At 43.7% G+C, this 72,089-nt stretch overlaps 1 protein-coding gene across 1 annotated transcript; it reads right to left on the reverse strand.

Annotated features, from left to right (window-relative positions):
• Window positions 1-6,861: 6,861 nt before the first annotated feature.
• On the reverse strand, window positions 6,862-34,028 carry LOC144774102 (vomeronasal type-2 receptor 26-like). Its single transcript, XM_078659128.1, has 4 exons — window positions 33,783-34,028; window positions 24,766-24,771; window positions 24,552-24,675; window positions 6,862-7,769 (listed from the first exon to the last, which is right to left on the reverse strand). The coding sequence occupies exons 1-4, from the start codon at window positions 34,026-34,028 to the stop codon at window positions 6,862-6,864; spliced, it is 1,284 nt and encodes a 427-aa protein (XP_078515254.1).
• Window positions 34,029-72,089: the final 38,061 nt, after the last annotated feature.

Here is a 72,089-nt window from a genome sequence, read left to right on the forward strand (position 1 = left end):
AACACCTGTTTTTCTAGTTCGGCTATTTCCGTTTTAAGCCTATTTATATGTTTTAAGGCTGTCTCAATGCTCAAGACCATCCAGCTTCTTGAGCATTTGTTACCAACGAAACTGAAGCCTATTTTAAAGTCTTCGTCTTCGACGAAGATCGCTGGAATATTCCTCACTTGTAACCCGACTGGAATGATGTTATTATTTAAACAGTCTGTCAGGAATTTTGCGTGTAATTCAGCTCTAATGAGTTTTTTATGTAGACGTTCTAAGTCACTTCTGATTGTTGATTGCTGAGTGGTAAGGCTGGGATTTCCTACTCGTTGTCCTAACAACGATGGCCCCCCCGCAATTCTTGCAATGTAATCATCCGTGTAAGTGAGCGTTTCTAGTTCAGACATTTAGTAAATGGGCTGACTCAAATTATAATATAACGTATATAAACAAAAACAACTGACGTCTAACATACAATTCTACCTATATACAGAGAGACAGAGCTGGTACAATACAGTGAATGGAATCAGCCACTTTGAAAGGGCCCTTGCAGACAGCGTCTGCGCAAATATATGTTTACTAGAGAGGGCAACCCAATATTCCCCCGGAACTGGGTATAATCAATAACAAGAACAGAGAGGTTCCTAGAGGAATTATTTCTTATTATTCAATAAGTTAGATACTTGTCATAAAAAATGAACAATCTTCAAATGAATAACTGGAGATTATAATTATATAATCATTGATTTTATATCAGCAATTAAAGAGATTTTACATAAACATCGGTGAATATCCAGATGATAATTCATGAACTGGCAACAAAAAACTGCTACTTAAATTTTTGTATGAGCAGTGATAACAGACACTTTTGCTTATTGTATAGACAATATATACAGATTATGTCCTATATACATTGATTATTAACTATATACATATATTTACAATACATAGTCAAATAATATTTCGCAAAACAGTGTCAATGTGTCGACGTTTCGGTCTCAGAATTCAAAATTAAATGAGACCATCCTCAGGACCAATGTTGCACCATGAATCTATAATACAATAACCCAGAGAAAAAGAAAATCAATAAATCTCCATGTTATGTGATGTGTACCGTCTGCCGCCACCGAATATGGTGTACTAAAAGTGGGAACTATATACAGTGTCTATATACAAATATGTACAACCATGCACTACCAACACAATAATTAAATAAGGGTCAGGGGTGGGGCTAGGTGCCTATGTCTAAACCAGGTGCACACATCTAATAAAAAGATTTTATGCAATACTTACTAATGGAATGTCACCCTGGATTAATCCTATATGCCAATAAATCAAGGAGTCAGTAAAATGTCCAGAATCCTTCAGATTCAGGCTAGTTTGTACTGTACAAAAACCAAGCGCTTACCTCCTGACACTCTAACATGGGTTCACGCGTTCAATCGTGATAGCCGGGCATAATTAAAATGCCTGCATGGAATCTGTGAAACATAAACAACGAATAACTTACACACCGCTTACACACACCCAACACTGCACATAAACGAATTAAAAATAAATCACATGTCAGCCACAAATGCCAAAGCCAGAGCTAGGCGTCCACTGCACTTGCTTTGTCGGGAATTCAATCACCGCCCATTATCCAAGCCTCGCTGCAACAGACGAGTGCAGGTCGGCGTCTTCCGGATACTATTAAGCCGGTAGAGCGGTAATCACATGGGATTACGTGAAGCGCGGCGGCCATGATTGTCCTGTGAAAACGTGCCTGACTCCCTATTACTATCACCTGGAAGGTCAGGCACCCCAATACTTATTCTAGACGGGCTTTCCATAGCCTTTTGCTGTTACATCCCTACCCATAAACAATGCATAAGCAATTCAATATGGATGCAGTTCCAGGTTGACATCTACTGATAAAATACTGTGGTTACTCAAGTTTGTCCTCAGTGAGTGAACTGCATGCAAGCAACAAAGACCTGGAAGGATACCACCATATAGTCTAGAAGTGACTGCCCACAAGAAGCATGGAAAGTGAGGTAGGCAGGAGAGGCCTCCGGGAATCTCCCATTTAGAATACCAAGCTCATTTGTTCTCAGACAATGCAAGTTCTGCCCTCAGATCTAATATGGCCGGGGAACACTGATTTAGGGATGATCCATACATCCTCTAGCTCCTGGTTACAAACAGCTTTAAAGTTTGGCATTGAAATCTCCCACCACCAATATTGAAGTGCACTCTTCTGAAATGCTATTTTAATGTACAAAAGAAAAAATAGATTCACGAAAGAGTCAGATGCTCTCCCGTGGGGAATATATACATTTACCAATAAAAAGGTTGAGTGCTGACCTCGTGTCCCATTACCCAGCATACGTTTCAAGCCCATACAAAGATTTTACGGATGGAGAAAAACCAGGCGATTCCAATTTATAGTGCAGCTAAGTAAGATAGCTAGACCTCCACTTGCATGACCTTTTACTGAAGGTTTCGCTGCACAACAGAAAACAAAAATAATCCTCAAAGTTAAAATCTGCACTGGTCCATGTTTCCTGAAGGCCAATTATCTTTGGATCATGTGTCATTAAGAAATGTAACTTGGAGCTGGAATTTCCTACACCATCCAGGTTGCAGGACAACATTTTTCCTAGAGATATACCACCACAGCATAGGGAGTTTTATATTTTCTTTGGAAGCATTCAGTGAATGAGCTACATAACTCCACTGTGCCATCTCTTCTTCCCCTCTAAGTTTTGTAACCCTGTGGACCCCAGGACCCACAATATTAATCACTCTCTTCCCAGAAAAGCTACCAAATGAGATTTTAATATGTTTTCGGTTTTATAACCCCCACGCCCCCCCCCCCCCTCATATTAGATAACACTCTACCTGGGTCCTGGCAATCTTTCTTATAGGATTCAAGTGGATCAAAAACTGGCTCCTCAAATGGGAAAACATCAATCCCATTTTTCGTAAAATGATCGACGCTAGTCAAAACTAACATTTCAATTATCCCAGAGCCAAATGTTACTCTGGAGTTTGGAAGTTCACTTCTGAGGTCTAGGTATACCCGTTCAATATCTTTACTTATTACTCTCAAGTCCTCAATTTCGGATAGTGACTGCAAAAGAGAGCTTCTATGAAGTGGGCCCAATTCTCTATCAAATAGTGAAGCAACGATCAGAATATTAGATACTTGACCTGAAATATGTCTTATGAATACCTTCTCACTCAGCCTTGGGTCAGTCCACGACTGATTAAGATCAAGCCGTACAGAGAGAGTATCCCTACCAGGAAGTTTTGCACGAATCACCAAGGGCATGCAGAGCTTAGTTTATGCAGTGTTACAAGACACATTGAGCCCTCAGCATTAATATGCATGAATTATTATACGCATAGATCAATTTAACCAAGACACATGTGATTCACAAGTATTGGAGCATACATTCTTATGCAATTCACAGGTCTCAGTAATGATCTCTGCTGGCAGTCACCAAGGTGTCTTGCAACAAACCCCCACTCACTCCTTTAGGTGTTTGCTGAGTAGATGTCTAAGGAGGGTTCGTTGATGCAATGCCTCCCCACTTGCTGTCGCTCTGCTTTAACTCCGCTGTATTTTCCAGGTGAAGGGAAGGCAAGGAAAGCAGGGGATGATCATATTTAGATGTATTTAGTTGTATTACCTTGAGTTGTTTTTCCCTGGCCATTTTCGTCAAGTATTAAGATCCCAAGCTCAGATCCCAGGTAGTGCAACGAGAGGTACACGCAGCTGAATGCCAATCTCTAGTGGCAAAGCAAGCGGCAAAGCAAGGTAAAGCAGTGGAGTGCATGAGTTGAAGAGTTTACAGTGGGTTGCGGTCCTCCGAAAGTGGAAGCCACATCGGCCAGACGACGACTGCATAGAAGGAGGGACCGTGGCTCCATCCCGCCATTACCGCCTCCAGTGATAGTGCTACTGCAACACGCTGTCCACCCACTCTAGTTGTCTGGACCAACTCTATCAGCTGAATGACCTGGGGCCAGCCCAGGCTGGTAATCAGTGTCCATCTGCTCTCGATCTCAGTGTCTGCGGTACACTGTTGCCCGCTCTCTCTCACTCTTACTCTTATCGGCGTATGACATCAAAACCTGACGAAGGCCTATGTGATTTGTTTGAAGTATTGCTCCAAGATGTATTGTTTTATCTCTTTCAGAAATATGACCTAAAGTGGAGGACATTTGGTAAAAAAGTTGATGTGGTCTTTATGGTTAAGACGTTTGTCAAGTTAAAATCCAAGGCATAGAGTTAGGCATGTGTGTATTACCTGAAACATAGCATTGATCTCAGCTGATTTGTATATTGGCAAACAAGAGTGCCATTCAATGCCCTCCTTTCAATGGTTAATATACATCTCTGAAAAGTAAAACATTTTATTCAACACACCTTGCAGGGGGGTCATAGTTTGTAGATTGATTCACTGTAGTTAACCACTTTTTATATATTAGGTGTTTCTACCATGAAAACACCAAATGCTAAAAACTCCATGATTTTACAGCCTTTTGGCTACCAAGTTTGAGTGACTGCATTGCCGGACTCCATTAAAGGCCTGTTATAATGAAAATGGTGGTGTTGTTGTGAAATCCCTGTGGAAGCACAACCATTTAGACATGGTGAAACCAAATTAGAACCTCATCTCTTTCAAGAAAAACAAGAAATTGCCTGAACCTATTGAACCCTATGATGCCTTATTTGGGGGTCATGCTAATGCTATACAACTGTACAAAACTGAGAATGAAGGAGAGAAAATACACTATTACAATTTCAAGAGTCTATATCATTAGGTACACAAGATAAACCCCGGAAGGTAACCGCACCTTATTTATAGGGATTTTAAAGGCCATGTTGAATACCTTAATATGACAAATTGTCAAGTTTTCCCTCGGAGGAGTCTTTATATTCGTGATCTCTTGCACAGATTTGAGGGAAAGATACTGTTTCTGTGCTTTCTTAAAGCAAACTGGCTAGCTAGTTCAGATATAATGATGAGGAATGATAAATCACAGGGTACTTGGTGGCGCAAATAGGCATTGGTTGTTATGGAGCAAAGTCAAAAGAGTGGAAAAAAACATTTCATTTTGAAACTGTGAGAGGGCTACGTGTAACTTTTTTTTCTGAGTATATTAAATTACTAGCAGCCCGTCCCGACGTTGTCCGGGGATGAAATGTTATGTGTGTAATGTTTCACAGCGTTTTTTATATGTGCCTCCTTAGCTGTCCCGTATTTGCATCTCCTTAGTTCTGTGTGCGTCCTCAGCTTTAAGTTTTTAAGTTTTTGTGTGTGCAAGTGCGTTGTGTTTGATGTTAATGTGACCGTGCCCCTTCACTTTGTAATATTATTGGAAGGTGTTTGTGTGGTTCTGCATGCAGTGTTAGTAAGTGCGTTGTTTATGTGTGGCTTGTTAGGTGGCCCGTATTTGCAGCTCCTTCGTTGTGTGTGCGTCCTCAGCTTTAAGCAGTGTCCGGCGTGATTCCGTGCTTGCGAGGGCTGGTTTGAGGCCCCGCACGTTGTCTTTCACGTTAACGTGTGTACGCTGAGAGTGTCCTGCGTGATCCTTTCGAGGGCTGTTTTGAGCAGCTTGTTGTTTGGGGAGGTACGTGTGAGAAGTGATCAGAACGGCAAGGCGGAGCGTAAATGTTTTCGCAAGCCGCGCCTCTTTTTTTTACTTAATTGTAGTGCAACCCCCTAAGACAATGCTGACGCCTAAAAAGTTAGCGGCGCAATATATATCAGTAATGTTGCGTCATGAGAACGGCAGGGTGGAGGGTGAATGTGCACGCACATTCCTGGCGCATGCCACGCCCCTTTTTATTATAATGTTGTTTTTTCCCCGTGTGACAACACTAACGCTTATGCCCACATAGGTTGGTTCGCACTATATATGATTAATGGCGCCTGATGCGGCACAGCTTGTTTTGAATTTGGAGCGTAAATGGGCTTGCACATTGCTTCTGAAAGACGTGCTAGTGAAGTACGCGGCAATTTTTTTTATTTGTGGCACACCCCTCTGACAACGCTGTTCTGCCACGCCCCTCTGAGAACGGTGCACACCCACAAACTAATAATGTGAAGTGTAGTTTGACACAGCCAAGACCACACCCACGACATGCCCACGCCAATGCCCAAGTGGAGTTTGACACGCCCACGCCAACGCCCACAAGGGACTACTTTACCCCTAATGTTCTTCGACCTTTCTAATGTATATGGTGGCCAGCTGTATAGCCTATGTCCATCTGCGGCAACTACCCTTTACAATAGTGTATTGGGTGTTATGATTGGTGCTGTACTTCTTGAGTTTACCCGCCTCAAAGGTTTGAGCTCTCTCTTTATAATAGTAGTGTGGATTTCTCAGAGACAAACACGAGGCATTGTGATTTCCAGAATGTTGTGGCCGTGATGTAGAGCAAAATTATATTGCTGATTACCATGCATAAAAAACTATTCACATGGGACCCGAGTGCACTGAGGTTAACTCTGCCAAATGTTGAATAGCAAAACTCCATTCTCTATGGGCCAATTTGCGACTAATGAATCATTAGTAACACGACTTGAGCAATACTATTACGGACGCCTTTGACAAGAGACGTCACCTATGTAGCACCCTCGAACATTTTGAACATTATTTTCAAACAAATCACATCAATACCATTAAACAATAGGTTGTGCGCTACTCCTCTACTAGCTATCAATTTGGGCTGTGGACATTTTTAACAAACACTAAAAATAATGTGCATGATTTTTTGGTGTCACTTTTAATGGTCAGCATGCTCATCATTCATCCTGATTATTTATCAGGGTACTAGAAAATAAAACTCTACTCACTGGCCTTCATCTATCTTTGACTCTATTGACTATGTGTTTTTCTTACTAAATAAGACCTGGAGTTTCTTTCGGGTCTCACAAGAACAGTGTAACTCTTGGGAAAGAACATGCAGCCGAGCAGTCCAGCGCTGGAGCACAGGATGGCAAACACCTCCACGGCCACCATGTACTTCCCTCGTGTGCTCAGGTACGCCGGGATGAAGGAGATCCACACACTGACAAACACCAGCATACTGAAGGTGATCAGCTTGGCTTCATTGAAACTTCCAGGCAGATTTCTTGAAAGAAAGGCAACTATAAAGCTGACTGTGGCCAGGAGGCCCATGTATCCCAGCATGCAGTAGAAGAAGATGGTGTCTCCTTCATTACATTCAAATATTATCTTCTCCTTAAAAGTCTTCATGTTCAGATCCGGAAATGGAGGAGACTTTGCTACCCATAAAGCACAGATTACAATTTGGATCAACGAACAGAAGAAAACTATACCAAATGGTGTTTTTGGTCCCAGCCACTTACGTGATGAGCTGCTGGGATTTGTGGCCTTAAAAGCAAGAACAACAAGAATTGTTTTTGCCAGAACACAGGCTACGCTGATAGAAAAAATAACCCCAAATATAGTCTGTCGAAGCACACAGGTGAGCTTTGTAGGGTGGCCAATGAACATGAAGGAGCAGAGGAAGCAGAACATGAGGGCGACAAGGAGAAAGTAACTGAGCTCACGATTGTTGGCTTTCACAATAGGAGTGTGTCTGTAATTGATGAAGAGAAACAGCACTGCAGTAGTGACAAGGGTCATCGCTGATGCACAGATGACCAGTGTGAGACCCAGGAGATCATCTATTGTTAGAAATTCAACCTGCTTTTGTATGCATTGATCATGTCTCATATTGGACCACTGGGTTTCAACACATTTAAGGCATTTTACTGCATCTGTAAAAGAAAAAAAGATATTTGATTCATCTTAAAAAAAAATCCTTTTGGAAAAACACATCTTGATGGTTTTGCCTAAAAGAATCATAAAACAGGCCTGTGAGTAGGTGAGATACTTCAATAGAGAGACCCATTTAAATCCACAACAACACAAGACTGATAAGTACAGCATGGGCTTTCTTATGACCTTAACTCTAGAAAGCCAATGGATTGCCAAGATCCTAAAACACAAACAGTACATTCTTAATTCAATTAGTTATTAGCTTCAGTACCCCTCGCATTTACAAAAAGGGTTTACACCAAAGTCGTGTATGATTACTGAGTTCATTGTTTCTTCGCAAAGGTAACATCACTAAAGCTTGGTTTCTGGCTTGGACATAATTTAGGTCTTTTAAGGGGCTGCAGCTCAGAGGTTGCAAAATATGGGCCAAGACCACAGGATGGCTCCATATTACAGTTAGTCATGTAAATGCTCCACTTTGTTGGAATGGGACCTTTGGTGGCAGTTGTGATAAGCAAAAATGCTTTAAGATGTAGGTTGTGTATGTGCTTGGGGGTGAAAGTGCATCCATGTAGTACAGTATTTGTGTTATTTTTGTATGTGTGAAAGGGAGTGACAGGTAGTGAGTGAGATTGCATCCCAGATTTACTATTCTTTGTCACAAAACAATGCTGCACCAACGTTGCTGGGCTGCCTTGCATCAAAGGGAGAGATACATTAGTCCAATCTGGTCCCCAATCAAGCTGCCCAGCAATATCCATGTATGAATCAGATAAATCAAACATCTTTAACCATTTGCCACAATTTAGTCTCCTTTTTATCCACATTTAATCCATTTTTATTCCTCATTTCTCAAAATTCTTCAATTCATTTTACACGTTCAAATTGCCCTTCCAGGCTTTTCACAGTAGCACAGGAGAGTTTAACATTTCCAAATGTCACGATTTAAAAAAAAAATCCCAATGCATTTCGGAATTGTTCCGTTCCTCAGGGGTATCCAAAATACAAGAATTCGTAAAAACCTTCAGCGTGAATTTTGTTCGATTTATTTATTTATTTGGTGTTTTATAAAGCGAGAACATGACCCTAATAGGGTATCAGAGCGCTTTACATTTACTTACCTTTCAACTTAGAACAAAACCAACGCCATGCAGTTTCAGTAAGCATGATCGGTGTACAGAAAGTTGATAGAAACAGTTATGTGACAAAGTCATAAGTAATTGTACATTGACTTGTGACAGAAACATTTGTGCTTTAACATTCATATTTACAAGATCAAAATTATGTTAGTGGTTGATATGTTGTAGCCTATGTATTTAATCAATCAATCATTCAGTCTCAAGGCGCTGGGGGGAGGGGAATGCTGCTACTGCTTGAAAAGCCAGGTCTTGAGGAGTCTTCTGAAGGTAAGCAGGTCTTGGGTCTGCCATAGGTGGATGGGGAGGGTGTTCCAGGTCTTTGCGGTGGGGTGAGAGAATGATCTGCCACAGGAGGTTGCTCTTCGGATGCGGGGGACTGTGGCGAGGGTGAGGTCGGCGGAGCGTAGCTGGCGGGTGGGGGTGTAGAAGCTGAGTCGTCCGTTGAGGTACGCTGGTCCGGTGTTGTGGAATGCCTTTTGTGCGTGGGTGAGGAGCTTGAAGGTTATCCTCCTGCTGATGGGGAGCCAGTGCAGGTCTCACAGGTGGGGTGTAATGTGGTTGTGGAGAGGGATGTTGAGGCTCAGGGACGCAGAGGTGTCTTGGATGCGTTGACGCCCATGGGCGGATTTTGCGAATTGGCAATCCGCGAAATTGCGTATTTACGGATTCGCAATCCGCAAAATCCGCGAACTCTCGCGAATTTGCGGATTTTTTATTTTTTTTTGTGTTCGCAAGGATTTCTGCCAGTTCGCGAGGATTTTGTACCAGTTCGCAAACGCGAACTTACTTTTCGGGTAGCAACGGTCGCAAACATGTTGTTTCTACATCTGGTTCATCACAGGACCCTCTGTTTCACCACTGCCACCCTGTGTTTCACCACTGCCACCCTCTGGCTCACCCATGCCACCCTCTGGCACACCCATGCCACCCTCTAGTTCATCACTGTAGATTATGGGTGGAAAAGCACACCTGCCCTGCCTCAACTGACATAAATGAATTAGGGGCTGATTAATGTGTTTCTGAATTTGAACTTCCTGGCTGGAACCTGCTTCCTTATCTGTAATTGCTTTTTCTGAGCCTGCTGTGAGGGTCAGAGCAGGGTCATAGAATAGTTCCAAGTAGGCAACTGAACTCTGAAGGGGCCCTTCAGGAAGCACTACAGGGAATGGTTACTAATGATAAGATTGAACTTTTGCACCTGCTGAGTGCTTTCAGTTTTGCAAAAATCCAAATATCCAGCAGCATCCACAAAAAGTAATCCTTCCAGGCACTACAGGGAATGGTTACTAATGATAAGATTGAACTTTTGCACCTGCTGAGTGCTTCCAGGTCAAGATCCAAATCAAAGTGACCAGCACATGAAGAAAGCACTGAGAGGAGCCTGCTGGACAGGAACAGGAAGTTGGAGACTGTGGGGCACTTCCTTCCTCCCACCCCCCCCCCCAAAATGGACTCCTTGTAAAAAAAAAGTGCAGGCAAATGTCAACCTGAGGAGTTATTCTGATAAAAATCATAATTTTCAAGGTTTATGCTGCCTGCTGGTGGATTTCTTGTGCGAAATTGCAAATTTTGCAATCTCGCAATTGCGAGATTGTCGCTGCCCGCCGCATCTACGTTTTGGCAAGTGTTTACTCCCGCGAAATTGTATAGTATTCTAGTTGGCAAGTGTGACCAAGCAAAAAAATCCGCTTCGCACGGATTTACGAATTTTCGGTAAGTTCGCGAGAGTTCGGGGATTGCGAATTTACCGAAAATCCGCAAAATCCGCGAGCGGAACGGATTTTACGCCCATGGTGTTTGGCCGAGGCTCCTGCATAGAGTGCGTTTCCGTAGTCCAACTGGCTGCTGATGAGGGCCTGGGTGACCGTTCTTCTCGTTTCGTTTCACTTGTAGATCTTGCGGAGCATGCAGAGGGTGTTGAAGCAGGCGGAAGAGACGGCGTTGACCTTCCTACCTATGGAGACGGTGGAGTTGAGGATGATCCCTAGGTTGCATGCATGGTCGGTGGATGTTGGAGCTGTTACCAGTGCGGTCGGCCACCAGGAGTCGTCCCAGGCCAAAGGGGTGGATCCGAAGATGAGGACCTCCATCTTGTCTGAGTTCAGCTTCAGTTGGTTGTTCCTCCTCCATTCTGCAACGGCCTTCATACCTTCATGAAGGTTGGTTTTGGCGGTGTGGGAGTCCTTGGTGAGAGAGAGGATCAGTTGGGTGTCAACAGCCTAGGAGATGATGTTAAGGTCGTGTAGTTGGGCGACGTGGGCGAGCGATGAGCCCTGGGGTAGGTCGCAGATGTTCTCAGTGGCTTCAGAGCGGAAGGGGGCAGGCAGATGCTCTGTATTCTGCCGCAGAGGAAGGAGATGGTCCAGTCCAGGGCCTACTCTTGGATCCCAGCGTTTTGGATGCATGTTCGTAGTGTGCGGTGACAGACCGTGTTGAAGGCTGCTGACAGGTTTAGGAGGATGAGGGCCGCGGTTTTTCCGTTGTCTAGCAGGGTTCTGATGTGCTGTCATTGCTGCTTAACCCGGACTGGGACGGGTCCAGGTTGTTGTTCTTTTCGAGGAAGGAGGTCAGTTGCTTATTGAAAATCTTCTCGATTGACCTTTGTCGGGAACGAGTGCAGTGAGATGGGCCGGAAGTTCTTGAGGTCCTTGGGGTCTGCCTTGGGTTTCTTGAGTAAGGCGTTGAGCTCGGCATGGTTCCAGCTCTCCGGGAAGGTTACTGTCTCGAAGGAGATGTTGATGGCTTTCCGGAGATGGGGTGTGATGGCGGTGCTGGCTTTGTTGAAGATGTGGTTTGGGCAAGGGTCTGACGGAGATCAGGAGTGGATGGTGTTCATCATCTTGATGGTGTCGTTGTTGTTGATGTTGGTCCAGTAAAGTAGGCGGTTGGTTCGGGTGGTTGTTGTGGGAGCAGGTGTCTCCATGGTAGTCGGGTGGTTGTTGTGGCGTTGAAGCTGTTGTGGATGTCTCTGATCTTGCGATGGAAGAAGGTGGCAAGTGAATCGCACAGGTCTTGCAAAGGTGGGATGTCGTTGGTGTTGGAGAGTTCCTTCACAATGAGCTCTTTGCTGTTGTGTGCGTTGTTGTCTAGGCGGTCTTTGAAGGAGGTCCTTTTGGCGGATCTGATGAGGGGTTGGTGTCTTCGGGTGATGTTCTTGTGGTCTGCGTAGCGGTCCGGTATTCGTTAACGGAGCCAATTCTTCTCTAGCCTGGCCTACCTTAGAGGAGTCTAACATATAGAAAAAAGGAAGGTTTGGGGACTGGTAAGTGGGTGCACTTACCAAGTCGACATGGCAGTACTAGACTGCACACAGGCTCTGCCACGGCAGGCCTGAGACACACTTTACAAGCTGCTTCTGCGGGTGGCACAATCAGTGCTGCAAGCCCACCAGCAGCATCTTATCTACAGGCCCTGGGCACACATGGTGCACTGTGCTAGGGTCGGAAAAGTCAATCAAATAAGCCAATCATGGAGTCAATAATCCATTAAAACAATTTACAACAGGGAGCACTTGCACTGTGACACTAAATAGAAGTGGCACAGTGCCCAAAGCATCTAAAACTAGCAAAACATATAAAAAACAGAGGAGACAGCAGCAAAAAATGGAAGGGAGACTCACGCCAATGGTACCCGGTTTAACAAGTGACTTGCCCTGTTTTTAGGCAGTCATGTAGTGCGCCTTGCAACAGCGAAGCATTAATAATCGTTTTCCATGAAGGGACAACGATTATGTTCTTTTAACTGAATTAACTGCACACTCTGTGATAATTGTATCCAAGTTTGTATATGCTGCATGCAAAAAGACATATGCTTTTACCCAACTAAGATTCTGTGAACTACTGATTCCTCCTCCCAAAACCAATCCTCATTACAGACAAACAAACCTATCTTCAATAACCCCACATTTATATGAAGCAAAATAAAACATCCAGTGCCTAAATACCATGTACACCCCAATATTTACCAGTGAAACCCATTTCCTTGGAGAGAACAATCCCTTTATACCAATGACCATTAATGTGCTTACTGCATCTGATGTTTAACTGCATTTGTGACTAAACATGAACTGAAGTGACCTAGTTCAAGGTAGTTTCAACTGTAGCAGCATATTTAGTTCCCTTTTTTTTATCACGTTGATCTTCCATCAACTCCAAGGCATGCAGCCCCATTCTCGGTTGTATTTAAATAGACCTCTTTGAAACTGCTCAATTTTAATCACCCCTCCAACTAACTGCCCCCAGATGCTCCACCAAGTGTGTCTAATAGAAACAAACACAGTGTTTCGTGTTTGCCGGGCAAGCTGTGTTCTTTCCTACTACCTACCCATTCACACTACATTTCCCAGCATGCCTTGCTAATCCTCCCACACAGTGTTTCTGGCTCCCCCAAACAACCCTGCAACAGAACACTCCAACCTCAATAATGAAAAATAATAATGAACATACAATACATATCAATAAAAGCAATACGGACTTGACATCTAGTATCACATGTAGAGATGCAAAATTACAATTGACTTAATATGAATTTGAGTCCTTTTATGCTTCCATGATGGTACATTTTTGAATTTGCAGCTAATGACCGGAAACACCTCTCACATTTAATGATTTTTCAGTCCATTGGTTAGATTGCACCCATGACAAAAATGGAGTAGTTGAATAAAATTTGTGCTGATGTTTTTTTTTACGAATTCTTGTATTTTAGACACCCCTGATGAAGGTAACAATCCTGAAATGCATTGGGTATTTTTATAACAATTGTGACATTTGGAATTGTTAAACTCTGCTACTGTTAAATGCATGGAAGGGTGAAAAATGAATTGAAGAATTTTGAAAAACATGGAATAAAAATGGATTAAATGTAGATAAAAAGAAGACAAAATTGTGGAAAATGGTTAAAGACGTTTGATTTATTTGATTGATACATGGATAGGGCTGTACAGCTTGAATGGGGACCAGATTAGGCTCCTTTTTCCTATATTCAACTAAAGCGCAATTGGGCGGAGTGCAGATCAAGTTTGCTCGCCTCTAAAGTTCTGAAGCTGTTGAGCATAAAAGCTGGAGTACATTGGAGTGCAGTCTACCACCTATGTCTCACATTCAGAGAGGAAAGTGTGCCATATCTACTAAATATGGTGCATTTTTATTCTCCCCAAGCATTGGTGCAATTTTTGCAGCCATGTGCTAATGCACACACCCTTGTGCCATTGAGCATGGGTGTGTGTGTGTTCTCTGAAGCACAGGATTTTTACAGGCAGGGGTTCCTTCCAGTTCAAAAACTATGCTTTATGGCTTTTACTCTTTTATGTATGCAGTATAATGCAGCACACATGCAAGGTTGGTAAAACAATGAGAAAAAAGAAAATTTCTCCTCGTTACACCTGCCTCAGAGAGGCTTAACATGCGCGTGGGGGTGAGTGCGGCGCTGCCTTGCTCGTGATGGAATCACGCTGTCATGAGTCATGGGCGGCGTGTGCTCATGACTGCGTGGTTCCGTCACAGCCCCACACATTCATTAATTCGCCCGCACAGGTGGGGAATTATTGACGCGTGGGCGGAGCAGCAGCTTCATGACAGAACCGCGCTGTCATGAGCACATGCCGCCCGTGGCTCATGACGGCGTGGTTTCTGCATGAGCAGGAACGGGGTTAATGTCTACCAATGTTTATAGATGGTATTTTGCATCAACAACCTCAGAATGGTCATGCACCACCCATGGAATGACCTTGACACAAAGTAATGCAAAGCAGCACATCGCATAACTTTGCGATACTATTCAATGTAAATTCAGATTTGTGTTGGCTAGTAAATCCCACCTTAACACTTTGCAAAAAAGTTATGCAAACTTGACATGAAGCATTATTAAACCTGGGCCTAAGTGTCCGAATGAGTGGGATGAAGAGTGAAAGCAAGTGTGAGAGTGAGAATGAATAAAAATGAGTATAAGGGGGTTTAAGACTGAGAGAATAAGTGTGAGTGAGAGAATGATTGTCAGTGAGTGAATGAGTGTGAGACAGAATTTGAGTGATGATTGCAAGTTTAATATTGGTCCTGGCACCTAGGACAAAATATTGGAACTGACATGCTTGCATCAGTTCCTGGCATGACAGACACCTGTGAAAAAACATTGACAAACTAGGGTTAATTCTATTGCATTAGGGCACCAATGATAAAATACAGGCACTGGCATACTAGAGGTAATTCATGCCATGTAGAGTATCCCTGGAAAAATTCTGGCACACTTGACATGTGGACTCCAATGGTAAAGTGATAGTACTAGCACAACCAAGACATTGTTGGGATAGAGATGAAAACCTATGGGTGGGTGGCAACCATGACAAAATGCTAGTTCTGAAATAATTTTTTACACCTATAGTATATCGGTGTATGAACACCATAACTTGCAAAATGTGGGCACTGGGATATTTTATATCATTTTGGTATAAGAAGGTATACATGACAAAATTATGGTCTTGGCACAATGGAGGTAATATTAACATATTGAGGTACCCATACCATCTTTTGAAAAAGTGGTGTCAACCCCTAGGGAACATCTAGGTTCATTGGCTTGGCAAACCATGAAGGATTTGAATGTTTTCTAAGTGCCCTTTTAGCATCCCTCTCAGTTCCTATGGCATTTTAGGTTTAAAACGTACCATTTCATCCCATTCTTTTCAAATTTTTTGAAGTGGTATTGAAACTTGCAAGAAGAGGTCTGGCTTACTCACTTTGCTTGCATATTACAATTCAGGGAAAGTATTATGCAAGTATTATGCCCCTGAACTTTCAAAGATCAAGCCTGCACCATAGTGTGGGTGGTATCCAAAATAGACATTTAACTGTTTTATGCTGTTATACTAATCACCCTTGCAATATTTAGGTCATGTGACATGCATGCCTGGATAAAAATCAGCTTCACGGATTATATGATTTCACTTCCTATGACATTGTTAAGGTCAAAGGGTATGTGATGTCACTTCTGTTGCCCTGGACATTTTTGTAAATCGATGTCCATGATGTCTGGGGAGATTGAAAGGACTCTGTGGGAATTGCAGTGGATTCCTATTGACCTAAAACACAACAACGTTAGAACACTGTGATGCTTGAATGAAAATAGGACTGTAAACTAACTTCTTGTTCTAAAAATAGATTTCACTAGTTATGTGTCACTGCAGACTCCCACAGGAAGGTTAGTTGTTAAGGCATGGCTAGGCAATGAATTTGAGTGAAAAAGATGTGCATTCCTATTTTATTGGAATTTAACATATTCATATGCCATGCAAGCCCCAATGTGGTTTGGGTAGATTCTTTGGAAGATTCTTAAAATTGGCCTTGAGGCCTAAGCCCATACACTGCTTCAATCTTAGTAGACAGATTGGCTTTAGCAGTGTGACTTAACAGCCCCGCTGTAAGTTTCTCAATCAAGAGGAGAGCAATTGTGTGCCAGAGACTGTACATCAATGGTACAGGCCTCCTCCTCATCCTGTCTTCAAAGGCCCATTCAGTGTGATGCCCCAATCAAGGAAGAAGGATGCTTTGTAACTATGTATTCTAGGATGGCTGTACACTCAACATCTTAGATAGACTATGTTAAGGATGGAACAGCATGGTGCTCCTGGTGCCTGAATGAACTGCTCCTCAAGCTGCAAGTGATATACAAGGAAATATCAGATTTAGTGTGCATGGTTTGATAACAGAAATTATAGCAAATTTCTATCCACTGCTTGAAAAAAATACCTGCTGTGAGAAATGGTGTTGTTGCTTGACTGGGGTGTGAGCACTGGACAAGCAACAGCCACACTCACTGTCAGAGTGAAGCACAAAAAGTCACATTACCCTTTGGTTAACCCTGGGTAGCTTTGCACAAAAAGTTGTCGAGCTTAATTCAGAGGTAATGTGTAAAGTACAGCACACAAACAGTGACACCAAAAAAAGCCCCAACTATGGCTATCTTTTCACGCCAGATTGGGTAAAAGGCACAAGCTTAGGCTGACTGGAATGGGGAGCAGATGGCTACAGTCACAGATGAGGCCAGCTGAGGTTTACGTCTCAAGTCAGCACCAAGACTCCTGTTTACCAGGAGGGGAACCCAAAGAGCTGGGAGAGTGTTGTGGGTGGCTGCCGGAGTAGCACCAAGAGCCGGCCAGGCATTGTTGGTGGACGTTGCTGGAGCTTCACGTTGGTGGACCTCGGAGCGGTCATTACTGTAGCGCTAAAAGGTGGCTGCTGGAGCTTCTTGCTGAATCAAGGCATATGCAGTGAGGTCTTGGAGTGAACGAGCCAAGTTGCAAAGAGTTCAAAAACCTAAATGGAGCTCTAAAAGGCCACGTCAAGGGTCCAGTACTTGAGCGGCACCACTTGGGGGCAGGAATTCACTTCAGCTCAGGCCAGGTGCTGGTGCAGGATGTTGGGAAGCCTTTTATATCCCTGAATCTCAGATCAGGAGGCCAGCAGACTAGCCCCTAGAGTATGTGTGGTAGCCCTAAATTGAAGATGAAGATGTAGGAATGAGGAAAGCAGAGCAGCAGATCAAAGCGGCAGTCCAGCAAGGCAGCAGCACAATAGAGTAGCAGTTCTTTCAGCAGGACAACAGAAGTGTACTGAAGAGCTAGGTCATCAGCTTCTTGCAGAATTCAAGAGAGTAGGGGTTTCCGATGGGAAGTGGGAGGTCGTTCCATGATTTAGGAGCACTGTATGAAAAGTCTCGACCTCCGGATCTGCTTCTGTGGATGTGTGGAACACGTTCTTGGAAGAGTCTAGCTGAGCGAATGTGCCTGGGGAGTGGTTGGAATGTACGCAGTTTTGAGGTGGGCTAGTTGTGTAATTCTTTGTATGTGTGTGAGAAGCTTGAATTGTGCACGCTTTTGTATCTGGAGCCAACATTAATGTTAGATTACCTTTTGTTATAATATAATTCAATTACTTTTCATTTGTTTTGATACATCAATTGTATTAAATAATAATACATAATCAAATATTTGTACTATAGGTGAGAATTTATTTTTTAATTTAAAGTTTAACAGAATATGTTTAGTTAAATTAAATATATGCATATGTATTTAATTCACATTTATGTTAATAGTTTGTCGATGTATTTTCTGTTGTTCTACATTTAAAAAAATATGTAAAATTAACTTAGAATATTATGTAGCAAAAATATATTTCGAATTTTTTTAAAGTTTAATACACTTTTTTTTACGTTTTCCATATATTTTTCTATACAGAGATCTACGCCACCTGGTGTGAAAATCCCCCTATGGTAAAGTACAGGGAACATTTCCCTATAATTTACCATACAATAGTTCTCCATTCTGACGGTGAAGTTCCCCTTATAATTAAAGATAGGGAAAAGTAACACAGTTTATTGAACTTCGAAAAAATTGCAAAAAAAAGTTACGTGTTAATTATTAAATATTTTAACATAATTGCTTGATTAATAATTTTTCAACTGAATTGATTATGATAAAAGGCAGTAGAATTAATTATGTCTTTTTTTAACATAAGATGTTATATCTGTGGTGTGTACTACCTATATTTTAAATATGCATTTGTTCTACTGAAATTGTCTGGTGTGTTTGTTGAGCGATCTGGATCCTGTTTTACCACCACATCTAATTGCTGTCTGGTAGTGCCAGGAAATCTTTGTTAGCAGTTTCTGCTTGGAAAACTGTTTTATAGAAATAAAGGCCTCATTACGGGCCTCACTACGATTGAGGTCAGACGAGCGTCCGACCGCCATCGTTTCAGGCACGTGACCGCCTGACAAGGAGTCGGCGGTCCTGACAGCCCAATTACAATATGTCCGCTGTCGATGGGGTCGTAGACAAGCCTTTTTCTATTGCGGCTAGTGCTTCGGCCCGGAAAAGGTCTGCGGCACAAGCTGCAATAGAAAAAGGGTTGTTTTCAAACATCCATGCAGTGTGAACCAGGCACCCTGTGTTGCATGGCATACTGCGCATGGTTGTTTGGGGGTACCACATTTGCCCATCGGCCCCCAATGTAGAGGCCCACAGGGGACAGGGCCCTGTGAAAGGCCCCCAAAGTCCCTTTCCGTCTGCCTTTTTTTCTGGTGGTTGGACCGCAATGAAAAGGCAGAGGGAAAGGGGCATCTTAATCCTCACCACCATCATAGGGATTGGGCTCCAACTACTGCCCAACTGGCTCCTTCTGCCTGACAAAGGCCTGTCGGAGGCAGCAGTCTTTCCCCCAGCTCTAATTGCTCTGACCCCTGGCATTGTGAACCGGTGTTCGGACTGATACCTGGATGTCACTTGGTTAACCTCAGGGGTAGATTTTAGAGCCAGAATTGGGTAATCTAGCTGGCTTATTTCTGTGAGTTTATGAATGAGGATTAATACATAAATACAGGAATACCAGGTCCAGTTCCACATGTTTTCCTTCTTCCCTGGGAAGTAGCAGGCTCTAATCTGCACACATTTACCATGTGCTTGGGAGCAAGTGGTAAATGTGTGGGAGGTCTTTTCTATCAGGGCTGCAGGATGGGCAAGGCAAAGGGTGGCAGCAGGGCAGAGAATTTTTGCATCAGCTGGGGGGATACCATGCCGCAGTATGCAAGCGAGGAGGGCAGGTGCAGTGGTGCAGCTGCTCACTTCCTCCACTGAGCAGGGCTGGCTTTAGCGCTGGTGGTGCCTGGTGCAAAAATCTTTTTGGCACGCCCTACCATATGACCTCCTCTTGGGATTCTCTCACTACCACCCAGCAAAAGTGCCCATCATCTCTCCCTAGCCCCTCTCTCAAATACATTTCATTTGTTTAAAAGTGCTGGTAAAGGCTGGTGTTACTAATCCACTCAGCAGTCCGTATAAAACACAGACCTGTTCTTTGCAGCAGGCATATACACACGCTGTGCTGCTTTATGGCGAGTTAAAACTGCCACTAGGTCTCCAATCTCTGTCTCTCAACATTAATCACAAGAGTTAGCATGACATTTTTATTGCTGCATGAAATCTGGATGCACAAGGATCTCTGCAGCCGGTGCTTTTAAACCATGCATTATTGCAACATTTAGTGCCCCTGAGGTCAGTGTCTCTACTCCTGGTCAGCACTCAGTGCGGCCACATCGATCACCCACCTTAGAGCTGGCCCTGACACTGAGTAGCACAGACCCAGTATCTCAAGGTCCGAACTTTTCGGGTCGCGCGTCATTATTTTAGACCGAGACACTCCAGTAAACTTGCTCTAGTCAGGAATAGTATCCACATGAGGTTGCTTGCAATGAGGTCTACTGTGTGTTATGTGCCATATATTTGTTGGTAGCAGTTTTTGTTGATTTGTTGTTAGTAGGTGGCACATTACATTACAATATCCAGATGTCTGGCTGTCAAGTGCAGGGCCAGAGGTGCACTGTTATATATTTTTTAAGTAATGTGTTTTCTGAAATTTAGAAATGTAATTTGTTTTAATTTACTTTTAACTTTGTTGCAATCCTGATTGGTCTGGGCAAATCTGTGATGTAGAATTTGTGAGCCATTTTTGGGAACTCTCATTTATGAGCCCTTGCGTCACTTTTACGCCGCCGGTGCGTCACTTTTTGTGACACACCAGCAGCGTAAAAAATGTGCGTTGTTGCGCCATATTTACGTCACTTTGTAAACTCCTGCGCCACATTATACCTGCGCCAGGTATAATGTATGCAAGGTGAGCGTTTTGACGCGAGTAAGAGTCATAGAAGTGACGCAATGAAATCTATGAGATTTCACTGCGCCACTTCTAGGACACAAATGCGTCAATTTCTTACACCTGCCTCACAGCAGGCGTAAGACTGACGCAGGCCCTTTTACATGGGGCTTGCCCCATGTAAAAGGACACACTGCAGGAGTTGCGTCACTTTTGTGACACACCCCAGTAATGCGTTACTTTTGCGCAATACAGATACGTCAGAAATACTGACGTATCTGTAACTCCTTGCGCCATGATGCGTCATACTGTAAATATGACGCATCATTGGTGTCGCAAGGAGGGCGCAGTGAAAAGTTACGCATCTCTGTTTTCACCAGCGATGCGTCACTTTTCATAAATTAGCCCCCATGAATTGTTGGTCTCTGACTTTGAAACTTGAACAGGCTTGTGGAATTTATTAGTTTTTTGGTGATCTAAACTTCCAATGAGGAGTTACTTGGGCAATATTGTCTCGCACAGTGACACCTCCAAGGTATATATTATCTGAATGGTTGCCTAATATAGTATTCATGGGACTTCATCCTCTTGTAATTGGCAGTAAATAGGCACCTAAAAAAAGGCGACCATCTGTGGGCCATCAATCCTTGTATTCTGATGACAAAAGTAACAACCTTATTAAATGCTAGGGGCCTCATTTATGAGAAATGACGCATCGCTGCGTGAAAGCAGCGATGCGTCACTTCTCAGTGCGCACTCCTTGCGACATGATTGATGCGTCATATTTACAGTACAGAGTTACAGATACGTCAGTATTTCTGACGTATCTGTAAGCGCAAAAGTCACGCATTGCTAGGGTGTGTCACAAAAGTGACGCAACTCCAGCAATGCGTCCTTTCACATGGGGAAAGCCCCATGTGAAAAGGTTTGCGTCAGTCTTACGCCTGCTGTGGTGAGGCAGGCGCAAGATTTTGACGCAACAGCGTCCTAAAAGTGACGCAGTGAAATATCATAGATTTCCCTGCGTCACTATTACGAGGCTTTTTGCGGGGGAACGCCCACTCTGCATACATTATACCTGACGCAGGTATGATGTAGCGCAAGGGTTTACAAAGTGACTCATCACTTTGTAAATAGTGCGCAACAGGAGGCATGTTTTGCGCCGCCGATGCGTCACAAAAAGTGACGCATCGGAAGCGCAAAACTGACGCAAGGCCTCATAAATGAGGCCCTAGGCGTGGGCGGAACTCGCGGAGTTTAACTCTGGAATTCCGGTGAATTACATAAAAGCTGTGTGAGAGTCCACGGAATTCCGTGAAAGGGTGGAATCGGCACGCCACACTGTTTGCGCTGATTTTAAAAGCTGGCAGCCTATTCCACACTGAAAAATCCCCGGCAAACGGCATTTAGCGGCATGCGAGAAGGCATTGCTTCTCGAGTTGATTTTGCTGCTGCTCTAGTAGATTTTCTGCTCGAGTGGCAGCCTTCTAACCGCAAATGGCTGTGACCTTCCGAGACCGCCCGCCTTGGAGAAATATCGCTGAGTGCCCATCTAGCGACCAAAAAATTATCCTTGTCGAGCCGCACACAAGAAAACATTTCACCATGCAGATTTTGTCAGAATCTGTCACCCAGCCCTACAAAATACAACGGGCCCGATTCACAGAACTAACTTAAGACAAAATCCTAAACTTACTACCATTTTGATATTCACATAAGGCACTTACTCATTTTGGTATTCACAGAATGCACTTACTCATTTCGGTATTCACAGAAGTTAGGAGTCCTAACTTTAGGACTCTTAAATGCCTTCTGTGAATACCGAAAGTCTTAAAGTTAGGATTTTTCTCAATTTAGTAGTAGTAAAGTTAAGACTCCTAACTTTAGGACTCCTAAATGCCTTCTGTGAATACCGAAAGTCTTAAAATTTGGATTTTTCTCAATTTAGTAGTAGTAAAGTTAGGACTCCTAACTTTTGGACTCTTAAATGCCTTCTGTGAATACCGAAAGTCTTAAAATGGTTTTTTTTCTCAGTCTTTACTACTACTAAATTGAGAAAAATCCTAATTTTAAGACTTTCATTATTCACAGCAAGCATTTAGGAGTTCTAAAGTAAGGAGTCCTAACTTTACTACTACCAAACTGAGAAAAAACCCCATTTTAAGACTTTCGGTATTCACAGAAGGCATTTAGGAGTCCAAAAGTTAGGAGTCCTAACTTTACTACTACTAAATTGAGAAAAATCCTAATTTTAAGACTTTCGGTATTCACAGAAGGCATTTAGGAGTCCTAAAGTTAGGAGTCTTAACTTTACTACTACTAAATTGAGAAAAATCCTAACTTTAAGACTTTTGGTATTCACAGAAGGCATTTAAGAGTCCTAAAGTTAGGACTCCTAACTTCTGTGAATACCGAAATGAGTAAGTGCATTCTGTGAATACCAAAATGAGTAAGTGCCTTCTGTGAATACCAAAATGGTAGTAAGTTTAGGATTTTGTCTTAAGTTTAACCATGGGTGGATTTTGCGAATTGGCAATCCGCGAACTTGCGTATTTATGGATTCGCAATCCGCAAAATCCGCGAACTCTCGCGAATTTGCGGATTTTTTTTGTGTGTTCGCAAGGGTTTCTGCCAGTTCGCGAGGGTTGTGTACCAGTTCGCAATTGCGAACTTACTTGTCGGCTCGCAACGGCCGCGACTATGTTGTTTCTACGTCTGGTTCATCATCACAGGTTCACAGCACCCTCTGTTTCACCACTGCCACCCTCTGGTACACCCATGCCACCCTCTGGTACATCACTGCCACCCTCTGGTTGGTTTATCACTGTAGATTATGGGGGTGAAAAAAAGCAAGCACACCTGCCCTGCTTCAACTGACATGAATTAATTTGGGGTTGATTAATGTGTCACTGAATTTAAACTTCCAATCTGGCTGGCACCTGCTTCCTTATCTGTAATTTGCTTTCTGTTGCAGTGCAATTTTTTTTCACAGTAACTTTGTGGCCTACTTGTAGCTATTCTCTGAGCCTGCTGTGAGGGTCAGAGCAGGGTCATAGAATAGTTGCAAGTAGGCAACTGAACTCTGAAGGGGCCCCTCAGGAAGCACTACAGGGAATGGTTACTAATGATAAGATTGAACTTTTGCACCTGCTGAGTGCTTTCAGTTTTGTCTGTAATTGCTTTCTGTTGCAGTGTAATTTTTTTAACAGGACCTTTGTTGTATACTTGTAGCTATTATCTGAGCCTGCTGTGAGGGTCAGAGCAGGGTCATAGAATAGTTGCAAGTAGGCAAATGAACTCTGAAGGGGCCCCTCAGGAAGCACTACAGGGAAAGGTTACTAATGATAAGATTGAACTTTTGCACCTGCTGAGTGCTTTCAGTTTTGCAAAAATCCAAATATCCAGCAGCATCCACAAAAAGTAACCCTTCCAGGTCAAGATCCAAATCAAAGTGACCAGCACATGAAGAAAGCACTAGGAGGAGCCTGCTGGACAGGAACAGGAAGTTGGAGACTGTGGGGCACTTCCTTCCTCCCACCCCCCCCAAAATGGACTCCTTGCAAAGAAAAAGTGCAGGCAAATGTCAACCTGAGGAGTTATTCTGATAAAAATCATAATTTTGAAGGTTTATGCTGCCTGCTGGTGGATTTCTTGTGCGAAATTGCAAATTTTGCAATCTCGTAACTGCCGCATCTACGTGTTCACAAGTGTTTACTCCCGCGAAATTGTATAGTATTCTAGTTGGCAAGTGCGACCAAGCAAAAAATCCGCTTCGCGCGGATTTTACAAATTTTTGGCAAGTTCGCGAGAGTTCGCGGATTGCGAATTTGCCTAAAATCCGCGAGCGGAACGGATTTTACGCCCATGCTTACTTAAGTTAGTTCTGTGAATCGGGCCCCGAGTGAAGAAAAATCAATTACGCAACTTTGTCACACTTCATTGAAAGAGTGATTTACTCTCTGATGCTGAGGATGAAGTGAGTGAGTAGGAAGAATAATTGACTAACCAGTGTCATTGCTGATCTCTCCCTGGGAGCAGGGTACACAGTCATAGCAGCACAATGGTTTCCCCTCTTGTGATGCTTTTCTGTACCCAGGGGCACAGCTCTCACTGCAGACAGAGCGGGAGACCTGCGGAGGGGAGAAAAGAGAGAGTGGTGATCATTTACAGAGAGACTCCTTAAGCAGAGAGAGAAGGAACATCAATACATGGAAACTTACACAAACCTTGAAGATATAAAAAAAAAATACACATGAAAAAGAGAAGAGTGATCCTGGTTACTCAGTGACAGACCTGGATGAATTAGTCACCAACAAACTTGAAATGAACTTAAGAGTGCATAGAGATGCAAGGAAATGCAACTAAACCCTTGATTAATTTTCCATATATCAATTGGAGCTAGCAAAGTTAGATAGAGAATAAATGTATAACATGCTAATGGAATAACTGTATAACATGATTGGCTTTCTATCGCCCTGCTCGCTCACTGCGCTCGGAATCCCTTTTCACGGCCGTGGTTCCTCGCGTGAGGAAGGCCCGGATTGGGGGGCGCTCCTTTAGCCTCAAGGCCTCCCAGCTGTGGAACTCGCTTCCACTGGAACTTCGCAGCACTCCCACCCTGCTTCAATTCAGAAGGAATTTGAAGACTTGGCTTTTTAACCTTTCTGTTTAGGTGGATTTTCTTCTTTGTTCTCCCCTGGGCTCTTGTTTTTTTTCTTGTGATGTTGTTATACACTGTAGCTTCATGTGGAAAGCGCCGGGACACTCTTTTAGAGTAGCCGAGCGCTATATAAACATATTTTAACATTAACATAACATTAACATGCTAATGTGGCAGAGTTTTGAAGAGTGTGAGCCGTTCCTGTCATCACAATGTTAGAAACCCTGAAACCATGACAGATAACTAGGATGGCAACACTGAGTTAAGGCCAAGAAGATCTCAGCTATAAGGATGGGCTGACGAATTATTTTTGTTCAGAATAGAAAAAGCAGGGCCTCCTCCAGACATCCCAAAGCTGTAATAGGAATCGCTGAACTGTAGATTTTTGAGTGTATAGGTCTGGGGTTAGTTTGCAATTCATTTCTCAAATAAATAAAGTTTAGGCATGGGATTCCTGGGAGTTCTCACTTATGTATATATTTCATCATAATGAAATGTAAAAGGTATATTTTCAGCTGGTGGAAATATGTTGCAAAAGTGCATTTTGTCTTTAAGAAATGGATTTCTAATTTCTGTTGCTGTCCCGGTCCGATCCAGACAATGGAGTTACTAGTTACCCTTTTGCTTTGCAGTAATACATTTGCATGCAGTTTCAGGGTAGGGCAATCAATCAATCAATCAATCAATCAGTGAATTTGTAAAGAGCACTACTTACCAGTGAGGGTCTTAAGGTGCTGGGGGGGGGCTGCTACTGTTCGAAGAGCCAGGTCTTGAGGAGCTTCCTGAAGGTGAGCAGGTCCTGGGTCTGCCGCAGATGGGTGGGGAGGGTGTTCCAGGTCTTGGCGACTAAGAAAGAGAAGGATCTGCCACCGGAGGTTGTTCGTTGGATGCGCGGGACGGCGGCGAGGGCGAGGCTGGCGGAGTGGAGTTGGCGGGCGGGGTGTAGAAGTTGAGTCTGTTGTTCAGGTAGGCTGGTCCGGTGTTGTGAAGTGCTTTGTGTGCGTGGGTGAGGAGCTTTCTAGGTGATCCCCTTGTTGACTGGGAGCCAGTGCAGGTCTCTTGGGTGGGAGGTGATGCGGCTGCGTCGAGGGATGTTGAGGATCAGGCGGGCGGAGGCGTTCTGGATGCGCTGCAGCTGTTGTAGGTGTTTGGTCGGGATTCCTGCATAGAGTGTGGTGCCATAGTCCAGTCTGCTGCTGACGAGGGCCTGGGTCACCGTTCTTCTAGTTTCGGTCGGTATCCACTTGAGGAGCATGCGGAGGATGTTGTAGCAGGAGGAGGAGACAGATTTGACCTGCTTTGACATGGAGAGGGAGGAGTTGAGGATGAATCCTAGGTTGCGTGCGTGGTCCGTGGGTGTCGGTGCTGTTCCCAGTGTGGTCGGCCACCAGGAGTTGTCCCAAGCAGAGGGGGTGGGGCCGAGGATGAGGACTTCCGTCTTGTCCAAGTTCAGTTTTAGGCGGCTGCTCCTCATCCACTCGTGGAGGTTGGTTTTGGCGGTGTGCGGGTCCTTGGTGAGGGAGCGGATGAGCTGGGTGTCGTCGGCGTAGGAGATAACGTTCAGGTCGTGCTGGCGGTCCACTTGTGCGAGGGGGGCCATGTAGATGTTGAACAGGGTTGGGCTGAGGGACGAGCCCTGGGGTATGCCGCAAATGATGTCAGTGGCTTCGGATCGGAAGGGTGGAAGGCGGACTCTCTGTGTTCTGCCGGAGAGGAAGGACATGGTCCAGTCCAGGGCCTTTTTCTGGATTCCGGCTTCTTGGAGGCGTGTTCTTAGTGTGCGGTGACAGACCGTGTCAAAGGCGGCTGACAGGTCCAGGAGGATGAGGGCTGAAGTTTTGCCGTTGTCAAGTTGGCGCCTGATGTCATCTGTGGTGGCGATGAGGGCTGTCTCGGTGCTGTGGTTTCCTCTGAATCCGGACTGGGATGGGTCTAAGATGTTGTTGTCTTCGAGGTGGCGGGTCAGCTGTATGTCGGTGATTTTCTCGATGACCTTCGCCGGGAAGGGCAGCAGGGAGATGGGCCGGAAGTTCTTGAGGTCGTTGGGGTTCGCCTTGGGCTTCTTGAGGAGGGCGTTGATTTCCGCGTGCTTCCAGCTTTCCGGAATTGTTGTTGAGTCGAAGGAGATGCTGATGACCTTCCGTAGTTGGGGGGCGATGGTTGTGTCTGCTTTGTTGATGACATGGTGCGGACAGACGGAGATCCTGAGTGGATGGAGTTCATGACCTTGCGTGTCTTGTCGTCGTTGATGTGGGCCCAGGAGGTCAGCTGGTTGGTGCAGGTGGCGTTCGGGGTGGGGGCTGTCGTGGTCGGAGCGGACGGAGTGTTGAAACTGTCGTGGATGTCGGCGATCTTGCGATGGAAGAAGGTGGCCATTGAGTTGCACAGGTCTTGCGAGGGCGGGATGTCGTTGGTGTTGTCGCTGGGGTTGGAGAGTTCCTTCACTATGTTGAAATGCTCTTTGCTGTCGTGTGCGTTGTTATCCAGGCGGGTTTTGAAAGACGATCGTTTGGCTGTTCTGATGAGGTGGTGATGTCTGTGGATGGCGTCCTTGTGAGCTGCGTGGCTGTCTGGTGTGCGGTCGTGAAGCCATTTCTTCTCCAGCTTCCGACATGTCCGTTTGGAGGTCTGGAGATCTTCGGTGAACCAGGCGGCTTTCTTGCTGAGGTGGTTGATGGAGGGTTTCTTGAGCAGGGCGAGGGTGTTGGCGCAGTCCTCGATCCACTGTCAGAGGTTATGGGCAGTGGCGTCTGGGTCGGTGGGGTAGGTGGGTGGGTTCTGGGCGAGGGTGGAGGTCAGTTGGTCTTCGGTGACTTTTCTCCAGCAATGGCGGGGCAGCTGTTGGGTGCGGTGGTGCATGGCTGTTTTCTTGAGGGTGAACTGGATGCAGCGATGGTCGGTCCAGTGGAGTTCGGTGGTGTTGTTGAAGGTGATGTGGGTGCTTGTGGAGAAGATGGGGTTGAGCGTGTGGCTGGCGGTTTGGGTGGGTTCTGTAACGAGTTGTCTGTGGCCGAGGTTGGCGAGGTTGTCTATCAGGGTGGCGGAGTTGGCGTTGTTGTTGTTCTCGAGGTGGAAGTTCAGGTCCCCGAGGAGGATGTAGTCCATGGAGGTGAGTACGTGGGTGCAAGCGAGGTCGGCGATGTAGTCTCTGAAGAGGGCCTGAGGTCCAGGAGGTCTGTAGATGAGTGTTCCTCTGAGGTTGGTGTTGGGGTCTGTGTGGATCTGGAAGTGGAGGTGTTCGGCAGAGTTGAGGGAGTCGTCTGCGAGGGTGTGGACTTGAAGTGTGGACTTGTGGACGTGGCTATTCCTCCTCCGATTCCGTTGGTGCTGTCTCTGCGGGTGATCTTGTAGCCGTCTGGGATGGCTATGGAGATGTCAGGTGCCGAGAAATTGTTCCACCAGGTCTCGGTCAGGAAGGAGACGTCTGGGGCGGAGGTGTCGAGCAAGTCCCAGAACTCGATGGTATGTTTGCGTGCGGAGTGGGTATTAAGGAGTATGCATCGAAGGTGGTTGGGTCCAGTCCTTGGAGGCTTTGTTGGTCTGTTGCAGGTGAAGTTGCAGGAGTGGCAGGAGGAGGGCCAGTGGGTGCCTTTTGGGGTGGCCAGGAAGCAGCGGTGGTCTCAGCCGGTGTTGAGAGCGTGGAGGCTGTTGGTGTCGTATCGGGGTCTGGTGTTGTGGAGTGCAAGGGGTACAGGGGTCCTGGCGCGCAATCGGCGCGCCCACTGCGCGCGTCCGCTGCGTGTCCGGGCGGTGGTTGCCATATGAAATGTGTAGAGGGAGCGAGGATCAGCTGGGAGGCGGGAGCGGGGCGGTGAAGGGGCATGGCTGCGGGGTAAGCAGTGGGAACAGCAGTCACAGAAGGCAGGAGAGGGGGTGTCAGGCGGAGAAGGGGTTCAACGAGGGAGAAAACAGAGGTCAAAAGGAATACAAATACTAAAAATACAGAGTGCAGCAGGCACAACAACAGTTAAGAGAAAAATAATCCTCAGCCTGATCTGGGCACCAGAGGCTCGAACCCCAGTCAGGGCGGCAGCAGCGGGGGAGAGCACGCACAGGTGGAGCTGAGGCGGCAGAGGAGCGACACTGCCCTTGAGCTGGGTCGAAGCTCACCCTGTACGTGAGTCAGCTGCCGCCTTATGAGGCTAAGAGGGAGGGAGGGAGGATCAGCTGGGATGTGGGAGTGGGGCGGCAAGGGGGCGTGGCTGCCGGGGAAGCGGCATGAACAGCGGGCACAGAAGGCAAGGGAGAGGGGATGGGGGTGTAGGGGTGCAATGAGGGAGAAAACAGAGGTCGAAGGGAATACAAATACTAAAAATACAGAGTGCAGCAGTCACAACAACAGTTAAGAGAAAAACAAACTGCTGGCTGATCTGGGCACCGGAGGCTCGAACCCAAGTCAGGGCGGCAGCAGCGGGGGAGAGCGCGCACAGGTGGTGCTGAGGCGGCAGAGGAGCGACTCGCCCCTTGAGCAAATTAAATTTGCTCACACATAATTTTACCATACTGACATTATAACCATTGCTATAGAAGAAAGGACACACCAATTCAGCATCATTTTATAATATACTAGCTGTACCCGGCCACGCGTTACTGTGGCTCAGTCTGGTTAATTGGAAGAGAAAGAAAAGAGTAAGCACACATTTCTAATATGTTTAATTTAACAATGCTTGTGTGTATACAATATGTTTTAGTGACTATTGTCTCTATGCGTCCCTTGTAGTTGTTGCGCAGCAACCAAATCGATGGGTTCTGTTCGGCCTTTTGATTAAAAACACGCGCGTATTGTACACGCGCATATTCGAATCCAAAGTTGGGCCTATATAAACATGCGCTAATGTTGCAAAGTGAACCAACTCCTCCCCCCTCCCTCCACCCACTTCCCAGCCTGCCATCCTGACAACAACTGTCCATCCTAATCTATGTAGACTATTGTCTCTATGCGTCCTTTGTATTTGTTGCGCAGCAACCAAATCAATAGGGTCTGTACAGCCTTTCAATTAAAAACACGCGCGTATTGGACACGCGGTAATTCGAATCCAATGTTTTGTATATATAAACACGCGCTAATGTTGCAGAGCGAACCAACTCCTCCCCTCTCCCTCCACCCACTTCCCGGTCTGCCATCCTGACCCCAACTGTCCATCCTAATCTTTGTAGACTATTGTCTCCATGAGTCCTTTCTTAATGTTGAAAAGTGAACCAACTCCTCCCCCCTCCCTCCACCCACTTCCCGGTCTACCATCCTGACACCAACTGTCCATCCTAATATATGTAGACTATTGTCTATATGCGTCAATGTAGTTGTTGCGCAGCAACCAAATCGATAGGGTCTGTTCGGCCTTTCGATTAAAAACATGCGCGTATTGGACACGTGCGTATTCGAATCCAACATTGTGTATATATAAACATCCTCTTAATCAAATAAAATGTTGTGTCAAAATTTTAAAGCAATCGGTGAAGAACTTTCGGAGATTTAAGATTTTGAACAAACGAACATTGACATTTTTATGTGTCTGTTCGCGCTTTTGATTAAAAACACGCGTGTATTCGACATGCGCGTATTCGAGTCCAACGTTTCAAAGCAATCGGTTAAGAACTTTCGGAGATTTATGATTTTGAGCAAACGAACATTTACATTTTTATTTATATAGATTTGTGTTCTCCACTAATATGTGGCATTCTAGAAGTGTTCTATGGCACAGGATCAGCTCACATGTTAACCCCTTAGCATTACACCATAGATGGTTCTGATTCAGGAGGAATTATGGGGAATATTACCAAGGGCCATTATCGCCGCTTTAGCGGGACTTTTTCCCGCTAAAGCGTCGATAATTTTATCGCCCTATTACCAAGCTGTCGCTAACACAAGTTAGCGACAGCTTATAGGCGATAGCGGGCATTTTGGGGCCCGCTTTGCATGTCAGCGATAATTAGCGCTAATGACATGCAAAGTGGGCGTGCCAAAATGTCAGCGACTGAAAGCAGTCGCTGCAATCGCTATCGCCTATGATCAACACAGGCGTAGTTTTGGAAATATTCGCGCTAAGCGCTAATATCTCCAAAAGCTAACGCCTACCCTGAGCAGTTCTTAGCCATGTTATCCAATGAGAGGTGGATAACATGGCTAAGAGCATTGTCACGGTAATGCCTGAAAATCGCTGTATTGACAGCGATATTCACGCATTTCGCCTGTTTTTTATTGCTTCTGAGATAAACCTTGCTAATAGCAAGGGATCTCAGCGATAAGAACAGGTGAAGGGTGGCAATAGAAATATTCCCGCTAAGCCAACACAGCGATAATTATCGCTAGTTGTTGGTAATATGCCCCAATGTCCCTACATCTGCAAAGAAGATCATTAACTTGAAATGCTTGTACATCATTGGTTCATATGCATCAGCAGCTTCCCGGTAATGTCAGAACTCTGGGGGACAAGCACCTCTTGTACAATTTGCTTAAGATTCCCAGAACTGGTTGGGAAATGAATTAGTTCCTTGGTTGGTTGTACCTGCACACTTGTAATATTATCTCTTGAATTTCACCTCAAAATATCACTATTGCCGACAACTGAACTGTCTTTAGATGATGCATTTTTGATAGGCACAATATTTTTGTAATTTCTCATTTTCTGTTCAGTAGGGATTCAATGACGGGCCTGGGGTTTGGTATTGTAGTCCCCATTCAAGGCTAGGATGCAATTGACACTGAGCAGTTCATGTTGAGGCATACTCATGGGGAACCTTATATTATGTATGAAGCCAAGACAGTTTATGTCACCAAGGGTTAGCAGACAGCATTGAGTTACCTCAAGGAGCAGTCGAAGCAGGACAAGCAGGATTGGCATGTGGTTGATGCAGAGGCTTTGTCCAACATCTAAACTCTTCTGTTCTGCCTCATGCAGGGATAGCGAAGTAGACCTGATATATGTGTTTAGGTGTTGTGGGTATCCAGGACTCAGGACTCTTTCTATGTGATGTCCTGCTCTGGTGCATACATATTGGTATTGGTAGTGTAGTGTGTTTGAGTATGCAGTAGGCAGGCTGTTGCAAGCCTCACTTGTGTTTCCCGTGCCTTATATTTACAATGTAAAGTGGTGTTATTGTTTTGGACAATCACATCATTCTTTTTGGGAAGATGTGCCTGACCTTTGCCAAACCAACAGTTAAATGATAGCCTCCTATTTACACCCAGGAAGAAATAATCCAGGTTCGTTACCATCGGAAAGCAGCCTTAGTCTGTGGTGTTACTTTGTGAGAAATGGTGGCCCTGGTGATGCGCTGGAAGTTAGAGGCAAAGCCTTCTGGGAATGGATATGTGCATATGGGTTGAACCAAACAGGGAAGCACAGTGGGTTTGGGCCCAGGCTTGCTTGAATCCTATAATTAAAGAAATGACCATTGGTGAGGATGAATTTGGGGCAGAGATGAGCAGTGTGACTCAGGTACTGAGCTTTCTGTTTAGCTACAGTGAGAAAATCTTAGAAATGCCAATGAGAAGATATTCAGTTGTGGTGTTTAATGCAAATATATTTGGTGTAAGAGGTCAGACTAATAATTTGAGTGGTTTCTCCAAATGACTATTTATAGGTTCCAAAATCAAGTTCCCAACTTTAGTCTTTAGGTGTTTTTGCATGTCATTCTCCCACGGGAAATAGTTATACCTCTGATAGTGTATCAGACACGTATTTCTTGCTCAAGTATTTCATTGGCATTTCCTCACTAATTAGTGAATAACTAGCACCTTGATCTTAATTCATATTCTGATATATCCCAAATCCATTCAGGCTTTCAAGTGTTGCACTTCTTACATCAATATCTGCCATTATATCTTCCTTCACACAGTGTAACACTTAGGTCCTCATTTATGAAAAGTGACACATCGCTGCGAGAAAACACCAATAATGCATCATATTTACAGTAGGACACTTCATGTCACAAGGAGTTAGAGATACATCACTATTCCTGATGTATCTGTAGGCACACAAATGACGCATTGCTAGAGTGTATCACAAAAGTGTCGCAACTCCAGCAATGGGTCATTACTCATGGACAAGTCTCATGTTAAATGTGCCTGCATCATTCTTATGCCATGACACAGGTGGAAGATATTGACACATTTGCGTCCTACTAGTGGCGCAGAGAAATCTCATAGAGTTCACTGCGTCACTTCTACGACCCTTTCTTGCGTCAGAATGCCCCCGCTGCATACATTATACCTGGCACAGGTATAATGTGGAGCAGGAGTTTATAAATTGACACATCCACCTAGATACACTTTTTAAATATGGAGCAACATGGCGCATTTTTACACTGCTGGTGAGTCAAAAAAGTGATGCACCGATGGCGCTAAAGTGATGGAAGGGCCCATAAATAAGCCATTTAGTCATTCTCAATGGAACTATTGATCCATATTATACATTCATTTCTAGTTATATCAATGTATTTACCAATCAAGACATCTTCTGTAATTGTTCTATGACACTTCATGACACCACAATAAGACATTTCTTAAGACAGATATTTTTAGATTTGTGGTGCTACTGCTTTAATAAATTCCTGTACACAAACCAATGATCTCACCTGAGAAGACCCATCGCTCCACAGGATGGCGGTAGTGTTGACAATGATGTCTTCACCTTCTTGAGCAGTTGGGTCTAACTTTCCCACCTTTACAAGCTTGAATACTTCATCTTGAGATATCTGCACATTCAGTATGTCGTAGGTTGCTGGGACATCTCCATTGGCATCAAAGAAAATTTCCTTTCCAGTGTTCGTCTTAAAGTGCAGATTTTTTAGATAGTGAAGGATCTGGTGAATGAAGAGCATGATAAAAAGCACTGTCTATATACATCTCAAAATACATACATTCAAAAACTTAAAAACATCTTTAGTGCAAATATAGTTTTATTGCTTCATTGATTTAAAACAAATGAGAAAAATCTATCTATGTTCAATATTCATTTAATAGAATGAAATTAATTTAAGATTATTAAAAACAAATGTTATTTCCTGCTGACATAAAGTATCAATTTGCCAAATTACCAGACCTATATCTATGAATAAAAATTAACTATTTGCTTTTTAAAAAAACTGATCTTTAACTCAATGTTGTGATGGCTGACTTTGAAGCAGGGGAACCAGGTTTGAGTCTGGCAGAGGCTCAAGCATCCTGTGAGTCTGGGCAAATCACTTAATCTCCCCGTGCCTAAAAATCTGTCCATCAGTGATGCAACCGGTGCTCATGTAAAGCTCTTGGATACCTTATTGTTGAGTTTGTGCTATGTAAACTGCAAAAAAATAAGAAAAATAAATATTTGTACTCACACATATATGTATACACACATATACATACATATATATATATATATATGTATATACACATAAATACATATATACATATATATACACATGTATACATATATGCATATGTATCTGCTCATATCAATATTGCATATGATTGGTCCTCAAGGACCCCGCATATGCCGATTCACTTAGATTGGGACAGAGTGGTAGGTTCCCATTAATCTTCTTTATTTAATCAATTAATTTAATACGGTGTAAATGATATACAAACAAGGTACATATATTACCTTGTGGTAGTTGCCACTAGGTAGTCCTAGTGAGGACCTACTTTCCGCAGGATGTGTGTATATCTAGAGCGCAGATCTTTCACAGATCTGAAAGCCTTAGTGCTGAAATCTGATTGGCGGCCAACTCTTTAACCAGTAATTGTTGACAGCCATTTTGGGACATCTGGTAGGGGGGTCCTACATTTTCTTTTTTTAAGTGCTTTGCGGGTTCCTATCATGCTCTAAGTTTTCCACATTGTCCCTGTCTGGCGAGGATTCAGTGTGCTTGGCCACAAAGCGTGTTAGCCATGCGGTGAAGCATCTTTATTCCGCATCCGTGAGTCCGCATGCCGTCACAACGCGGTTGTTACAATGACCACATTGTGACAACGCATACCATTACTCCGCAAGTTGTTACAACGACTTGCGGAGGGGGGAGGAGGTGTTGGATTTAATTCCAACACCGTCCCTAAAGTCTGCACAGACTGGAGCTGGAATAGAAAATGTTACTATCCCAACATCCAGCGCCCCGACTTGTGGAGTAATGGTATGCGTTGTCACAACGCGGTTGTTGTTACGACCGCGTTGTGACAGAATGCGGATTCAATACTTGGGGAGTGAAGAGGCATATTCTAGCCATGCTGCTTGACTGGTCACTGTGCACAGTGGGCAGGCCTGCTCCCGCAAGGCCATCTGGGGCGAAACCCTCATTAGGGATTTAATGGTCATAGGCTGGCCCTTCTGCCTTTGAAGAACTGGGAAAAATGCCATTGATTTCATAAGCATGAAAGGGGCAATTTGAAAAAATCACATCTGTCAGAAATTGTTGCGAAAAACCACAGTAAGCAAGTTTCCTGCCCAAACCTGCATCTTCAAGTCTGGCCTGCACATACATTTAACATATGCGCATCTTTTGAACAACCCTGGTTAAACATGGGCTTAAGATTAAAAAAAATCAAGCACTTTTTATTTTAACAGCATCTGGTACAAGGACCAATGTCTGCTTCATGGCGCTTTAGGAAAAAGTATTATTCGTTTTATCATTCACAAAGGAATAGACATCTGACTGGGCAAAGCAGAGATAGCCGTCTGAGACTTACACCTTGCAGACAGATCTTTAATGGAAAGTGTGTAGCCTGCTGATCTAATTTGAGTTCATGGAGCTTTAAAAAAAGCAGAGATTTAAAAGAAATCAGTTGTGCATTGTGCAAGATTGTTGTCAGTTGGAAAAAAGGAAAAGGTAGTTTGCAGCTGAATGATAAACAAATGGAACATCAGCCTGCTGAGCACCTAATTATGCCACACAGGCCTCTAACGTAGCATGTATATAGTATTGTGTTAGGTCACAGGTTTTGGGTGTAGGCATGCCACACCTGTAGTAAGTGCAGGTGTAACTGTGTGCTGAGCTTACAATGGGGCATATTTTGAGCCACTTCCCATTGTGCTCTATACACAAGTGTGCTGAGCAAAGGCGCTAACATCACATATAACAATCACAAAAACATCCATGATGATATCACTGATTATTTTATATAACACTTATAGCAGATGTGCTGATCCAGAAAAGCTTAGGACATCGGCACGTGCAATGCATGCATTTTTGAAAGGGCACATGTGCATGCTATGATTTGTATTTGCTTACAAACTGGATTTTGCCTTATTCCCTACATGCACTATGCATTTGGCGGCTGTCCCGTGGATGTACTGCTCTATAACAAGGCCTGATACATACCAACCACCTCAGTTGATTTCAAGCCATGCAGTCCATGCACTCTGCTTAAATGCTTGCACTTCATCTTTTGTGCCTGCACATATCAATGTTATCCATGCAGACACTAATGCAGGTACTCACATACCCAATCAGACTCTGAAACAAACACCCATAAACCCACTGAGCCACTTATATACCCACTCACAGACCTACTCGGACACTCAAGCACCCATTTACAGACCCACTCAGACACCCACACACCCACTTACACCTACTCAGACACTCTTACACCCTCTTACAGACCCACTCATACACTGATACAACCACTCCCAGACCCACTCAGACACTCAATCACAGATCTACTCAGAGACTCATGTACCCTCTCACAGACCCACTCAGACACTGACACACCTACTCATACCTACTGAGTCACGTCCGCCGATACTAGCAGACCTACTTAGACACTGAAACACCTACTGACAGACCTACACAGACACCCACACACCCACTGACAGACCCACTCAGATACTCACACACCGACTCACAGACCTACTCAGGCACTAGGACCCACTCACAGACCTGCTCACACTCTGATATACCCACTGACTGACCCACTCTGACACTCTTACTTGCATTTACCAACTTACTCATGCATCTACTCAGAGGCTCACACACCCACTGATTGACACACTTAGTCACCCACTCTTAGACTCACATAACCACTCCTCACAGACCCACTCAGAAACACACCTAATCACTCACCCACTCAGTGACTCATCTGTCTACTCACATCCCTTCAAACGTTCTAATGTACCAACTCACAGGCCCAGTCAGAGATTCACACACTGACTCACACACCCACTGAGACATTCATGCACCGACTTTCAGACCTACTCAGACACTCATGCATTCAGCCACATACCCATTCAGACACTCATGCACCCACTCAAAGACCCACTCAGGTTCTTATCCACTCACTCACATATCCATGCAGGCATTTTAACAATCACTTAGGCAGCCATGTACACACCCACAGGCCCATACACCCACTCACACATCCACTTGCCTACCTATACAGCTACTCACACACACTCTCAAAGGTTACAGGTTACAGTTAGGAAAACAAACTTTAAAAAAATGTTGGAAATCACTGAAAAAAAACCAATGCTTACAGGTACGTTATAGTTAGGAAAAATAATTGAAAAGCCTTAGAAATTCACTGGAAAAAAAACCAAAAGTTGCTGGGATGTTTAAGTTAGATTCAAATGTCACTCGTATAAAACCACTGAAATACAGCAGTTATAACTTTTGTCCCCGCAATGCACTGCTTATGACCTCATATATTACATCACTCATGACAGTTATGGACTGCTCTCCAGCACTCATTAGAACTCCACAATCCATGCAGTATGATTCCATCGGGAAAACTCTGAAGGTAAATCTTAAAGTTGAAATCAGACTTTTGAATAGACTCTCTGCTTCAGTGTTGTTGTGCTGCTAATGAAGTAGAGGGGGCTTCAGCTTTGCGTTCCCTTCGTGTTTCTCATTATGAACTCCACTTATGAGTTGTAAACAAAATACAAAAGGGGGGAAAAATACCATTGATGATTTTTGGCAACATTGTGAATAGCTGTAACACACTGCTAGCCAGCTGTTATAATAACACTACAGTCCATGAAATATGTGGTCATTCTTGAAAACTCTGGAGCCATATCTGTTGCAGTAGTCTGTACCTCTGAACTGACTTTATGGCCGGGAATCGCTGCAACTGATATAGATGGTCCTCCGACTTCCCTCTGCTTGATCAGCAGTTGGAGGCATTTTCTATGATAAGTTTTAAGATAATATGCCATGAACGTCATCCCACAGGAGCCCAAAAATGTATCCAGTCAAAATCTACTACCTGCTAACATTAAACTTCTGGAAAAGAAGATTCAAGAAGGAAGAGTGGGTGTATATTTCAGTTTTCATTTTACTGTACAGTATATTATCCAGTGATATTCCTTACTTTCAGGGTCATATGATGTATTGAGATTGTGCATTGCACCAGTCTGGAATCCGTTTTTATTTCCCCATGAGTTTGGGTGGCAAAGGGAAGTTTGATGGGTGTTTGGTAGTTATGTTCTATATGTAAGTTCAGATGTTCAGTTTTTTTAAAACTGTTCTTTTTTATAAATGTACTGTTAAAATAAAGTTAAATCAATGTTTTTAAACAGATAGACTCATACTTTGTGTAAAATATGTCTATATATCTGTTTTTAACTTTGTTATTTGTATTCATGACTACTGATGTCATTGCATCCTCTTGTGTTGCTGTAAAGAAGGAAAATGCATTTCTGATATACATATTTTGACAAATGTATATAAGGGGAAAAGTTAAATTGGTATCTTACTAAATATCTATAATGAAACCTTATGTAAAATATGTCTATATATGTGTTTTATACTTTATTCAAAACACCCAGTATTCACACTATTGTAATGAAGTTAACAGTCTAGTAGTTGGGGGGGCAGAGCTAGGTGGGCTGAGGGGAAGAGGAGGGGTCAGGACAGGATGAGGGTCAGTTAGAGTAGGGACAGGGAAGGTACTGGAAGTATGTAATAAAGCTCCAGTCACACAACAAGAAGTGTCTGTGTTTACTTGTAGCACGATTCTACAACTGGCGACGAGGATGGGATGCTGAATTCACTGCCTGCAGCACCCTGAGTGAACACCTGTCCCCAGGCAGCATCGAAGAAAGCGCTGCTGAGTGGAGCCCAGCTGCCACCTGAAAGACGAGGCCAGCAGCCGGTGACCCTGCTCCTCCAGAGACCGGGAGAAAGCTGAGAGGGGCCGCATGACCGAGCGCTGAACCGCTCGAGAGAAAAGGAGACGATCGCGCTAAAGCGCGTCTCACGCTGGAAGCGTGTGCCCCGGGTGAGTGGCGCGAATACAGAGATCGGGAGCCCACTTCGACCCTGTGTGGCGCCCAAGACCGAGGAAGAAGCGCCCCAGAGCAGTGGACGATGTCCGGGAAGTGCTGCTGACAAGCGCCGCTGAGAGCGCTGAAATCGGGACTCGAGCGTTTTCCGACAGTGAAAACCTCACGCCCGATGCGTGAGTTGTGGCAGGCTGTCGGCGAGGAAGCGCGGGAACCTGCAGAGCAAGGCGAGAGCCCACCCCAACCTCACCTGGTGGCAGTAGTGACTGAGAAAAAAGTGTATCCTGACCTGCGCTGTTGCCTGAAGTCGACTGCCGGTGAGTCCAGAGCAAGTTGGGACTGAATGAGCCGAGAGAGAGAAAGCCTCGTGTGTCTGCAGTGACGGCGGCCATGTTGAAGTCAGGCATTTCTCGAGACAGATCCCTTAGCGATGGTAGGGCGGCCATCTTGAAGTCAGGCATCCTGCCATTTCAACAACCACTGACAAGTACAAACAAACAAGCATTGGCAGAAAGAAGCAAACAAGCATTGACAAAAGCAAACATACAAGCCTTGACGAAAATAAATAAACAAGCAGTGATAAAAGCAAATAAACAAGCATTGGCGGAAAAGAGCAAACAAGCATTGATAAAAGCGAACAAACAAGCATTGGCGAAAATAAATAAACCAGCATTGGCACAAGCAAATAAACAAGCATTGGCGGAAAGGGACAAACAAGCATTGACAAAAGCAAATAAACAAGCCTTGGCAGAGGGAAAATCGAGAAAGAAACAGCAACAAGATGGTGACCCCCGACGTGTCACCGCAGCGGAATGAAGTCAAGCCCCTTGTGGCGGGAGGATCACACCTACGAGCTCCAGAGCCCCTGACTGTGACCACGGGAGGGAGCATGGGCCCCAAGTGGCAGGAATGGCTAGAAGACTTCGAGGACTACGTTGAGGGATCCAAAGTGACAGTAGACAAGGACAAGCTAATTGCCCTCCGCAACCTAGTGGGCCGTGAAATAAGCAAAATTATCAAGGACCTTCCGCCTGCAGATGCGGGAACATACGACAAAGTACGTGAGGTGTTAAATAAGAAGTTCCTCCATAAAAGGAACGTGGACTATGAACGCCATGCGTTTCACCAGGCACGTCAAGGGAAAGAGGAAGCAATGAGTGCATTCATTACCCGGTTACGACGGCTGTCGAGACACTGCGAACTTGAAACCTTCTCGCCTGACGCCGCCATCAAATCGCAAATCATAACCGGCTGCCACTCTGAAACGCTCAGGAGACGACTGCTGAGGAAGCCCCATGGACTAGAAGAAATAGAGGAAATGACTCGCGTCTACGACCAAGCGGAGGAACACGCTGCTACCATTGAAACCGGTCACAGTGTAAGTCACGAGCAAGCACACAGTGTTCAGGAGCGACACAGTAGCAGACGCCGATACTCGCACGACAAACAGTGGAAGCCAAGGCAGTCATCTCGCCAACGACGCTCGGAACATAGGAGGAGAGATCCAGGGCAACGGGACCAAAGGCCAGAAAGAACCAGACGATGTTATCGTTGTGGATATGACTATCCTCACATCGATGCTTGTCCGGCAATGGGTCAGCGCTGCAGGAAATGTGGGCGGTCGAATCACTTCGAAGCAATGTGCGGAGACTATCACAAAGAAAGGCGAAGTGAGACCTCAAGACCGTCTCGCTCTGATACCAAGAAGCATCACATACGAGCTGTTCAAGGAGAGCCCATGCGATCCCCAAACTCATCGCATTCCATCCGAGAATCACGCAGGTCGCGGTGGGAACGCAGATCCCCGTCGCGTGACTCGAGGTCGTCTTCATCAAGGGACTCTACCTACACCGTAGAATATTTAAACATGATTGCGGATCCTGATCAACTCAAAAGGTACCCACGCCTAGACATTAATGAGGGAAACCATGTCACTAAATTCGTAATGGACAACGGGGCTTCGCTGAACTACATCCCAGTCACAGAACACGAAAAAATTATCCCGAAGCCCCCATTGACTTTTGCACCAGTCCGTGTTTTCACGTGGATGTCCAAAAAACCACTCCAGTGTCTGGGCAAATTCCACACGACACTCACTCATGACAACATCACCATACCTGCGGTCATACACGTCATCAAGGGACCGGAAGCTGACTGCCTGCTCAGCCTCCCCACCGCAGAACGTCTTCATTTGGTGAATGTTTTATTCAAAGTCTCTGACAACCAAGACTGTATAAGCAAATTTCCCAAACTGTTCCAAGACCTAGGCAAGCTAAAAGGGTGTCAAATCCATCTGCACATTAACGAACAAGTCAGAGCCGTTGTGCAGCACCCACGACGGGTTCCATTCCATCTTCAAAGTGCCATCGGGGATGAGCTTCAGGAGCTCCTAACAGCAGACATCATAGAGCGCACAGATGGCCCGACCCCGTGGGTGCCACCGGTGGTCATTGTACCTAAAAAAGGGACTCCCAACAAAGTGAGACTGTGCGTTGACATGCGCCTACCCAACACCGCGAGTGAAAGGGAGCGGCACCCTGGTCCGCACCTGAGTGACATGATCGCTGCACTGAATGGTGCCAAAGTATTCTCAAAATTGGACTTGAACAAGGGCTATCATCAGCTAGAATTGGACACCAAATCCCGCTACATCACCACGTTTGCAACACACCTAGGTCTTTTCAGGTACAAACGGTTGAGCTTTGGTGTCTCATCCGCTGCTGAGATCTTCCAGGAAGCGATCCGGCAGATAATCCAGCACATCCCCAACACTCTGAACTATAGCGACGACATCTTGGTCTATGGGTCGGATGTTCGTGAACACGACATCGCTCTTGATCGCGTCTGTCACGTACTGTTGGACACCAACCTGACATTGAACAAGGAAAAATGTGAGTTTCATCAGGCCACCCTGAAATTCTTTGGCCACATTTTCTCTGATGAGGGTATGAAGCCGGATCTGGACAAAATTGCAACTCTGAACAATACCAAGAGTCCACAAGACGTCAACGACTTGAGATCCTTCTTGGGGATGGCCAGCTATTGTGCTCGCTACATTCGTGACTATGCGACCGTCAGCCACCCTCTTCGGATCATCACCAAACTCGGCCAGCCGTTCGACTGGACCCCTCAGTGCGAGCGAGCATTCAAAGACATTAAGCGCGCCGTTGAATCGGCCGACAGCCTCTCGTACTTCAACCCTCACAGGAAAACCGAGATCACAGTGGACGCCAGCCCCGTTGGTTTGGGAGCCATCTTGGCTCAATACGATAATGACTCTGACCAGAGACGGATTGTTGCTTATGCCAGTCGCAGCCTGTCCGATCCTGAGAAGAAGTATTCTCAACCTGAAAAGGAAAGTCTCGCTGTGGTCTGGGCGTGTGAACACTTTCACGTCTTTGTATATGGCAAGCACTTTACCTTGATCACAGATCATCAGGCACTGGTCACCATCTACGGCAACCCGAGATCCAAAATGCCCCCGAGAATTGAGAGATGGGGCCTCAGGATCCAGGAGTACACTTTCACCATAGTTCACAAACCGGGGAAGGCGGAGAACCCGGCCGACTACATGTCCCGCCACCCTCAACCATCATCTGGATCCAAACCATCGATTGCTGAGGAATATATCCACTTCGTGGCTGACCAGGCGTTACCACCTGCCATTCCCATTAACGACATCCGGGAGGTCACTGCGCAAGACACTGTTCTGCAAATGGTACGCCGCCGGATCCAAACTAATCGGTGGAGGCACAACCCCCAAGAAGTAGACACTGACCCCACAGTCCGGAAAGAGATACAGGCATTTCGGCATGGATGTGACGTACTGTCAGTCACTGATGACGGAGTCATCCTGAGAGGTCAACGGCTCGTGATCCCTAGCCAACTCCGGCAGGGAGTTGTCAACCTAGCCCATGAAGGCCACAGAGGAGTAGTGTCCACAAAACGAGCCTTACGGGAACGCGTTTGGTTTCCTTTTCTTGACCAGATGGTAGAGTCGACTCTAAAGGATTGTCATCTCTGCCAATTGACTAACAAGAGCAATCCACCGGCACCACTACAGATGACCAACCTGCCCAGCGGAGTGTGGCAGGAAATCGCCATGGACTTCTACGGACCGTTGCCGTCCGGAAAATATGTAGTTGCCATAATCGACGAATATTCTAGATTTCCCATTACGCAAATAGTGTCATCTACAAGTGCTTGCTGCACTCTCAGAGTACTGGATGAAGTATTTGCAACGTGGAGTGTCCACAAAGAGGTTAAGACAGACAATGTTCCCCCATTCAATGGTCACGAATTCAGTGCTTTTGCGAAGCACATGGACTTCAAGCACAGGAAGGTCACCCTGCTCTGGCCACAAGCGAATGGCACCGTCGAAAGGTTTATGGCGACAATCAAGAAGACATTTCAGCATGCCACAGCTGACAAGAAGGAGCTGCAGGTTGCCTTGAACGAGGTCCTCAGAGCGTACAGGACGACCCCACACTCTACTACAGGACAATGCCCTGCAACCCTCATGCTAGGGCGACCAGTGAGAAATCGCATCCCAACATGGGAAGGAGCCTTGCAAGCTGTGTCTCCGAGTCACGACCACCATGACATGGCTGCAACTGACAAACACAATAAGGACAGAATGAAGTCATACGCCAATGCCAAAAGGAGGGCAAGGTCTCCATCCGTACATGAAGGGGACTATGTCCTCGTCAAACAGGAACAGCAGAAAAAGACTGATTGTCGATTTCGTGATGAGCCACTACAGGTCACCCGACAAAAGGGCACCATGCTGACTGCCGAATCTGACCGACGTCGAATCACCAGGAATGTCTCTCACTTCAAGCGGTGTTCTCGAGACACGGATGAGCCACGGATGAGCCCCATTGGTCCACCTGCACCTGAGGAACGTGATTCTAGCGATACAGACAGCAGTGACCATCAGACTGGACTTTCGCCGACAGCGTCCACAGCAGCCATGTCTCTGCGACCACGTCGTGATATCCAGCCACCAAAGAGACTCATTGAAGAGATGGACTGAAACCATGTTCATTTGTTTATTAAGAAAAGGGGAGATGTAATGAAGTTAACAGTCTAGTAGTTGGGGGGGCGGAGCTAGGTGGGCTGAGGGGAAGAGGAGGGGTCAGGACAGGATGAGGGTCTGTTAGAGTAGGGATGAGCCACTACTGGTCACCCGACAAAAGGGCACCATGCTGACTGCCGAATCTGACCGACGTCGAATCACCAGGAATGTCTCTCACTTCATGAGGTGTTCTCGAGACACGGATGAGCCACGGATGAGCCCCATTGGTCCACCTGCACCTGAGGAACGTGATTCTAGTGATACAGACAGCAGTGACCATCAGACTTGACTTTCGCCGACAGCGTCCACAGCAGCCATGTCTCTGCGACCACGTCGTGATATCCAGCCACCAAAGAGACTCATTGAAGAGATGGACTGAAACCATGTTCATTTGTTTATTAAGAAAAGGGGAGATGTAATGAAGTTAACAGTCTAGTAGTTGGGGGGGGGCGGAGCTAGGTGGGCTGAGGGGAAGAGGAGGGGTCAGGACAGGATGAGGGTCTGTTAGATTAGGGACAGGGAAGGTACTGGAAGTATGTAATAAAGCTCCAGTCACACAACAAGAAGTGTCTGTGTTTACTTGTAGCACGATACTACAACTATGTCCTTGGCAATGGCCCTCATAGAATTATACAGGCACTACCTGTGCGATCATCAAGGATGTCCTTTCTCTATTACTCTGAAAATACACCTCCTGGCACAGTACTAGTTGGGGGATGACGTCTCCATGGCTATTGAGGGTATTTAGGGGCCAAGTATCCCTCTAGTTACCACCAGCAAGTCAAACTCAGTCAGTTTACTAAGAGGTCACACCCTCTTTCTGCACCACTGCAAACACGTCCCCTGGCATACTTATGGTTGAGAAATAACATTGTCTTGGATGCGAAAGGACCTTGGGGACCAAGAAGCCTTCCTGGTACTTCAGTTAAGTCCTACTCAGTGGAATTTATGAGAGCTGGTCAGAGTCCCCGTCCGCCTTTCCACGCCATTCTTCCCAGAAAAATTCTACTTCAAAAAACATGGAAATTCACTGAAAAAATTCAAAGGTTACTTGTAAGTTATAGTTAGGAATTAGCATTTAAAAAAACTTGGAAATGCACTGAAAAAAAGTAAGGTTACAGGTCTATTATAGTTATTATGGTAAGGACATAGGAGAGAAATTCAGCAGTTATAGTACGTTGAGCTAACTATAACATGCGCCCCTGTAATGCACTGCTTATGACCTCACATATTACATCACTCATGACATGGTAAGTGACATCACTGATTACATCACTGGCATCTCAAATGACAACCCTCATGACATCATCCACATAATCTCTGATGTATTACAATTATTATTATTATCACCACTTATAAAGCACACGGCTACCCCCAAAGGGGGTGTCACGGCGCTAGCAGCAGCGGGATAGCGGTAGCTAAGTGGTTCAGGGAAGGCTGAATTGCCAAGTTTTCAATGTTTTCCTGAGCAATCTCTCTGTCTTGGCTCTCCTGATGTGTATTGGCATGGTGTTCCAGAGTGCAGCTGTTTTTACAGAGAACGAGCATCCACCGATTCTCGCTTTTTTGTAACGAGGAGTTACTAATAGTTCGATGGACGTTGGATCTGAGGGCCCTAGTCTGGGTATATTTCTGTATTCTTGCTTTAAAATAGTTAGGGCCTCTCTCCCTCAGAGCCCTATGTGCTATGGTTAGTAGCCACTCACAAACCCATGTAAACTTTCATAAACCCACTCTAATGTTCACACTACCATTCTCAAAACCATTGACACACCTATACCAGAACTTACATACCCACTCACTGATTCATAGAACTACACACACATCTACTCTGTCACCCATATGGCCACTTGTACACCAACTCACTCACTAATAAAGCCACTGATACATCTACTTATACAGCCACACAGCCACGCACACACTCACAGACATCCATAGAGCTACTCACACACTTTCTCACTCACCCATAGAGTAAATCACACAACCACTTACTCAAATATACAGTTATACACAAACCAACTCATTTATTCAAACAGATACTAACACATACTTGCTCACCTCTATAGTCACTTAATCAAAAACACACTCACCAATACAGCTATCCCCACAATTACACCCATATAGTCACTTACATAATCCAACACTCACTTATATTGCATTTCACATATGCAGTTACTCACACATATACCACTGACACATCCATTCACTAACCGACACAGCCATACGCACATTCACTCACTCATGCAGCTACTCTCAGACACACTCATGTGTAGTGAGGGCTTAGCCTCGTTTGCGCACATTGCTATGTTAGCATAGGCTTATTAGAAGTTTAAACGCCATTTTACCTTTTGCTGTTTTTGCACATGACACTGCATATAGCTGTTGTTGTTAGGCTGCGTGTATTACTTCACATGAGAAAGGCTTGTTTTCGGCATCCCTAGACTTACATTGCGACCCTAGTCTGCACAGTGAGTGCTAAAGCCTCCAAGGTTATCATAACAAGGTAGCTGGTGTTCGGGCTGATTGGCTCACGTTTTAGGCACAACACACATGCAGCTGCAGCCGTGATTCTGGTGCCTTTAATATTGAACTGTAGGCATGATTTCAGGCACTTGGAAGAAATATGTTTCCCGAGAGAAAGAGCTTGTGCAGATCCTGATGTGATACATTCCAGCTGATCTTGGAGGTATGGGGTCCCTCAAACAAGCCTAAGAGAACTTCTATATTTTATAAAACATAGCTCCTAGATAGGGAGGGTGATATACTAGGTGCTATAGAACCTGTTTTCACCATCATTATAATATGATTTCTCCTTTTTGTGTTTTATGGAATTGTAACAATGCTGATCGTATTATTTCTAATCATATGTCTACTTGTGTTAGCAAAGATACTGCATCTTAGAGCACGTCGTGAAAATAAATATTTTTAACTTGCCTGTGTCTCTTTTTTGCTCCTGTTGTGGACTGGTATCAGAATAACAAACTAAAGAGTGTTCTTGATTCCCACCATTCCTGAGTATAACCTAAGTCGCATGCTCTGGGTTGTCTAATCATTGGTTCCTTTGCTATTGGACGAAGAGCTAACGTGACACTGATGCTAGCTGGTTAGGATTTCTAGGTACTGAGGTCAGTCTTTTGGTCCACCACAATTCACTGAGGTCCTGGGTCTCTGTGCACAGTTCTGTGTAGGAGCAGAATCCCTGCAACACATGAACCCATACAGCCAGTGATTCAACCACTCACTCATCCATGCCTCCTCACCCACCTACACAGATACTCATATACACATGCAAGTACTCAGACAATCAGTGAATACGATGTATAGACCCTTATGTACTACCACATGAAGCCACTTACACACTAACTGACAGAATGATACAGACATTCATACAAGTTACTCACTCACCCATCCATTCACTGAGACATGCATAATCACTCACTTATATAGACAGTCACACACTCACTAAATCATCCATGCAAGCACTCATACACCCACTAATTCATCAATATACCTTGGTGTGTATATATTTAGTACCCATAAACTTTTAGAAAGTTTCACAATCACCCGATGATGTCATCAGTGATGTCATTTAAGATGTCATTTGTGATGTCACTGCCCATGTCATGAGTGATAAAATATGTGAGGTTATAAGCAGTGCATTGCGGGGATTTGGGTTACAATTATCTCAGCTAACTATAACTGCTGAATTTCTCTGGTTTTGTACATGGGAAATATCAGCCTAACTATAATGCCCATTTAACCTTTGGTTAGGGGAGTAAGTATGTGTTAGTATATGTATGAATAAGTGAGTTGGTATGTGCATGAGTGAGTGTGTAGGTGTTTGAGTAGCTCTATATATGACTGAGAGTGTGTGAGTGGTTGTGTGGTTGTATGAGTAGATATATCAGTGGCTTTATTAGTGAGTGGGTTTGTGTACGAGTGCATGTATGGGTGACTGAGTAGATGAGTGTGTAAACACATGAATCAGTGACAGGGTATGTAAGTACATTTATGAGTGTGGCAATGGTTTTGAGAATGCTAGTGTGAAAGTTGGAGTGGGCTTATGAAAGTCTACATAGGTGTGTTAGTGCCAACGTCAGAGAGTATGTGGATGATGCCATCAGTGATGTCATCAGTGATGTTATTTGGGATATTATGTGTGAAGTCATAAGCAGTGCATTGCTGGGGGATAATTTATAGTTATCGTAGCTAACTATAACTGCTGAATTTCTCTGGTTTTGTGCATGTGAAATGTGCGCCTAACTATAATGTCCTAGTAACCTTTTTTCTTAGTGAATTTCTAAGGTATTTTAAATGCTAATTGTTACCTATAATGTTCCGTAACCTTTGGCTTTTACAATTTCTATTTAAAAAAAATCCTATTTCTTAATTGTAACGTCCATTTTTTGTAAGTGAACCTCTAAGATTTTCATACTTTCTTTCTATAATTGGATATTGTGTATTTTATTTATATAATACACAACTATTTTTTTTACTTCAAATGTGTTTATCAGAAAATACATTAATAACTGATTTTATTTTTAACAATTTTGTAAGTTTTCACAACATTTCCTTCTGTCATCAGTAAATGTATTTCACATACTGAAAAATAAACTTAAAGACATTTTAAATAAAGTTTACCTCTAAATATTTAGTAAAATACTGTTTTAACTTTTCTCTCTGTGATCAATAAAGAAGAAAGCCACCTTTACAAAAAAAGTTATTTCCATGACTACAGATGTCACCACGTTGATGTTGGTAGTCATGATGAATGTGTGGTTTACAAAAAAGTGTAAAATATATATATATATATAAACATATTCCTCAGTATATTTAACAGAAGAGCTTTATTAGTGTATGTTTGAAACTCATATTTTTGTAGCGAGGTTCCAGAATAATCGCCTTTAAATACTATTTTATGTTTGCACGAAGAAGTCATATTGACGTTGGTAAAAGCAGATAGTGTTTGTTTATCAACAACTCTGTAACATATATCTAGACATATACAGCCTGATTCATGAACGGGCCGTTTTGCGAGCCCCTAATAGCGATTCATAGCGAATCGCTATTGAGGACTCGCAAAACGGTATTCATGTAGGAATTGCTAAATAAATAGCGATTCCTACACATTCCTTATTTGCGAGTAGCAAATTGCTACTCGCAATTAAGGAATAACTCCCCATTCATTCCTATGGGCCAAAAGGCCCATAGGAATGAATGGGGTGTGTCCCTTATTTGCGAGTAGCAATTTGCTACTCGCAAATAAGATAGCGATTTTAAGGGTGCCAGGGGTGTCCAAAGGACACCCTGTAGCACCCCTTAAATGCACATTTGAACAGGTGTTGCGCACACACATGTCCAAAGGACATGTGTGTGTGCAACATGCAACTTAGAAAAATGCTTTTAAAAGCATTTTTCTAAGTTTTTGCTATTTACTGAGAGGTCTGACCTCTCGGTAAATAGCGGCCCAAAATTGCAAATTCGCAATTTTTAAAAGTGTCATGAATAGCATTTAAGGAATCTCTAATAGAGATTCCTTAAATGCTAATCCTCGCATATTTGCTAATTCTTTATTAGCGATTTTTGCATTTGGGATTGTGAATCCCAAATGCCAAAATTGCACTCGCAAAAGGCAAGATTCTGAGAATCTTGCCATTTGCGAGTGCAATTTAGCTTCATGAATCAGGCTGATAGTGAATATGTTTAGTATAGCTGTTTACTATTATAGTATTGAAAGTTCTACTTTTCTTTCCATTTTTAACCTGTTGACCTCTGAGCGAATTTCGCCACGATGCAGGTGATGTAATCAGTGGGCGGGGTTCGGACGGGCCCTGGCTGTCCTCCGCTCATGCCCACCATCATGTGGGACAGGTGGGGGCCATCGGCATCACTGAAAGGGTTAAAGAACACTACTTTAAACTTGAATATTGCATTTCTGCTTCACCGCGGTAATCGCAACTACTTCGGTCACTGCAAATATCACATGATTGGTAAAGCACGGAATATCATTGGACAATATACTTTTCAGCAAAATCAATAGGAAATACACACCCACTACTCCATCTTGAATCTTCTTTTATAGAACTTCGGGGCATATTATCAAGGAACGGAGTTAACATTAACACCGCTTTAGCAGCAGAAAACCGCCGCTAAAGCGGTGATTATGGGCTTGATAATACACCCTTGAGAATTCCCATAGAAGCCCATGTTCTGGTGTAAACATAGGCTACTATGGAAATTCTCAACGTCGTATTATCAAGCCCATTATTGCCGCTTTAGCATCAGTTTTCTGCCGCTAAAGCAGCGATTTTGTTAACGCCGTGCTTGATAATATGCTCCTTCATTCTGAGCAGGTGGATTTAATTTGCTGTTTTTTACCTTTTTTTCGAGAATTGGTAACACAGCAAGGAGATGGAGGTCAGCGGTAACAAACGCTGGGCGAAGCAGGTAGAGACTGAAGATTTGGAATAAGAGGAACCTCCAATGAAGAAATCCAGAGTGGCATCTGATTTTTTTTTAAATCACATCAGGGGAATCAAAAACAGCTTTCAAACTTGAGCAATGACAACCTGCGAGAAGATCCTCTCTAGAGGGGCAAACAAGAAATATTCATCTGGAACAACGTCCATGTTATACCATCTAAAAACCTATCATAAAAAATGTCTCAAACTGGCGAACAAGCAGAGGAAGGCTGGAGGACCATCTACATCTGTGACAGCAGCAACAATTCCTGGCCTCAAAGCCTCTTCTGAGGTGCAGAGTACTGCAACATATATGACTCCAGAGTTCTCAGGAATGGCAACGTATTGCATGGACTGTAGAGTTGTTATAAGTGCTGGTGAGCAGTGTCCTACAGCTATTCACAATGCTGCAAAACCTTTTAATGCTTTTCACGATTTTTCAATTCCTGGTTTCCAAGTTGCCACTTTTTTTTTATAAAAAAGATCATTTTATTTTTTTCTTTACAAAAGCCTAAAAAAAATAAGCTTCCGGTTGGAACCACCTTTTACAGTTAAAACAGATAAAGTATCTATATATGTTGGAATGAGTGCTGAACTGATGCATGGATGTAATAATAAGTGAAGAAGTGGTGCCTGAGTGAATTTATGACTGCATAAGTAGTGCCTGAGTCATTAGATGAGTGCAGAGGTAGTGATTGGGTGATTCCATGTGGGAATGGGTATTACCTGGGTGAATGTATGAGTGCAATGGGAGTGCCTGAGTATATGGATGAGTTCATGGATAATGGCTAGATGAATGAATGAGTGCATGGGTAGTACCTGGGTAAATAGATGAATGCATGGGTAGTGGCTGAATGAATAGATGAGTAGAAGGGTAGTGCCTAGGTGATTGGAAGTGTGCATAGGCAGTGCCTTGGTGAATAGATGAGTGCATGGGTAGTGTATGAATAAATGGATGAGTACATGAGGGAATGAATACGTGCAAGGGTAGTGCTAGGGTGATTGGATGAGTGCATGGGTAGTGCCTGAGTGAATGGATGGGCACATGTGTGCCTGAGTAAACAGATGAGTGCAAGGATAGTGCCTGGGTAAATGGATGATTATGTGAGTAGTGCCTTAGTGAATAGCGGAGTGCATGGGTACTGGCTGAGTGATTCGGTATGTGTATGGTGAGTGCATGGGGGAATGTGTGAGTGCATGGTAGTGCATGTATGGCTAGAGCTTGTGTGAATGGATAAACACACGCATAGTGCTTGAGTGAATGGATGAGTGGAAGGGTAGTGCCTGGGTGATTACAAGAATGTATGAATAGTGCCTGGGTTATTAGATGAGTACATGAGTAGTGCCTGCCTGAGTGGATGAGTGCATTGGTAGAGACTCAGTTAATGGAGGAGTGCATGGGTACTATCCGCATGAATAGATGAGTGCATGGGTAGTGCCTAGGAAAATGGAAGGGTAGTGCCTGGGTGATTGGATGTGTGTATTGGTAGTGCCTGGGTGAATGGATGAGTGAATGGGTAGAATCTGAGTGAATGGCTGAGTGCAAGGCTTGTGCCTGAGTGAATGGATGAGTGCATGTGTAGTGCATGAGTGATTGGAAGAATGTATAAGTAGTGCCTGGGTGATTGGTGAGTGCATCAGTAGTACTTGGGTGATAGGATGAGGGCATTAGTAGTGACTGGGAGAGTGGATGAGTGCCTATATAGTGTGTGCATGAATGGGTGAGTGCATGGGTACTGCTTGGGTTATAGGATGAGTGCAACAGGTAGTGCCTGACTAAATAGATGAGCACATGCATATTGCTTCAGGGAATGGATGAGTGTAAGGGTAGTGCCTGGGTGATTGGACCTGTGTGGGGGTAATGTCTGGGTGAATATATGAGTGCAAAGGTATTGCCTGGGTGATTGGATATGTGTATGATTAGTACCTGAGTGAATAGATGAGTGTATGTGTATTGCCTGGGCCATTGGATGAGTGCAAGGGTTGTGCCTGGGTAATTCGATGAGTGCATAGATAGTGCCTGGGTGATTGGATGACTGCATGGGTAGTACCTCAGTGAATGGATGAGAGCATTGATAGTGGCTGAGTGAAAGGATGAGCGCATGCATACTGCCTAAATGAATGTATGAGTGCAAGGGTAGTATCTGGAAGAAGGGGTGGGGGCATGTATAATAAATGGGTGAATGAATGAGTGTATGGGTAGAACCTGGGTAAATGGATGAGAAGTGGCTGAGTGAATGAAGGGGTGCCTGGGTAGTGCCTAAGTGAATGGATGACTGCATGGATAATGTCTAGGTGAATGAATGAGTGTATGGGTAGTGCCTGAGTGATTGGATGAGTGCATTGGTAGTGGTTGGGTGAATAGATGCGTGCCCAAGTAGGGCTTGGGTGAATGGATGAGTAGAAGGGTAGTGTCTGAGTGATTCAATATTGTTGTGTTTCTATCTAGGACCATAATTCGATATTCCAGATTTATGCCCTTATATGGTTATAATAAATAGTCTCCTTATAAAGGCATAAGAATCATATCCATATTTAGTAATAGCCCATGCAGTCCAAATACAGCACGGCTACTCCCCTAGACTCCTAGAAAGTACAACGCGTTCTTTAAACAAACCAAGCCTCCAGCAGCCCGAGAAATCCCCCTGCTCTTGTTTTGATTTGCACAAGAACTCCTGGAGTCCAGAAAGAACTGTTAGTTCTTAGTGACGTCTTATGTCCAACCTTACGTCAAATCCATCACCTTTCAGGTATAAATATACCAACGGTGCCTTGGAGCAGAGCGGCTATCTACTTGCCGGAAGCCCAGCTGATGCGAGAGCCGAAGGAAGCCGCCCCTCCCTTTTGACGCACTGAGAAAAACGCTGTCTTTTTCTCCAGCCGAGAAAATCTAGCTCTGGTGTTTCCAGTCACCCATGCGGGTTGCTGGGATATCGAGTCCTGAGAGAGAGATACAAGACCTCCTTCATTCTACTACCAAGGTACGGAGCTGACTAAACCATTAAAAATAAATTCTTGATTCAGATCCTTGGCAAAAACCAACTTAACTTAAACTGCAACTTACTTACTCCTTCCCACGTATTAGGCTTAGGTCAGGTACACCTGGGTAGGCGTATTTAGAAGCACCAGTTGAGTACGTTAGTCAATGTTTTTATGTATGTATATATTTTATCAATTTTAAAGTATCATATGGCTAATAAACCATATCAATGCTGTTACAGTATTATTTCATAATACTCCTTTTACTGTACGCACTTTACTTTATGCTAAGTATTGCAATTGTGGCAATTCATTTCTCTTGCATGAGAAAGAAGACTGCTCAATAAATAACACCTTTTATTGAAAACGCCCGTCTCTCTATTTCTCTGCACTCTGGTGAAACTAAGTCTGCACGATTGACTGAGAGAAATAGTTATCTATTGTTTTCACACGACTCTAGAGATACACTCTTTATTCTGAGGGAGCAAAGTTGTCATGTTTATGCGGTTGTCAGAAGCTAATCCCTTCTTGTCTAAATCCGGAGAGTTACCTCTTTCCTGAACATTCAAGAAAGTTTCTAGTGACCTCTGAGCTAGCTGGCAAAACTAATTAAGTCTAATATAGTCAGTAGAGACCTAGCCGACCTCAGTCCTACGTCTACATTGCTGTTATATTATTCCAATGCGCAGAGCCTATTGGGAAAATAGGAACTACACTATAATATGTGCATGGTTAGTACCTGGGTGAATTGGTGAGTGCATGGGTAGTGTGCAAGTGAATGGATTAGTGCAAGGGTAGTAGCTGAGTAAATAAATAAATGGAAGGGTAATACCTGAGTGACTGGATGAGTGCAATGTAGTGACAGAGTATTTGCCTGAGTGTAAGGGCAGTACCTGGGTGAATGGGTGAGTGCATGGGTAGTGCCTATGTGAATGAATGCATGGTGCCTGCATGACAGGGTGAGAGCCAGTACAGTGCTTAGGCTATTGGAAGAGTGCATGGATAGTGCCTCAGTGAATGGGCAGTGAGTGAGTGAATTGATGAGTACAAGTGTAGTGCCTCAGTGAATGGATGAGTGCAAGGGTATGTCATGGATGAATAGAGTGGTGCATGGGTAGTGCCTGAATAAATGGAGGAGTGCCTGGGCAGCGGCTCAGTAAATGGATGGCAAGTTTACTGAATCAGTGCAGGGGAATAGTCATTGTACGGATTCATTCCTGGGTGAATGCATTAGTGCAACTGTAGTGCCTGGGTGAATGGGTGAGTGCATGGGCAGTGCCTGAGTAAATGAATGAGTGCATGAATAATGTGTGAATGAATGGATGAGTGCAAGCATACTGCCTGGGCCATTGGATGACTACAAGGGAAGAGCCTGGGTCATTGGATGACTGCAAGGGTAGAGGCTGGATTATTAGGTAAATGCACAGATAGTGCATGGGTGGTTGGGTGAATGCATAGATACTGCCTGATTGATTGTGTGAGTGCATGATACTGCCCGGGTGATTGGATGAGTGCAAGGGTACTGCCTGGGTGAGTAGATGAGTCTATGAGTAGTGTCTCAGTGAATGAATGAGTCTATACATAGTGGCTGGGTATTTGCATAGTACATGGGTAGCACCCTGGTGATTGGATCGTGCGTGAGTAGTGGTTGGGAGATTAGATGAACTCAAATGCAGTACCTGAGTGATTAAATGACTGCTTTGGTATTGGCTGGATGAGTGCAACTGTTGTGCCTGGGAGATGGGATGAGTACATAAGTAGTAACTCAGTAAATCCATCACTAGATTTGTGATTTCACATACATAATATATGAAAGTACAAAATACCCAAGCTACCCCAAAATCAATATTTTCACATGGGAGGGCGTATAGATATTGTTACACACAGATCAATGACTTTTCAACGCCCTGTATCCAAAAAAGACTATAGGAGATAGAGTCAATTAAATAGTCCAGTCAAAGCTTCTGTCTTGAAGTCTGTTATTTAATTTCCACAAGTTCACAATAATCCAAGTAACAACCGACGCGCGTTTCGCCCACAGGGCTTTCTCAAGGCTTAGTCTTATCTCTTACGACCTGGAAATAGTGGAAATAGTTCCATTGGTTATTGTGTCCCTTGATATTATCGAGTAATCCAATTTTGCGCAAATGTTGGGGCACATTTGTAGTTCAGTATTTAACTGTTTAGGCTTCAAAATAGTATTCGGAAAGACATTTGTAGTGGTGTCGAAAGATAAAATCCAATCAGGCTTGTTGGCCGAACCTCATCATCATAATGGCAATTGGTTGAAATACGCGAACGAACTACTCGAGGACAGACCATGGGCAACAACTCATAAATACAAGACTCTGGGATCTATCACAATCCCGCTGAATTCGTTGCCATTATGATGAGGAGGTTCGGCCAACAAGACTGATTGGATTTTATCTTTCGACACCACTACAAATGTCTTTCCGAATACTATTTTAAAGCCTGAACAGTTAAATACTGAACTACAAATGTGCCCCAACATTTGCGCAAAATTGGATTACTCGATAATATCAAGGGACACAATAACCAAGGGAACTATTTCCACTATTTCCAGGTCGTAAGAGATAAGACTAAGCCTTGAGAAAGCCCTGTGGGCAAAACGCGCGTCGGCTGTTACTTGGATTATCGTGAACTTGTGGAAATTAAATAACTGACTTCAAGACAGAAGCTTTGACTGGACTATTTAATTGACTCTATCTCCTATAGTCTATTTTGGATACAGGGCGTTGAAAAATCATTGATCTGTGTGTAACAATATCTATACGCCCTCCCATGTGAAAATATTGATTTTGGTGTAGCTTGGGTATTTTGTACTTTCGTATGTGACCTGGATTCAGCTGAATCTAAGGACGTATTGACACTTTAGTGGCTAGGTGTCATATACCCTTTAAGCACCCTGGCATTGGTTGCCCTGGATACTATTAGACTACCATAGCATAACTGGCATCACTCTGAAGAACGTGCGGTTCAACTGTAAGCAAACCCATAATCTTTGTGTATACAAAACATACATAATATATATCGACCTCCACCACTGTGAAAAAATAGAAATAGACGAAAATGTATTTGAATGTCATTTCAAACATTAAGGGCCCGATGCAGGTCGGTCGGTAACGGCCGAAAATCGGTATTTTCGGTCGTTACCGACCGGTAAATCAGAATTGGTATGTAGGGCCCGGAATTTTACAGATTCGGTAAATTTACCGATGGGTAAATTTACAGAATCTGTAAAATACCGAATCAGTATTTTTACCGATTCTGTAATTATGAGATGTAGGTGGGACTCTTCAGAGTCCCACAAGCCTTACAGAATCGGTATTTTACCATCAATTCTATTTGATGGTAAAATATCGATTCCGGTGTGCATGCACATGTGTGCATGCACACCTGTGCCATATGACAGGCAGACCTGCCCTTAGGGCAGGTATGCCTGCCACATGGCACCCGAACATGTTGTGGGGGTGCTAGAGGGTGTCAAAGTGACACCCCCTGCACCCTTGTCAAATTCGGTATTTACCGATTCGGTAAATACCAACCGGTAATTCCCCATTCATTCCTATGGGCTTCAAAGCCCATAGGAATGAATGGGGCAATACCGGTCGGTATTTACCGAATCGGTAAATACAGATTTTTACCGATTCGGTAAAAGGAACATCTGGATGTTCCTACATCCCCCCCTTCTTATTTACCGATTCTTATTTACCGAATCGGTAAAATTCGGTAAATAAGAATCGGTAAATGAGTCCTACCTACATCTGGCCCATAGTCACTAAGCAACATTTAATATTTTTTGTAAGCAAAACTTTGATTCAACATAGACAAAGGTGTTACAGTTTTGTCCTGTTATCAGCTTTCATACTTGTTCAAAAACAAAGCTGTGTATGAAGACTTATGATGAAATAGTGGGAAAGTACAATCAATGGATTGTAAAAAAAAATAATGTGCACAGTGACAGTACATGATTACAACTATGTCATAGATCTGCAAAATCCCCTTGCATTGACCTAGGATTCCCAAGATATATGTAAATAAATAAACATAACAATTTGCTATTACCTGCCAAGGGTGAATTTCTTGGATGTCCGCACACGATCCATTTCGGAAGGGCCCACGCCCTGGCCTGCAGGACATTAGGGTGTCTAATGCATGAGCAAGGGCATATACTGCAGTGTAGCTGTGGTACGTATAACTTAAGTCATTCAACTCAAATAAGGATCGGGCCACATTATCCAGTGCCTCATAACCAGTGCAGGGTTTTGGATTTCTGTCCAGTTCCCTGGTGTCATAATAGTTAGTCCCATTTTCCTCTTGGATTGTGCAATGGAATACCTGATCCCAGAACACTTTCAATAGTATGTCTTCAGGATATCTAGATGGATGAAGCTGAGACAGAAACTCTTCAAAATCCAGCATGTTGTCTGTATACGGTGCAATTGCTAATGACCCATTAAATACTTTCCATGCCTGTCCTTTTAGAAGTCCAGGAGTTATAATAAAGGCTGCTGTAAATATCCATACTTTGCTGGTTATGTTTTGTTCATAAATTATTTCCAGCAATCCCTTGATATGCACCTCAATGCCATGAACAATTATCACTTTCACTGAATGTTCCTGAATCTTTTTAGCAAGATGCTGGATCTTCCCCTTGGAAAATTGAAGATGAATTTGTTCCATGAATGACACACAGCCACCACTTTCCTCAATTCCTTTACGAATTCCCTGGCCTCCTTGCAAGCCCACCTCATCATCGGATATTATCATTCCTACCCATCTCCATTGGAAGTGTTCAACCAGTCTGAGGAAGGCAATGTTCTGGAATGAGTAATTAGGCACAGTGCGCAGAAAGGATGGGAACTGAATCTTATCACTGAGAGTGGAGAGCACAGAAGAATGACTTATCTGTCAATATTAAAATATCAGGTAAGACTTGGATCAAACACATACTGCATCTTTAAGAAGACTTTGACCTGAGCAGACTGTTCTCTTTAAAGTAGCTACTGACTGCTATAAGTACACAGCAAACATTGAAGATAAAACATTCTTTTAAGGATCACCCATCATTACTTTGACATCATCACTTGAAATTTCCATTGCCTTCTGCCAATTACTTTGCCTACATAATTCTTTTTTTTTTTACAGAGTTTTACATAGCACAAACTTGACCCTAATTGGGTATCAGGGCGCTTTATATAGCACCAGTTGCAGTACATGAGGACATATTCATTTTTGTTAGGCACAGGGAGATTAAGTGATTTGCCCAGAATCACAGGATGTTCAGCGTCATTGTCGAAACTCAAACCCAGTTCCCCAGATTCGAGGTCAACAGCCATTAGGCCAACTCCTCTCCTCATCATCGCTTTGACCGCTATCAATGAGACGTAAAATGACTATATATTTAATGTAGGTAGTCAAGCAGCATGACTGTGACTACATTTTATATAAACAGTAACTTCATTTTGGGTCAGTTTAGCTTATTATATTTAATCTGAATGAATGTATTTATATTATTATTAATAATGTATTATTTGCAGTTAATGTTTATTTTTAAAAAGTGTCCTTTAAAGTAATAGATAAGAATTGACCAAAAGCTATTACAATGTTGAATTACTCCATTCACTCTATGAAATGTTTTGCAGACTTATGATTGGAAATATTGGGACCTGTTTACGCAGTTGAAATTACACATGAATATATTTACACATATAAATGTACTTTTCTACTTTCTAGTAACTTTCCGTCTCTTGACTAGTCACCACTTCTCAGTGTGAAGTTACTATAAATTTTAAACTTATGTCTCCACCCCTAAAGTCAGAGTGTGGATCCTGATTTGCAAGTGTATAAATACTACTAGTGACTTTTTACATGTAGGTGGGGGTCTCTGCCAGAGGAGCGGGATCTCCCTATTCTAAAGTAGAAGATTTGTAAATTGCATCTTAGACTTTTAAAAATAATTGTAAAACATATTTTAGTGTTACATTTTACTGTAAGTAATTGTATACCTGCATTTCAAATGTAGGCTATTACCTTAAGTTTGACTTAAATAATTAATTAATATATGAAATAGATTCGAACTATTTGCAGAATTATTAAAGTAAAGCAACATTGTTATATTTATTTTTTGCGTATTAGTGGTTACTAAAAGTCACATTTCTTCTTAAGTTATAAAACATTATTACATTTTTAAAATAAAATTTATTTTTATTTATATATTTTTTCACATTCATCTAATTGTATACATAGTTTTAAAGAGTATAAATACACTAATTTCTTTCAACACTTTTTTATTGGTGGTATTTTTCTAAGACCATGTCTCCTATAGTGTTGAAGTTTCAGTACCAGTGATTAGCCATGCGGGGCATTTGACTTACTCCAGGTCTTAGCTGGAGTACATTTACAACTGCTTTGCATTTGTTTTGGCTGTTGTAACTTCACAAGTGCAGTTTCTGAACACAACCCTAGGTGATTTGTTGTTAGCCTGGTCTTAGCTCACGAAAAGAGATTTTAAACCATTCAACCTCAGTCAACCCAAGCCCATTTGCTTGAGTTTAATCCCAAGCCTGGAACAGATTATTTTTTTAATAACTACTGACGTCTATTGTTAAAAGAACAGTGGGTGGACGGAATGCTGAACAATGTCTAACATTCACCCCCAGTACAGAGATCTGGGGTTAAATACATTGGTTTTTTGCCCATCATGCCTTTCTAGTTTAGGCCCATCCATCTGCATATTCAATGTTGACCCTGCTCCCCATGGGAACAGTCCATTCTGAACTGTCAGCCCAGGTCCTTTCTGGCCCGGAAACAAACATCCTGGGACCGGTATCAGGGTGTTACCCCTCATCAGCCAGGCTAGCATGAATCCAGTGGCACAGTGAGCACGGGACCCACGTCTGGGTCACCCTTCCCACTTCGGGAGACAAATGCAAAAGGACAGATGATGAATGGAATGCTAAACAATGTCAAACATTTATCCCCAGTACTGAGATCTGGGCCTAAATCTATAATTTTTTTTACCACCATCTCATTACAATTTAGACCCAGACATATCCGCATTAGTCTTGACCCTGCTCCCATGGGAACAGTCCAGCTCAGGTCTATTAGCATTAAATGGTCATAATGATATCTGTGTACATTTTACTGAAAAATTTAATTAGATTACATTATCAATATTAAACAAGTAAAACAATCAATTGACAGGACAGTATGGTAAGAAATCTAAAACAAAAATAAATTACTTACATTTTGATACACATAACTCACCCCAGTGCACTGCTAATGCCTTCATCCTGACATTACACATGACAAGTAACTGTCTAAAGCCTAACACAAAAGATACAATGCCTACTACTTGCCAACAGCAGCAACCAACCGTAGATTGAAGCCTGTATCTCCAAAATCAGCATGGACAATTTCACCATCTGCTGATTTCCAATGGATAATCACGCGGATTATCCCTGGGCACTGAGCAAGACTGCTCCTTCAAAAAACTACAATCATTGCTAAGAATATATAGACAGCTTGGTACATGCTCTATATGTATTTATGAGGCCCCTTGCAACATCATAATGTCACTTTTTGTGATGTTCCATGATACAGAAAACTGCTCTATATGTACGAGGCCGCAGAAAAGCAACATTTTTGGGCTTAATGCTGCCTCTTATATATTGTTTTCTTTAACACAGTTTTCTGCATTAAAGGGGCATGCAATGGGTGTTGCTGGGGGCCTTCCCAGCAACATCAATGGCTTTCTGACACTGTCCCAGATTTATGAGTAATTGAAACTCTGAGGCAGAGTCAAAAACGTATGTCTTCCCAAGGGAGGTGTAAGAGAGGCACACCGAGGAGCAATATCTTTATTTCTCCTCATTTTTCCTTTTTATGTGCGTGTTGCATTTTGCAACACACATAGAAAGAGGAAAAAGCCTCTTGTGATTGTGTTTACCTTCCTGCACAAAAATAATCATACTCGCACGACAGGCAAATTGCACCATGGTGCAAAGGTGCCTGCGTTGCCGCATGGCAGACCATGGTGTGTCGGCGAAAAGGACAGGAATGCACCGTATATGATAGATATGGCGCATTCCTGTTCTTTTCTTTTGTCGTAGGGCAGCACAGCAGGGTGGCCAGAAACCAGTCCTAGGATGCTTGATTCCGGTCCATGGAAGACATGGCTTGGCAGTTCAGTTTGGACTGTTCCCATGATGAACTGGGTCAAGACTGATTTGCATATGGCCATGTCTGAACTGGGGTGGCTTGATGAGAAAAATAACAATGGATTAAACCCAGATCTGTGACAGGGGTGAATGTTTCGCCATTGTGCAACATTCCGTCCATCATCTTGTGTGTTTTTCTGTTCACCCTATGTGGGAAGGGTATGCCCAGACGTGGGTCCTGTGTCACTACGCCACTGTAATCAAGCTATCCTGGCTGATGAAGGCTGATAGCCAGAAACCGGTCCTAGGATGCTTGAGTCCAGTCCAGGGAAGATATGGCTTGGCAGTTCGGTCTGGACTGTTCCCATGAGGAACAGGGTCAACACTGATTTGCATATGGCCATGTCTGAACTGGGGTGGCTTGGTGAGCAAAATAACGATGGATTAAACCCAGACCTGTGACTGTGACTTGTGTGTTTTGGCCTGGGGTGCTGCCATATGGCAAACCCTATAAATGAGGCACATAGTTGTTAAGACCCTGGTTCCTCAGGAGCAGCAACCTCAAAATGCACAACTTCTGGCACCACCAACTAAAACGTTGAACGTTACAGAGGATTGGCGTGGCCAGACGAGGGGAAAGATTTTAGGGAGGGTACTGCAGAAAGGGAGATCAGGAATGAGATGATGACCTTGTTATCGTGGTCAAATTGAGTAAAGTAGCACACAGACCAATGTGTGCCTAGTATCAGCTTCACAACAACACGTAAGCTCTAGCTGCACCTCTTACCTGGGAAAGGAATAGGAGATCAAGTGCTCCTGCGTACTGGCTCTGAAACAGTGTTCTGAAGTATTTGCCATCAAACACAAACTACAGAATAATAAACAACAGGGACTGATTGTGGGCAGCACTTTCTAAACTTAAGTCATACAGAAGGAAAAACTGTGGAACTCCTTTTACTATCTCAATGCTTCTTGAGAGTCCAGGTAAGCACACCAAGAGCGAGAGTAAGCCTCTTTGCGCAAATGTTTCAGAATACTTTCCATGAGAGCTTCTCACTCTTTCTTGATGTCATGAAGGAAAATCGAGGATCATCTGCCAGGACCGGCTGATCGTGGTGACTGGGGAATTGTGATGGGCATCAAAACTGCGTGGGGGCATGTTGGTTGCAGCAGGTTCCCTGGGGACTTTATCCATGACCATATCCTTTCCAGGAAACCATATACCAAGTATTGCCCTGACAAAGCTTCATGTGCCTAATAGCGTGGACCTCATATTCTCTGTGGGTATGAAGCAACAAAGGGAAAGGCCAAGAAGTAGAAAGAGCAGAGGCAGGTTTCAATAAGGAGGTAGGGAACACAGGATGGATTCTCATTGTCATTCTCGTGGGAGTTGGAGTTTACAGGCAGCTTGGTTGACTTGAGAGAGCACCTCGAATGAACCAATGAAGTGAGGATGGAAATGGTCACGATGTTTGAACTTGACGGTATTTGTGGATAACCACACTCTGTCACCAGGGCGAAATGAAGAATCAGGGTTCCGATGACAATCAGCCACTTGTTTGTAGCAAGTCTTTGCTTTTATGGCATTGCAATGAATCATTTGCACCAGGAGGACGATGTGATGATGCCGAGATTCTAATCTAGGCATCACAACATTGGGTTCTTGTTGCAACAAGGGCAGGTACCTAGGGTGGAAGCCATATTTCATGACATTTACAGTGCGACATGGTACAAATTGTTATATACAAATTGGCTTCCCATTGACGATCAGCCAAAGATAATTTTGATTGTAACAGATAGCATTGTAAGGTTTTTTTTTCAGTTCCTTGGTTGGCCCATTCAGTCTGCCCACAGGTGTTGGGGTATAAGCTCGTAAAGATTTGACAGCGGATTTTTAAGGCAGAGCACCATGCCTTGCAGAACTTTTATGTGAACTGATGACTGTGGTCAGGTGTGAAAGTTTGAGGTAAGCCATGTCAACAGACCACCTGATTTAAAGCGAAGGCTAGAGTCGCTCCCGCTGGATGGAGGCCCAGACAAGTGACAAAAAAGCCATTTTAGGGAGTCTATCAACAACTACAAAAAAAAATTTCTTGGTTTGAGGGCAGGCCAGTAATAAAGTCCAAAGAAATGTCTTTGCAAAGCTATGATGGAGTGTGTTGTAGTTGCAAAAGTCCTTTTCTGTGTGTGATTACAAACACTTCTTTTTTGGATGTCATAACACACCCTGTCTCTTTGTAGGCCACCAAAAGTTCTGAGTAATCCTCTCTATGGTTTTAGAGTGACCCAGATGGTCTGTCAATGGATGGCCATGACACCACTGTAGTACTTGCTGTTGAAGGGGTACAATAGGAACAAAATGTTTGTTTTCCTGGAAGGGTAGGCCTTGGTGAATCCAGTGGGTTGTATCTTATTCGTGCCATGTTGTTGATTCCCTAATGTATTATGGTTTTTAATTTTCTCCAAAAGGAGTAGGTAACTGTGGCCCCTAGGACCTGTGCTTGAAAAATTCTGGGAGGTAGGTTGATTTTATTCTTAGAGCTGTTTCAGAGATGTTGTGACAGGGCATCAGCCTTGTTATTGTCAATTTTGTGATGGAAGGGGATGGGAAACTCAAATTCTGCAAAAAATAGAGTCAAGATTAAGTGCCTTGGTGATAGGTTTCTAGCACATCGCAAATATTAGAGGTTATGTTGTCGGTATACAGGGTGGGAAATGAGGCACCTAAATGATAATGTCTCTATTCCTTAAAACCTAATTGAATAGCTAGCAACTCTTTCTCAGCACTGGTATAATTATTTTCGACTGGAAGCATCTTTTTTCATTAATGCCACAGGATGGAGTTGGTCATTTTCAGGGTCAAGTTGAGAAAGTATTGCCCCAATAGCTCCTTCTGACACAACAGCCTGCACAATGAACGTTTTGTGATATCCAGATGTTTTATAATGGTGCCAGTAGTTAGAGCATTTTGTAAGTCTTTGAAGTCTTGTTCTTTGTCCCAAGTAAAGGAAGTCCCCTTTTTAGGAGCCTAGTTACAGGGGTGACTTTTAATGAAAAGGGTCAATAAACCTACTATAGAAATTGGCAAACTCCAAAATCATTGCATCTCCTTGACATTTTGGTGTGGTGGCCAAACAGTGATTACCTTTATTTTTCATTTGTCCATGGAGATGCTTTGTGATGTTGTAATAAAGCCTAGAATCTCCACTTTGATAGTGTGGAATTCACATTTTGGGAGTATAGAGTAGAAAAAAAATTGTTGTAAGGTAGCTAGGATGGTTTTGACATGGACTACATACTCTTGCCTGGATTGATAGTATATCAGAATGTCGTTGATATATACAATGACAAACTTATCCAAAACCTCTCTTATGACTTTATTGACTGAAAACTGAAATGCCGCCGGGGCATGGCACAATCTAAACAGCATTGTGCAATAGCCCATAGCGAGTCCAAAAGGCAGTTTGCTACTCTTCCCCAGTATTAATTCTAACTAAATGGTAGGCTCCCATTAAGTCAATTTTGGTATAAATGGTGGCGGTTCTGAAATGGTCCAGAAGTACTGGGATGTGTGGATGGGGCTATATGTTTTTGATAGTGATCTCATTGAGATCCCTGTAGTTGATGCAGGGCCATCATTCATCATTACTCTCTGGGACAAAGAATAAAGGAGAAGCAGCTTTCAATGGCCGGATAAAGCTATTCTGGAGATATCTGTCTGAAGAGGCCTGCATATGTTGATTCTCTAGTTTAGTGCATGAATAGATTCTACTGCACTGTAATCTGGCACCTGGAAACAGATCAATCTGGCAGTCAAATGTCCGATCAGATGGGAGTGTTTCAGCCTTACTCTCGCTGAATGCATCTTTGAATTCTTCATATTCTGGAGGTAATGTGATATCCTTTTCAGCTGTGGTAGTGATCATGTGAGCTAAGTAATCAGTCATATTGACATTGGAGCATACATTGAACTGTAGGCAGGTTTGGCTGCACTCTTCTGAAATGAATTGAACATTTATTTTGGCCAAATCTGCATGTGGATTGCACAAGGTTAACCATGGCATCCCCATATTAATGCCAAAACTGTGGTGCATCTAATAGCTCTAATGGTACCTTCCTGTATATCAGCTAACATCCTGCACAAGTCCTCCATAGTTGACATTATAGTGTCACTGCTCATAAGAAATTAAAATCAGGGGTGGGCAGAACTCACATAGTTGTAAGTAGTGGAATTCTTCAGATTTACCTAAAAAATCTGCAAGATTCTACAGAGTTTGTTAGAATTCTGGTTTGTTGCGCTGCTTGTGGGGATTTTTGTAGCACCAGGAGCCTATCCCACATTGTAAAATCCAAGCAAATGGCACCATGTGGTGTGCCAGAGGGCACTGCTTCTCAGCATCTTTCATAACGTCATAGACAAATTTCTCAATGCAAGTGGTAATGGCCTCCTGCAACCACCCACATTATGAAATCTCACACTCATCTCTTTACGCTTGTAAACTTAATTTTGGTGAGCTACATGCAAGAAAAGCTACACCACATGGGAATTGGCGGAGTTTTTGTGGAACTGTGTGGGTAAAGCGGAGGGGGCAACACTCCGGCAGTGGAGCAGAATTTACTGCCCACCCCTAATTAAAATACCATTTAGCCTGTTAGTCTGTCAATACTCTGGTTCCTCTGGAGCAGTACCCTCAGAATGCTATATAGCACAAAGACCAAATTGTGCATGGAAGCAGCTTCACAACAACACATACAATCTTACTTTAGCTCTTCCATGTGGAAGGATAAGGAGATTATAAGCTCCTGGGTGCTGGGTATGAAACAGTATGCTAAAACCTTTGCCCACAAGGATGATCTACACAGTAATAAAGAACAGAAACTAATTGTAGTTAGAAGTTTCTAAGTTTAAGTCACATAGAAGGGAAATACTGTGGAATACCCTTAGAAAGCTGGGTTGGTTTTGCAGTAACCCCCCCCCCCCACATTTTGCCAGATTTCTGATACACTTTGACTTGATGTACCCTGGGTCCCTGCCAATCAGGGCCTGTGTTCATTCACAAAACTGTATCTTTTTACCCCCAATTGGTACCTCTCTGGCCACATGTAATTCCCTTGTAAGAGGTACCATGGGTGCCAAGGGCACTGTGACCAGGGAAGGCCTCTCAGGGCTGCAGCACATATTATGCCACACTTGAAAGTCCTGTATCTTAATACACACACACTGCCCTTGCAGGCTACTTGTTTTGGTAAACAGAAAAGTGAAGAGTCGACATGGCACACATCCCTATATGCTATTCCTACAAGCCACAGCCCTGGCATATGTAAGCCACCCCTCTAGATTTGTGCAATATACCAGTGGTGAGGGTACAGGGGGATTAGCACTGTACCACTACAAGAGTAAACAAGAGTAAATAAGGTGAACAACAGCATGAGCTGCTGTTCTGTTGCTGAGCACTAATATTTAGGAATTTTTTTAAAATATGCAAGCCTTTATTAACCTGCAAATAAATGTTTGCCGTTATTATTTTACAATGTTTTAGATGTTGTTACACAATCCCTGACCCATCCAGACACCCTCTAGCCACCCTGCTGTCATCAGTGTGGCCCTCAGACACACTACAGACTGTACATTGTAAGTGCAGTAATGCAACGAAGAGTATATGGTCTGGGAGTTTGTCATTAAGAACGCCACAGTACCATAATAGCTCTACTGAATTCAGGGACCTTTGGTAGCAAACTTCTCAGCATAATAAATGCCAGTGTGGGATTTATTAAACAATGCACTCAGAATGCATCTTTGAGATGCTCCCTGAAAAATGACCTGCCTGCCACCATGAGCCATGTTTCTGAAACCCTGGGGTAGGAGCGTTTGCTCCCTAAACCCAGAAACAAAGCCTTTCCTGGGTGTTGGTGTTCATACCTCCCCCAGGACAGGAAAAGACATCTGTGGCTGGGAAGCTTCAAAGGCCTTGGCGCCTTTGTAACACGACCCCCAGCCTCTTTAGGGGACATCCCTGAACCAAGCAGGGAGATTTCCTGCAACCGAAGAAGAAGAAGGATGAAAGAAGACGCCCAGCAGAGGAGACTGCAGAGGAGAACTGATTTGGCTCCGGCCCTTCTGGCCCGTCTGCAGTTTCCAGAGATCCTGCACCAAAAGTAGCCTTGTCCTGCAGCCAGCGACCTCCAGAACACTTGGGAGGTCTGACTGCCTTCAACAAAGACTGGATCTCCTGTGAACAGCAGTTCTATTTAACCACATTGGTGCTATGGCAATTCCCACTGGGTGCTGTTACTCCAGATTTACCATTGTTCATGACAAGGTCAGCTCGTCATCATCACAGGAGCAGTGCACTGCATGACGAGCTGAGCTCGTCATGAGCATGGAAGGGGTTAAAAGAAACTCCCAAGACATACCCTGAGCCTGCTGAGGACAAAGAAACCAGATGCCTGGAACCACCGCTACAGTCAATGCCTACGGCCCGAGTCTGGATGGCCCACCAGTCCCAGCGAGGTCCCCCAGTGCTCCAGAGTCCGAGTCCACCGTGGGTTGACCCCTGCAGGACTCTCCGGTGTCGCCTGCCGCCTCTGAATGGAGGCCCCCCAACACCAACTGACCCGGTAAGGCGAAATTCAACCTCACCAAACACCCCTGCTTCTAGCCACCCTGCACCCTGGAGAAAAGAACCCAAGGTGTACCTACATCCCGAGCCCTCCAACTTACCTGCCCAGCTGTTGGTTCCTCACAGAAGTCTCCCTGGACCAAGCGTGCAGCCAAAATCCCAAACCAGCAACTCCCATTGAAAACAAAAGGCACCCAATGCTAAAACAGCACCCTGCACTCGCCGCCCCTGTGCCTCTGTGGGAGTACTTTGTGAGTTAACTCAGATCCCCCTTTTCTCTGAGGCAAATACCAGGAGCTTTGCTCCCACAATCTAGGTACAATTCCACTTGAGAGTGAATTCTTGAACTCTCAAGTTGCATATTATAGGACAGTTTTGTTAGGCTTTGGAATTTAAGACATATTATACTCCAGTATGAGCTGAGACTCGCCTGCTTGGTGGATTTTAAATTGTATGTTTTAGGCATTTTCTTGCTAGTTTGAGCGGCTAACAAGTTGGTGTTGATCTTTTTACTTACCGTGCTCAGCCCAGCGCCTCTAGACTCCCAGGTCCACCACGAGCACTGCTCGATTGTTGTGGAGGGAGCCTATTGGCCCACCCATTGCCAGTAGATTTTCCTACTTCCGGTAGGAGGAGGTGAGCGTTCTAGCACTCAAACCTTGCTCCCTTTAAAACCCGATGCTGGGGGCGACGCGCGTTGGACGCGCTGAGACTCGCCTGCTTTGGCAGATTTTAAATCGTATGTTCTAGGCATTTTCTTGCTAGTTTGAGTGGCTAACAAGTTGGTGTTGATCTTTTTACTTACCCTGCTCAGCCAAGCGCCTCTAGACTCCCCGGTCCACCACGAGAACTGCTCGAATGTTTTAGAGGGAGCCTATTGGCCCACACATTGCCAGCAGATTTTCCCACTTCCGGTAGGAAGTTTCTACGTGTGCTGCACAGTGTAGCACACATAGAAACAGGAAACACAAGGAGAAATTAAGCATTTCTTCTCATTTCGCCATATTAAGACCAGGTTTTCTTTGGTCTTAATTCTGGCAAGGGCTCCTATTTATGCCACCCTTCTAAATACGGGGTAGCATCAATGTCAATGGGTGTTGCGGCGAAATGCCCACTGCACCACTCATTTCCCACCCCTTTCATGCTAAGTACAGCATGAAAGGGTGATTAACATCGTCTTATAATTAAGGCAAAGCCCTATCATCACAGCAACAGTGTTAAAAGTGGTGTTCCTGTGGTGATAGGGGCTTATAAATATGCTCCTATGTTCTTTGTTTAGCTCTTCAGGAAATTGTATTGTGGGTGATCTATAGGGTTAGGTCAGAGGTGTGAAAAAATTCTTTTATAACAAAGGCATTCAGAACATTTTAGATTTTCAAACTTCTATGGTTGGATGTGACTGCAATACATGGGCAGACTTCCACTGAAACACTTAGAAAAGCTAGTGGCCTCTGGTACAATGATGTTTAATGTAGGGTTGGTTGGCCAATACTAGACTTTTTATCCCTTTTCTCTTGTTTTATTTCTTTGAAAATGTTACCCTGTACCTGTGGGTGATGGTAGAGTCCCATAATCCTGGCCAAGGGGACACTTAAGGAAGACATTGTTACCCCAATGACTCCAGCCAATAGCGGTTGTCTTGGACACTGATATCCAGGAATAAGCTTCTCCTTTCCTGAAAGAAGTTCCAACACCCCTTCAGTGGCCCTGCTCTCAGACATGCAGGAATCAAAAATCCAGTAGCCAAGTGTGATGTTAGGCAAAAGATTAGGGTTTTGATTTATTTCTTCAATTGCAAAAACCATTGCTAGAACATCTCTGTAGTACCGAATATTGAACCTTTTAGAAAATTAAAATGATGATTAGTGTTAAATTAATTAAAATAACCAACATTTTATCAGCAAGAAGGTTAAATGTGAAAAGGCAAACCATCTCAAATGGTCAACACATACTAAATATATAAAAGTTCAATCAAATGTCAAATTTAAGAATATGGGAAAAGTCATGCACTGAAGCCAAAACATGGAAAACAATATATTATAGGAATATTCAAGAAGACATGTTAAATCAATTTAATTGACAAGCAGCTTAAAAATTCCAAACATCTATCATTTTTTGAATAACATCTTTTCAAAATAATTTGAAATCAATACATTTGAATTGCAGAATGAGAGACAATGATGAAAATAGTTAAAACTAGAAGAAGACACGCTAGTAAAATGATTAACAAATTGTCTATTAAACAATGCTTGCTTCAAGAAGAATTTCAAGAAGTGTGTGTATTAAGATACAGGACTTTCAAGTGTCAAAGTTTTAAAATATCAAAGTGAAAGATCCATGCCCTGTCTCTGTTTGGTTTCAGGAAGACTTGTGAAATTATATAGAAATGACTGCTGCATAAGAAAGGAAGCAATAAAGATACCAGTTTTCAAGATGCTGCATGTATGGCCATCTTTGATACATTAGATTAAATATGAAATGGGACCAGAATGATGGTTACTTTATAGCACATGATCATTGGGAAACAGTTTTGCAATGACACACCATTACAACGTGACACTACTAATGTGGTTTCTTTGCTCTTGTTTCTCCTTCCCTTAAATGTGTACTGAATCACAGCTTCATTTGTTATTCCATATTTAGTGAATTTTGAAGGCTGTCTGCATTATTCTTGAAATAGCAGATGAAAGTCTGTAGTAAAAACAGTAAGTTATAGCATTTTCTAAATCCTTACCTTACAGCAAAGACTATTGTTGGTGTCAATACTCTAACTACCTGTGAGAAACTGGCCTTTTTAGAAATGTCCAGTATACTAGTCCATATAAATTACTGTTTATCTAAGAGTTCCCATACCCATATTTAGCACTAATGTTTGAGAAAGGAAGTCAGGCAATCCTAAGAGAAAATGTCTGAGGTGTTTTGAGTAACAGCATATCCAAGCACCCATACAGTTATGCATTATATTGAAATAAAGAACATGTAGATCTTTACCACGATGAACAATGAACATAACATTCAGTAGGACAAACATACCCATATATTCATGTTGAGTTAGAAAAAACACTGTTTCCATTGTTTATAAATGGGGAAAGTTAGGGAAAACATTGTCATTCATTGTAAGTTCTGAGTGTTAAACATGTGTAATTCATTCCTTCTAGCTGGCAGTGTTTCTCTATTTCAATCAAAGCCAAATGGGACAGGAAAAATCAAGGTAGTGCCAATTCTGGATACAGGCAACTCAACAAAGTGTTAGTGAACCACGTGCAAAGGTGGATTAAGCTCTTCTGAGAGAATGTCTAAGCTCCATTTTGATCAAGTCAAGACTTTGAAATATGTCTTTAATATTTAGGACCTGTGCCCACAATG

Source organism: Lissotriton helveticus, chromosome 8 (assembly GCF_964261635.1).
Source record: "Lissotriton helveticus chromosome 8, aLisHel1.1, whole genome shotgun sequence".
Taxonomy (NCBI): domain Eukaryota; kingdom Metazoa; phylum Chordata; class Amphibia; order Caudata; family Salamandridae; genus Lissotriton; species Lissotriton helveticus.

What these genes read in the sequence shown, in the direction of transcription:
- LOC144774102 (XM_078659128.1), bottom strand. Translation starts at nt 34,028, where the DNA reads ATGCTCTTCATTCACCAGATCCTTCACTATCTAAAAAATCTGCACTTT. An exon ending in AGAGATCAGCAATGACACTG is followed by an intron (nt 7,770 to 24,551) that starts GTTAGTCAATTA and finishes TTTCTTTTACAG; the next exon opens with ATGCAGTAAAATGCCTTAAA.